Source organism: Prionailurus viverrinus, chromosome E2 (genome assembly GCF_022837055.1).
Source record: "Prionailurus viverrinus isolate Anna chromosome E2, UM_Priviv_1.0, whole genome shotgun sequence".
NCBI lineage: Eukaryota > Metazoa > Chordata > Mammalia > Carnivora > Felidae > Prionailurus > Prionailurus viverrinus.
This window is the reverse complement of record NC_062575.1, coordinates 50,287,945-50,339,027: the sequence shown is the minus strand read 5'-3', so window position 1 is coordinate 50,339,027 and position 51,083 is coordinate 50,287,945. Positions and strand designations below refer to the sequence as shown.

The window sequence follows — 51,083 nt, the reverse complement described above, 5'->3', positions numbered from 1 at the left end:
CTAATAATATCTGGGGAAAGAATTCCCAAATGCACAACTTTTTGTTTCTTTTTGATTTGTAATTTATCTTGAAATGTGAACAGAGAATTTTAATTACTGGCTACCTCTCTGTTGGGATTCATTACAGGCAAATTGCTTTACACCCCCTGCGCTTCAAGAGGTACATTCCCAACATCTTAACGCTTTCTAAATCCACATTTCTTTTCAGCCTTCATTTTTTATGCAGCTTAAGGGATAAACTGAATAAAAACCCTTTCGAGTTGTTTTTCTAAATTGTATCCATAACGGACTATCTGAAATTTAGATGAATGAGTGGTTATGAAAGCTTTTCTAAATTCATTACACCAGTGAGCATTCTCTTCCTAAGAATTCACTGTAGTAATACTAATGATGAGGATAATAAGAACAATAGCAAGTTTGTATTGAGCATACGCTACATACCAGATATTCTTCCAAAGATCAGATGCATACTAAATCCGCCCAATCTCTGCAACAGGACAGAAAGTTACTATCACTAGCATTTTAAAGATGATGCCCAGAGGGGAGGAGCATTTGGCCCGACATCCCAAAGGTAGTAAGGAAGTGGAATTGTGATGACAGGGAGTATGGTTTGTGCCATGAGGGAGGGATTTCCTACATTTGCTACATTAATAGGGTTATTCTCTAGGAGGAAGTCACTTAGGTTTTATAAAGATAGGGGCACCTGGGTGGCTCAGTCATTTGAGCGCAGACTTCGGCTCAGGTCATGATCTCGTAGTTCCTGAGTTCGAGCCCCGCATCGGGCTCTGTGCTGACAGCTCAGAGCCTGGAGCCTGCTTCGGATTCTGTGTCTCCCTCTCTCTCCCTCCCCCACTTGTGCTCTGCTCTCTCTCTCAAAAATAAAATAAACTTAAAAAAAAAAAAAAAGATCAGGTAGTGTTAGAACGTTTCTATACCTTCATTAAACGAACATGTTTATTGTAAATTCTCTATGCTTTTATAAGCATAAGGAAGTTGTGTCTCACATTAGCCAAATCATCCTATAGTGTGAATATTCTGCCATTCTAATCAGAGAGGTGACAGTGAGGGGTTTCTTATTCTAATTAAATCGTCTTGTGACTTGTGTCATGTTCTTGAAACTGTGAATGTTGTCTCTCACATCATTTCTGGAAAAGGGCAAACTTCTTAATTTCTAATCATTCATAAAGTGGTTGACACTTTTATAAAATATAATTTTATGGCAGTAACAAATTGCTATAAAAGTTTCCAAACATTTACTCTCGCTTTCTGCATTCATCTCATGATGGACAGGTAACAATTTTGTGGACTGGCAGCAGGCTCTAGACAAGTTTTAGTAGTACTTCTCTAAGGGCCTTCCTACATCCCAATTTAAAGGGTTTCTCACTTGGATGAAGTCTATGATGTACCCTGAGATACTTATCACATCTCTAAGTCTCCCCACATTCCTTACATTCATATTTCACAGCAGTATGAGTTCTCTAATGTGCAGAGCAAAAACTGAATTACGATTAGGTTCTTCCTACATTCCTTAAAGTGTTTCTAATGAGTATGAATTCTCCAATGTTTACCAGACTTTGTGCCAAGAATAAAGATCTTCACACGTTCCTTACATTTGAATGGTTTCACATCAGTATAAATTGATGTTCAATAAGATTGTACAAAATCCTAAAGGCCTTTTCATATTCCTTATATTCAAAGCATTTCTCACTAGTATGAATTTTCTGATATATCAAGTAAACTGTCCACACACAGGTAAGGGTTTTACACATTCGCTACATTTATAAGTTTTCTCAAGAGTAAGATTCTCCTTGTATTGTTCGTACACATAAAAAATGTGTTCACATCTCTTCAATCATAAAGTTTCATCAGTATCAGTTGTCTCATTTAAGTTGTCCATATAAAGGCTTCTCCACATTCTTTATATTCATAAGGTTTATCATTACTATGAGTTCTCTCATGTTGAACAAGATTTGAGCCATTAACAAAGGTCTTCCCAAATTCCTTACATTGATAAGGGTTCTCACCAGCATGAAATCTCTGATGAACAGTAAGTTGATAGCCACTACCAAAGGCCTTCCCACATTGCTTACATTCATAGGACTTCTCACCAGTATGGATTCTCTCATGTTTAACAAGGCTTGAAGCCCAACTAAAGGCCTTCCCACATTCCTTACACTTAAAAGGTTTCTCACCAGTATGGATTTTCTGATGTTGCGTAAGGTGATAGCCACGACTGAAAGCCTTCCCACATTCTTTACATTCATAAGGTTTCTCGCCAGTATGGATTCTCTCATGTTGAACAAGACTTGAGCCACAATTAAAGGTCTTCCCACATTCCTTACATTCATAGGGCTTCTCACCAGTATGAAATATCTGATGTCGAGTAAGTTGATAGCTACTACCAAAGGCCTTCCCACATTCTTTACACTCATAGGACTTCTCACCAGTATGGATTCTCTCATGTTTAACAAGGCTTGAGCCCCAACTAAAAGCCTTCCCACATTGCTTACATTCAAAAGGTTTTTCACCAGTATGGATTTTCTGATGTTGAGTGAGGTGATAGCCACGACTGAAGGCCTTCCCACATTCTTTACATCCATAAGGTTTCTCGCCAGTATGGATTCTCTCATGTTGAATAAGGCTTGAGCCACAATTAAAGGTCTTCCCACATTCCTTACATTCATAGGGTTTCTTGCCAGTATGAAATACCTGATGTCGAGTAAGTTGATAGCCCCAACAAAAAGCCTTTCCACATACTTTACATTCATAAGGCTTCTTGCCAGTATGAATTTTCTGATGCTGAGTAAGTTGATAACCACGACTGAAGGCCTTCCCACATTCTTTACATTTATAAGGTTTCTCACCTGTATGAATTATCTCATGTTTAGCAAGGCTTGAGCCCCAAAAAAAGGCCTTCCCACATTCCTTACATTTGTAAGATTTCACACCAATATGAATTTTCTGATGTTGAGTGAGGTGGTAGCCACGACTGAAAGCCTTCCCACATTCTTTACATTCATAGGGTTTCTCACCAGTATGGATTCTTTCATGTTTAACAAGACTAGATCCCCAACTAAAGGTCTTCCCACATTCCTTACATTCGTAGGGTTTCTCACCAGTATGAAATCTCTGATGCACAGTAAGTTGATAGGCACTAAAAAAGTCCTTCCCACATTCACTACATTCAAAGTGTTTTTCAGTCATATGAGTTCTCTCATGTTGAACAAGTTTTGACCCATGACTACAAGCCTTCCCACATTCCTTACAAATATAGCGTTTCTCTCTATTATGAATTCTTTGATGTGCACTAAAAGATTTGCTTTTTCTGTAAGTGGGCATTTTTTCATAGCTAATTATCATTTGACTAAAGTATGCCTCTTGATGTCCCTGTAGTCCCTCCAATTTGCTTTTGCACTTAGAATTATTGTTGAAAATGAATGCCTCAAGGCCAAGAGTTTTACTTCTTTTCGTCCTCTCCCATTGGGAAAAATGTATTTCAAAAATGTCTTTTTCTGAAATTTTATTTTTGGTTGCATATGTTGACTCCAAATCTGAAAGAAAACAAGAAAACCACATATTTTATTTCGTTTACCAGAAAAAAAAATTTAAAAACCCTCAATAGAAATACAAGGCAAATTAGAAATAATACCCATTAAAAAAAAAAAACAAAAGAAAGAAAGAATACCCATAAAAGAACTGGATTATAAGACTTCCTGAGCTCACTCCTAAGCATCAAGTGTCTACCCTGTTGGAACAACAATCTCAGTTTTGACTTTTCAGCTCTTATGTTCTTAATGTTCTGATCTGACAGTTTTCTGGAGGATTCCTCAAAGATCATTTTAACAAGTTCCTTATCTTCCTGTGTGGATGACCCCTTACACAAAATGCCTTTCCATCAAGCAAGCCCTTATGTGCACAGGGGTGGTTCGGCTGAACTTTTTCACAACTATGCGGGTTGGCATCATGAACTGGAATCTAGAAAATCAAGCACACCTGAAACTAATATTGTATGTCAACTACACTTAAAAAAATAAAACACTAAGCTACATAATACTCCACAGGAATTTTTCTGAGGGATTGGTGTTGGGATAAAAGCAGACACAACTACAAAGTTCCAAGGCTCTACTGGAGGTGAAACATGTGAAACAAAACCAACTAAAACTGTAACAGAACCTCCACTTAGCTCAAATCCTGATACAATCAAAGAGATAAGCACATCAGTGGTCATGCAGGAAGTTTAGAGCAAAGAACAATTTTTCAATCTAATTTGAAACCAGAAACAAACTGAAACTAATGAAAGCTATGACCCAGTCCCAGCTCAGCTCTAAGCCTGGGGGGATCTGAGTTATCAGCCCCTCCCCCTAAATAGCTGATTTGAGAAACAGGCAGGGATCTATTCTTTACTGTTCTTCAAAATGTCTGGCACACAATGAAAATTTATGCGGTAGGTGAGGAACAGGTAAAGTGTGACCTAAAATCACACCCCCAGCCCCCCCAAAAAACACAAAAGAGACAAAGAACAGCTGACATAGATATTAGAATCAGCAGGCAAGGCCATTGAATTATATTTTACAGATTCTGGAAGAAAAGATAGAGAACAGATGGGAAATTTCAGCAAAGAAACACAAACTCTAAAATTATAAAATGGAAATTCTACAACTAAAAAACCCAAACTGAAGCGCAAAGAGAAAAAGGATGGGGAAAAAAAATAGAGTCAGACCTGTGCAACAATATTAAACAATCCAACTTCAGACAACAGCAGTTCCAGAAAGAGCCAAATAAGTACTTGAAAAGATTATTATTGCCATATTCTTAAAATGTATGAAATGTATAAATAAGCAATCTACTTTTTAACAAACTGCAAGCAGAATAAATACAAAGAAAAGCAACAACTGGGAACATCATAATCAAACAGTTTAAAACTGAAAATAAAGGAAAAATAATAAAAGGAGGCAAAGGGGGGACATTAAAGTTAGAGAACAACTATAAGAATTGAGGCTGACTTCACATCTGTAACAATGGAAGCTACAAGACAATGGAATGATATCTTTAATGGCTGAAAGAAAGCAAGCTTTCAACCTAAAGTTCTATATAAAGCACAAAGTATTCTTCAAAATGAAGATGAGAGATTTCCAGCCCCAGCCATGAAGAAAAATCTGGTATTAGACTTACTCTCACACTATAAAGAGCTCTAAAGCTATAAAATAGTATACTAGATGGGGCGCCTGGGTGGCTCCGTCGGTTAAGCAACTGACTTCGGCTCGGGTCACGATCTCACGGTTCGTGGGTTCAAGCCCCACGTCGGGCTCTGTGCTGACAGCTTGGGGCCTGGAGCCTGCTTCAGATTCCATGTCTCCCTCTCTGCCCCTCCCCCTCCTCGTGCTCTGTCTCTCAAAAATAAATAAACGTTTAAAAAAATTAAAAAACAAACAGTGTACCAGACACAGGGCTGAAAAACTTTTAGAGACAATTCTTAGGAGAACTTTATATTCACCCTTTCTGCCTGGCTGCGTCCTTCAAAATAAGGTACAGGAAAATGAAGTCCAAACATACAGCAGTGGTTTCACTGGGCAAAGGATACTGGTATCTGAGTTCAGGACTGCTAAGGCAGCTGGAATTTGTAGCTCATGGTTTAGCAAGTAAAGGAGCCATGAAATCTGTAACTAAATATTAATTTATGCATCCATACAGTGACTCTCCACAAGGTACTTGGAGTACCAACCCAGACTGAGTGGAAAGAGGCATTCATCTGAGGCCTCACAAAGCCCATATAGTGAAAGACTCATCATCTGGTGCAGTCATCCTCAAACTTGGTCTCAGAACCCCTTATGCTCTTAATTATTGGTGAATTCTTTGCTTGCTCATGCATAAGTGTATTTGCAATACAAAATATACAAGGTTAGTATTTTTGTGTAATGGTGATTTTATGACATCTTAGGTGACTTATTAAAGGGTAGAGGAGTACTGTGGGATAGGTCTGTGGGAAGTAATTTTAATGATGTTTAACTGGTCATAGATAAACTGTAGTAACTATTGCTGCTTTACTTAATGATGTTTTATTTCTTTGTATACATGAACATTTGGGTATAAGGACTGTGTGTACATCCAAAAGGAAGTCACAGAATTTAAACTGACCAATCTAATCTTACAACTACCTTGAGACGGCCAAATATAAACTAAATGCAATGCACTTTTGTATAGCTTAGCATCAATAGATAGTTCAATAAACTTGAATTTAGTTCAACCAATCTGAACTGCCATGCAAGGGCTTATATTACAATTACTTGGTAAGGAAGGCTTAACAATATTAGTAAATGAAAAGAGATTTAACTACTTTTTAAATGTTAAAAAAAAAAAAACAAAAAAACAAAAAAACAAAAAACAAACCGGGGCACCTGGATGCCTCAGTCGGTTAAGCATCCGACTTCCACTCAGGTCATGATCTCACAGTTCATGAGTTTGAGTTCTGCATCAGGTGAGAATGAGCCCCACTTCCGGCACCGTACTGACAGTGCAGAGCCTGCATGGGATTTTCTCTCTCTCTCTCTCTCCCTCCCTCTCTCTCTCTCTCTCTCTCCCTCTGCCTCTCCCTCTCCCTCTCTGTGCCTCACCCATTTGCTCCCCCCATCTCAAAAAAATAAAATAAAAACACTTAAAAATAAATAAATAAATAAATAAATGTTAAAAAAAAATCACTGAGGGCTCAAAAGAGCTTTTGTTTGTGCAAGTTAGATTTTCCAATATTTACCATACTAGAAATTAAAATGGAAAAATTAAAGATATTTATTAATTCACTTGAAAATAATGAATCATTCTGTCAGTACAATAAATTTATAAAAGTTACATTTTCTAAAAGAAAAAAATAAGTATTATCTTAATTTTTTGTGACTCTCTTTAATATATGGCTTAACAGAAGTCAACTGGATTCTCGTATCTGCTTCTGCATTCACTCTATGGCAATATGCTATTGTGACTGAAGTATATGAAGGAAATCTAGCCTCCCACATATATGCAACAGTTATTCTTTGATACTGTGGGTATGTTACTATTTGATGCTACAGTAAAACTTGAGAAGGGATAGTTTCATAAAGGTTAGTTGCAAGGTTAAATATGCAAATATACCCATGAACTTTTCATATTAAGTTACCTTAAAATCCACTGCACTTTGAATGATCTTTTATCCGGGCATAATTTTGTAATATCGTGCACTGGTCATGTGAAAAATGGTGGCTCGTGGAGTTATGCAGATCTTCGAAATGTTCACACATCTCATTACATAATATTTAAAAAATCATGTCTTAATATTACCTTCTATCTCATCAGAAAAATGTTTATGTATTGGGAAGTTGTAAAAGCTCAAAATGGTAGATGTAAGTTTGACACAATTCTAAGTTTTACTTCAAAGTCTGAATTCTATCACTGGCAAAAAATACTGTTACTTGTCTTTCAAGTGGCGGGCTCACTTGTGAGAAAATTTTTCTAACTACCTAAGTCTCAATAATAGTGTAATAGTTCATCTGTTAGGCATTCTTTCAAAAACAAAGTGGTGTCCCATGAAAAGAACAGCCAGTTTAACTCACAATTCAAACACCTGCACAAGTGGTTTTCCTCAAGGCACATACCACACTTGGGTATACAGCAGAAGAGTTTAATGAATATTTCCCATTTCACCACAAAGGATATTTTTTAAATGCATATTCGAGGGTCCAGAATACAGGCTCATGAGCCAGACTTCCTTGCAGGCTCAATTGCTTCAATCTTCTCCCACCAGCTGTAGTGACCCCGGGAAGTCACTTACACTATATGTGTCTCTGTATTCTCATCCATTAAAAGGGGATAAAAACAATACTTGCCTTGTGGGGATGTTGTGAAAGTTAATTAAGCTAATGTACTTGCTCTGCTTAGAACACAGCCTGGTTTGGGGCGCCTGGGTGGCTCAGTCGGTCGAGCAGCTGACTCTTGATTTTGGCTCAGGTCATGATCTCAACAGTTTGTGGGGATCGAGCCCAAGTCAGGCTGTGCACTGACAGCATGGAGCCTCCTTGGGATTCTCTCCCTCTCTCTCTGTCCCTCCCGAACTCTCACATGCACATGTGCTCTCTCTCTCTCAAAATAAATAAACTTAAAAAAAAGAAAACAACACAGACTGGCGTATGGTTAGCACAGTGTTAAGTGTTAATATTGTCAGAGTTACTATTGTTATTTTGCTAACAGGAAAAGAAGTTTCAGGAGACATTTTTAGGATTGAATCCGGTGTAGAGTTTAACTTTGTAAAATACAAGGTTCACAGATCGCAACTTTCAGCTTCCAACATGTTGAAAGGAATGTGTTCGCTTAGTGTGAAATGAATTGTTTATTCAATCCTCCACTGCATAAAGTGAAGGGGCTCTTTTGAAAGTCGGAGTATATCAGGACCCTGTTTCCAGCTGCACTCTCTGCATGTGGGTCAAAAACTAACAAAGAGCAGTGCTTCTTTGATGTGTATAAAAATCACCCAGGGATCTTGTGTAAACGTAGACTCTGTTCGGCATGTCTGGGATAGGACCTGGCAACTGTATTTCTTTTTTTAATGCTTCATGCATTAATTCATTCACTTATATATGTAAGTGATGAATCACTAAATTCTATTCCTGAAACCACTATGACACTATAAGTTAACTAACTAGAATTTAAATATTAATTTGGGGGAAAAAAAAAAAAAGACAAGCTGGTAGAAGCAGCTGATGTTAGGTATGTGTGTAATATTTAACAATAAAAAACCTAACACCGGGGCACCTGGGTAGCTCAGTTGGTTGAGCGTCCAACTCTTGATTTCCATTCAGTGAGATCAAGCCTCACGTCTCAAACCCCTACTTGAGATTCTCCCTCTCCCCTCCCTCTCTTTGCCCTTTCCCCACTTGCTCACATACTCTCTTTCAAAAATAAATAAATGAACTTAAAAAAAAAAAAAAAGCTAAAACCCCAGTAAACCAAATAAAGGCTTCTAATCACCCAGAAAACAATCCGCATTCCTCCCCCAAACCAACAAAACTGCCTACCGTCTGGGCCCTGCCTATCTCCTTCACTAACTTCTTGGTATCCTCTCCTTCACTAACTCTGTTCTGGTCTTCCTATGGTTCCTCAAACATTAACAATCACATTCTGAGGAGCAAGCACACAGATAATCGTTAGACACGTTGAAGTTAAACACAGTATGAAACCTGGTTTCTTTGACAATGGTTACGAACTGAATGCCCCATAATGCAAATCCAGCTCCTTGTAAAGAAGAGAGGCCGCTACAGGAAAAGCCAGAGGAAGGTGTGAAGGTATGGGACGATCAAGGAGCTTGCTGAACCCATTTCTAATCCAACAAATATTAAGTCGTCCCTTTGAGAACAGGGAGAAGAAACTGACCTGGTTTCTTCAAAGACAGCCCTATAATTCCCACAGGGAAAGCCAATGGTGCAGAGAAGATTCTAAAGTATTTCAGGCAGATGACCTTACCCAATGAGACCAAGTTACTATAGTTCTCCAACATCACATCCACGTACAAGTCCCTCTGAGCAGGGTCCAGGCACTCCCACTCCTCCTGAGAGAAGTCGATGGCCACATCCCTGAAAGTCACCAAGCCCTAAAACCAAAAACCCATACATTACTTGGGAAATTAAAGAAATTTAAGAATTTAAGAAAATATTTCTAGGAGGGGGAAAAAGGATTACGAAGGATAAACCGCAAGAAGAGGAAAATGTAACAACCAAGTAGGCTGGAGGCCTGTGATACATACAGGTAGAGAAAAGTAAAGAAATTAGTACAACTAAAGCAGAGTGTTACACATTCTAGAAGAATCCTGTTACAGCAGAAAAAATTTCTTGGATATTGTGAGATAGGTAACTAAGCTATCTAGACTTGTCTGGTAATATATAAAATAATCCCAGTTTCTCTTCTATTAAATAAAAGTGGTGTTGCGGGGGGGTAGGTTGTTTATGAGTATGTAAACATACATACAACCTGCTATGTGCCTGCCTCGTAAATTCTTTATAAACATAAACTGCTACACCATCTTTTCCCTTTCAGGCTTTAAGGAACAGAAAACACAAATAAGAAAATTTTTTTCCCAAATGCACTATAAAAATCTCTATTTCAGAAAAATGACTTCCATTAAATTACAGATTATCATTAAGCCTCAAGTAAACCATTCCATTAGATTACAATGTAAGCATTTTTTTTCTTACACATCTTACAAATACATGTTTTTATTAGCTGCATTCAGTTCATCATATAGGTATATGAAATTAGTATCTCCATTATATTTATATTTAGGTTGAACAAAACTTCTAAAGACTTTCTTAATTCTAGAAATCTACTATCATCCAGTATTTAGAAATCTCAGTCACCTTCTTACTTGTTACCATCAACCACACCTCACCTGACACCCTCCTCATTCCCAAGCAGGAGACTGCCAATAGAGCACATCATATATGACACAGGTGTCACCAAGAGCTGTGCATCCTGGTCAATAACCAAATGGACTCTGACACTGGTGTTCATTGATTGGGGAACCACACTTTCCCTGGAAAGACCCACTCACAAGCCCCTGCATCCAAAAAGCCTTGCAAAGCCTCACAGAGACTGAGGCTGAGCCCAAGAAATCCCAAATTCCATCTTCTCTCTCTGGGAGACTCAGGTCCATGAAGAAGTTCCAAGTTCGCCTGTATGACCAAATGGGACCCTCATCACTGACTCATCACACCACAGAACTGAGATGGGAATAAGGAATTCTGATAAGGGAAATGGCGCAGCCCTAGTGGACCAAAGACAGAAGTGATTACGAAGGGCACCACCCAAGACAGCCTACCATGGATATGTCCTAGGTAAACACCAAAGCTCTCCCAGAGAAGGCACAAGCAACTGAAATTGTTCTCTTGGGTGACCATCCAGCTGTCTAAGGGCATTGTATCCTGACTGGCTTCTTTCCTAGATGCCAGCCAATCAGCACCTTAACCTGAAAAAGGAATAACTGTTGTTTTCAAAATGTCTACAGTCTTCATTCTCCCGTTTTTCCTTCCCTTGTAAATAAATCGTTGGTGTTTTAATAGATGAAATCAGTCTACTGCTGGTTTTCCTTGTATATAAGTAAAAGTGTGCTGTTAACTACATTTCTTCAAGTTATTCTTTGACAGAAGCTCACGTATTTCCCTCAAAAGATTGCATCCCTTCGCTGCTCTTGATAGAAGACCGCGCACACAGATGTTGAATGTGTTCAATGACCATGACGACACTGAATGGAAAGGCACATACGAAGGACACTGGGCTACTTGGCACTATCCTTTACTGGAATAGGGGGAACTGAGAGGCAGGTTCAGGAGTGGGGTTCTGTTATGCAGAAAGCATTCGGATAATTAAGGAAAAGATTCATATGACCTAAAAATCACAGTATTTCAAGGAGAGAGAAATAACCAACTTACATCAGTCATGGTTCTAGAATTGCAAGAACTAATTAATAATCCATGGGGTTCCTCTATTGGTGAAGCACAGAATCCAGAAAAGTCAGAGCTGGGGAGGGGAAAAAAAAGCTTTAGACCAGATGTGAAGTGATCCCATCCTGACTTAAGCTAATATAAACTTCTACCTCTGCCATTCCTCCTCCTACCCCCCCCCCACTCCCACACCATCTTTGAAATCTAAACTCTCCCCTCAAACCCAAAGGTCCTTCAGTAGGAAGGTTTCTGGCAGTGCCTGATACTGGGGATGCTGATATGAGACTGAGGCTGGACCACTGGTCCTTCCCAGACCAGATCTCCCTCCCACCATTCTGCCTCTCCAAGCTGAGAAAGAGCAACACAGTCCAAGTGAGAACATCTTTCATGGGCTCGGGGCTCAAGAAGGTTGGTCAAGACACAGGGGTGGACAGGATGTACAACTGCCTGAGCCCAAAAAGCTGACCTCTTAACGCGTTCAGAACATACACGCAACAGAATACGAGAAACTAAGCTAAGTCAGGGGAAATAATCAAAATATACTGTCAATAGAAAATACAGCTTGCAGGATGTATAGTATGATTATATTTATAAATTGTATGTGTATAACAATATGGAAAAGACTGACAATCACGTGTCCACAGATGAAAAAAGTGTTTAGGAAAAAAAGCGTTTAGAAAGTTATACATCTATATACAATAAGGGTTTTCTTTTTATTGTGGTCATAATGTTCTTTTTGTTTAAGTATTCTGCATAACTGTTGTAACCATGGCCATGCATTATACCAACTATATAATTTCTACATACACTCCCGTTTTGCCTAGAAAAAAAGTGGCTGAAATTCCCCCAAGAAATGTCATGGATATATTGATGAGATCTCAATCCTGCTTCTCTTCATGTCCTCTGACACATGGTTTTATTTTATATCTGAACTTGTCTTTTTAGACAGGATACTTTCCTAATAATTGCTAAAGGATCCTACTGGTCTCACTTAGCAACTAACATTAGTAGGATACAAACTACAGGGTATCCAACACGCAGGACAAATTCTATTTGCCTCTGCAAAACCAGTCGTGACCCAACAGTATTGCCTGTAATTACCTTCCTATGAGTTTCCAAGACAGGTTACCCGAGCTGCTTCTCGGCCTTTGTTGCTGGCAGCCTTAACTTCATTCCTATGTAAACTTAGCCTTCCTTGTCTTAAAGGCAACAACCATGTCTTTCAGTTACTGTATCACTACCCAAGTCCTATCTCAGGGCCTTAAATTTGGGACAAATTTTTACCCAAAATTCCCTTATGGAAACGTGTCCTTAAATAGCTAGAGAAGTACAGATGTCTACACAAGAATATTCAACCAAAAATCATTTATGAGATAACCAAGAATTAGAAACTACCTAACAGTAAGCAAAAGGTTTGCTCAACTGTGGCCTGCTGTGCCCTCATTAGTTTGGTGGTATTAGACCATATTAATTGAAGAAAGACACACATAATCAACTTCTTGGTGATACAGGCAGGTTTGTAAAGGATACACAATGTGGGAAGTGTATCTGAAATTAAGATAAAGGCTCTGGTGTCGACTTTCAGGATGTGAGTCTGGGCTCGACAGTGACCAATTTCTCAACACTTCTATTTCCTCGTCAATAAAAGAATAAGAGAAGGATAGGAACACTGTCTGCTACAGAGGGCTGCACTGAAGATTAAGTAAGAAAATCCACATATAATACTGGTGTACGATAGGGGAATCTGGCTGGTTCATTCGGAGGAGCATAAGGCTCTTGATTTCAGGGTCGTGAGTCTGAGCCCCATGTGGAGTGTAGAGATTTCTTAAATTACAAAAAAAAAAAAAAAAAAAAAAAAAGTGGGGTGCCTAGGTGGCTCAGGTAATAAATACAGCGTCCGACTTCAGCTCAGGTCATGATCTCACAGTCCATGAGTTTGAGCCCCACCTCGGGCTCTGTGCTGACAGCTCAGAGCCTGAAGCCTCCTTCGGATTCTGGGTCTCCTTCTTTCTTTGTCCCTCCCCCACTCGAGCTCTGTCTCTCTCTATCTCAAAAATAAATAAATGTTAAAAAAAGAAACAAACAAAAAAAACTAGTGTACGATAATTACTTAACCTAAATTTTAGCCATTATTACTGAAAATGGAGATTACTGTCCCTTATTCTGTTATAATAAGAAAAGTTAATGACCCTTTCCATATTTTCATAATAAAATCCATGCTTCTCAGGTGTGTTTTCTTACAAAGTTAACTAAAGTTTCACCGTCCAGCCTTAAGCCCACTATTCTTCCTAAATAACAACATAAGAGCAATAGGTTCTCAGAAAGACACAGAGGAGATATCCCCCACTCCCAGAAGCTGCAGATAGAGACAGGACTCAACATCATAAAGCTGGCTCAGAAAATACAACCCGATTAGATGTCAAGAGGAGAACATTAACCAGGGGTGTGATCTTGTTCTGTGCAAATTGGTGGTTTATTAAATGTCCATAACTATAACCTTCTTATTCTACCTTCTGTTATTAATATCTGTCCTTGGAAATATTATTTGTAAAATAGGTTTTTATAAGACAGAACAAAGACACTGGAAATTATCACTATTTTCTGTGGAAATAACCTTTAAAATAATCTAATTCTGAAAGTCTGTCTTTGAGGCTCTTGGAATTAACTCTTAAATGGCGTTTACATTCCTAAAAGTTGTGAATACTTCAGGTTTTTAAATAAAGAAGAAATCACTAACACTTCTCTCTTCTTCCTGCACATTCAAGAGTAAAACAAAACCCACACGTGGGTTGGACTTCTCCATCAAAATAAAAGCTAGAGAGTCTTCAATTCAGTTGTATCACCAATTACTGTATCTTATTCAGCAGAAACAAAACCAGGCACATAGGCTCACAGGAAAAAAAATTTTAAACAGAATTGCACCAAAATATTAAGAATAATTAACCCTAGGGGTGCCTGGGTGGCTCAGTCAGTTAAGCGTCCGACATCGGCTAGGGCATGATCTTACAGTTTGTGAGTTTGAGCCCCGCATCGGGCTCTGTGCTGACAGCTCAGAGCCTGGAGCCTGCTTCGGATTCTGTGTCTCCCTCTCTCTCTCTGTCCTTTCCTTGATTACGCTCTGTCTCTCTCTCAAAAATAAATAAAACGTTAAAAAAAATTTTTTTAAAGAATGATTACCTCTAGAGGATGTAATTCTAATTTCCTTCTCTATGTTCCCTGGACTGTTGAATTTTTTGCAACAAACCTACATTAATTCCATAACCAGAAATATAAAGATATTTCCAAATGTAAAAAACTGAATGATACGGAAGGGGCATATTTCAGTCATTAAGAAAACTGAAAAAAACAGAGCCAACCCTGAAGATCAGTGGGCCAGAAACAAAGTACACTGACCAGCTGTTGAACATGCTGGAGCTGGAGCTGACCCCTACACTGAGACACTTTCACTATCAAGATTCCCCTGAAACCAACACACCAATTACGTTAAGTCACCTTCAAAGTCTTGAGGAAGGAAACATGCACATAAATAGAATAATATTTGGTACAGAACAGATGCTCAACAAGTGTGGCTACACCCCTCCACCTGTTCACTGCGGTCAATTAAAACATTTTGGAGACAATCCTTGAAAAATGTCTTTCAGGGGCGCCTGGGTGGCTCAGTTGGTTAAGCATCCGACTTCAGCTCAGGTCCTGATCTCGCAGTTTGTGGGTTCGAGCCCCGTGTAGGGCTCTGTGCTGACAGCTCAGAGCCTGCAGTCTGCTTCGGAATCACTGTCTCCCTCTCTCTCTGCCCCTCCCCCACTCGTGCTCTGTATCTCAAAAATAAAATAAACATTAAAAAAAATGTTTGAGAATAATGTCTCCCATAACTCTTACTGAATGGGATTCATATAGAACTCACAATATTCTTGAGGACTTCTGTTTATAACTATTACTTAATATTTTGTTACTTACATTTTCCTTCTGATTCTTTATAAACATAATTTTTATCAAGTACACATTATTCCATTACAGGAGACAACTGCAATTTACTTAACTGTTTCCATATCACTGGACACTAATCTTGTAAAATCTCCTTCCCAGCTATTAAATCCTAATCCCGGACCAATGGAGCTGGATCTTTTTTGGGTCATGTACATTCGACAATCTCATGAAAGTATAGACATTTTTTGCCCACTAAAAAAATAAATTTACGGGGCGCCTGGGTGGCGCAGTCGGTTAACCGTCCGACTTCAGCCAGGTCACGATCTCGCGGTCTGTGAGTTCGAGCCCCGCGTCAGGCTCTGGGCTGATGGCTCAGAGCCTGGAGCCTGTTTCCGATTCTGTGTCTCCCTCTCTCTCTGCCCCTCCCCTGCTCACGCTCTGTCTCTCTCTGTCCCAAAAATAAATAAACGTTGAAAAAAAAATTTTTTTTTAAAAATAAATAAATAAATTTACAAATATTTATAAAAATTCGGTTTCAAATCCAAAAGATTTGTGATCATCTGGCAATTATAAATGGGACAAAACCTCAGGTTAAGATTTCCTCTACTAGATCATTTGAGCATCTGGTCACTTTTTCAAACTTGAATAGCTGGCTATTAATTGAGAGTAAGGTCAATAAGGGGCGACTAAGAAGAGGGATGCATGAGCAGGGTAGGTCATTCATCAGGAGGAAAACCCAGGATAGTCACTACTAGTGATATTTCAGGCCAAGAAAGCAAATATTCTCATGATCTAAAAACGAAAGTAACTGTGTGAATAATAAAGAAACACACACTCACCCTGATCCTTGACTTCAAAATATGCAACAATTCTTCCCTCCTCCTCAGGATCCTTCTTAGAAACCCGGCAGCAGGGGGAGTGGTGGTGGTGGGGGTGGGGGTGGGGGTGCGGGAGGGGGACACCGAAAGACTCATGAGACACCAGCATTTCTTGGAGCACAGACCTAACTAAAACAAAAAAACAAAAAAGGAAAACCGAAACACCGCCTAGAGCCGTATTCACCTTCAGCCACACAAAACCCAACGGAATTGAAAGGAAGGAAGGTTGCAATCTGTCTCTGAGTTGACAGCAACTGCTGGGCACGAAGGTCTGGCTGCTCTGAAACATGTAGCTGGCTCCCAAGGAGCTCCGAGACGCGCGCCCCTTCTACGAACCTTACCTCTGGGGCCTCCCCCGTCACGTCTTCCTAGAAGCATGTCACGAGGACACTTCCGGATGTACGATTCTCATCCCAAGACTAGCTAGCCCTATGCCTTCTTGGCGTGAAACGTTCCCTCTAGGGCTTAGGGTAGGACCCCTTCTCTTGCGGGCATTTAACTTTGGCAGGCCCAAAGAAAGTCTAGAGGGAACCCAGAGCACACAGCCAAAGCAAAACCACAAGGCCACGCACCCCATCACCCGGGCACACATTCCCAATCGCATACACCATCACGGAGGCACACCCCGGCCCTGTCACGCACCATCCTGCTCAGCCGCTAGCGCACACACGGGCTGGAGGCTCCGAACGCGACACACCCAGTCCGCTAGCCGGGCCTCCTCACCTCGGGCGCTTCCCGAAGTCACCCCCACACTGGCTGCGGGTTCGGACCCGGCGAAGACTACTTCCTCCGACGCCAGCGACTCACCGCGCGGAGCCCGAGAACCTTCAGGACACCGGAAACGGACCCACAGGCTTATGGGAAATAAGAGACGGCAAGTCCTCGGAGGGCGAGAACTGGGCCATCCAAAGAGCTCTCCGCGGGCAACCTCACCCCGCCCGGAAGAAGACCTGTGCCCGGAGACTTTTGGGAAATGTAGTCCACGGCGGACAAATCCTCAGAAGCTGGGACCCAGGACCCTTAGAATGCTCCCAGCATGCAACTCGGCTACGCCTAGCAAAGGCGCTTTTTCCAAAGTCAACCCGAACTTCTAGTTTTTGCTGCAGCGAGTAGGTCCCGGCTAGGCGAACATCACATCTCAATTATCTTCGATGTGACTGAGGGAGAATTAAATGGTTTTCAAGGAAGGCTGAGGAATGCATTCTGAGAGTGTTAGAGATTGGAAGGGGAGCGTTGGCGGAGAGGGGCGTGGGGGGATATGACCAGGGACTTAGGCTTCAATGGGCGGCAACATCGCAAGTAAGGTCAGTGGGAATAACCCTGAGCGAGGCCACGGGCTTACCTGGTTTACGAGGGCCTCGAGTAGGGTCTGGCGGGTTGAACAGATGGATACGTGTGGCTCTGAGTTTGTGGGTCCAGTTCGGTGACTAGGACCTCGTGTGGAGTTGTTTATATTCATGGTGAAACGCCCAGAGTCTAAGAGACCCCCAAAAACGAACCACCAGAGTCCAGAGTCAAAGCTAAGCAGCAAGGGTCATTTATTGCAGGTTCGAACCTGGACCTCTGCGCCCCCGTTGCCGGTGTCGCCAAGAGGCCCTGAGAGAGGTTTTTACACCCCTTTTATAGACAGGTACAAACAAGTCATGGGGAAATCAGGAATTTTCCACAGTTACAGAGCTGCGATTGGTTGGTGTTTAAAGTTGGACACTTAACAGTATTCGATTGGTTCCTGCCTTTAGGTCAGACCACAACCAGGGGTACAGGTATCACAATGATTGATCAGGAATACACGGATGTGCCAAGCAACAATGATTGATCAGGAGTACACGGATGTGCCAAGTAACAATGGTTGATCAAGAATATACGGATGTGCCAGGCAATAATGATTGATCAGGAATACATGGGCATGCCAAGCAATTGTACAGAAGCGGAACAAGCTGGTTAAGCTTGGTTAGGTTTCAGTTTCCCATAACTTAAGCTTTTAAGTTTCAATTTTCTCAGGCCTCTCAATGGGATAGTTTCTGCTGGTGTGAATCCTTGTTTCCTTACGTGTAAGGTGGTTTCTGTTAGAGATTATATATTTTTTCAAGAGAAAAGCAACAATACGTGGTCGTGAATTGATACTGTGATCATGTGCAAAGGTCCCTGTAGGACTGAGAGATGAGATCTGGGACATTGTGTGTTAATGTCAGTAACCGAGGACAATTTAGTATTTGTGAGGTTTTTTTAATAGGCTTTTCTTTTGCATACTATGGTGATTATGAAAGTGGATCACTGTCCAGCTGAGATCGAAAAACAGTGCAGTGTTGTGTGGCCTAGTATGTGTTAGTTTGATGATCTGACTGCCAATCGCTGTATGTACCTGGAAAATTGTGACTGTTAGGATAGTGAATTTCATTATTTCCACAGTTTCATTATCTCTAAGAGTGGTACAATTACATCTTCTTGGAGCATCAAATTTAAGATGCAGAAAAATATTTACAATTTATCCGCCAAATAATTTAGATATTTTATAATGAATCAATGATGCTTTATGGGAAAGAATGCAAATTGGCATAACGTTTTAAAAGCAAGAAGAAATCAAAGTAATATCCAGTCATAGAGTGGCTGCTGTAGGTTTCCATTCTTCTGTGATGTTAAGGGTACTTAACCAGATAACTTTGAAAGCCCTAGACTAAGGAAATAATTTCCTCCTTGTGAACGCAGGTAGATTAGAACAGAGCCCAGAATTAGGGAATCAGATGTACTAGTTTATAGGTCATGCAAGGCAAGGAACCTGTTTGAGACTACATAATTGGTCCATCAGAACACTACTTGTCTTATTTCAAAAAGTGGTAATTACATTTTGTTATATCCTGAGTCTACAAAAACCACTTCCTAAACAGTGCCTGATTCCTCTGTTGCAGTTGGCAATTTTGAACCTAAATATTTGTATTTCTTCTGACATTTCTGACACTTTTCCTTCAGATATCAAATAGTAGATAGAAACAAAGATAAAGAGCTGATGGTTATACTGTTAGGGAAGAAGATAAAATTCCTTTTATAACACAATTTCAGAAGAAACTCCTCAATGTTCCTGGGGAGAAAAACGTTTGTTTGTTTGACCTTTTTTGTTGTTGTTGTTTCTCTTCCAAAAGTCCGTCTTTTGCTTCCCCCTAAGTGCCTTAATCACAGCCACAAATTCTTAAAATGCTTTCCCTGTCATCAAACACAATAGCATTGCTCTCATTAATATTGCAGTAACAAATCTAGACATGAAACACACCCATCAAAAGTAGGGTGAACAATTAGGTCTGGAGTACCTTTACATCGGAATAGTACATAGCAGTGAAAGTTACTGAATCTATCATAACATGAGCATTGAGCCATAGAAATATATCTGCAGGATGTTTCATTCATAAAATTTTAAAAAGGAGGGGCGCCTGGGTGGCTTAGTCGGTTGAGCGTCTGACTTCGCTCAGGTCATGATCTCACAGTCCGTGAGTTCGAGCCCCGCATCTGGCTCTGTGCTGACAGCTCAGAGCCTGGAGCCTGCTTCAGATTCTGTGTCTCCCTCTCTCTCTGGCCCTCCCCCCGTTCATGCTCTGTCTCTCTCTGTCTCAAAAATAAATAAATGTTAAAAAAAATTTTAATTTTAAAAAGGAAGAAAAACAATGATATTTTGTGCTTAAGTGGAAGATAATGGAAAACAAGGGCATGGTGAATAAAATTCAGGAATGTGGTAAGTTCAGAGAGGAGGAAAGATGAAAAGGTAGTTTTTAAAGGGATTCAAAGCTATTTCATGGCCCCATGGGCTGCTCTGAAAAGCCATCTTTGCATTGTTCGGGTAACCCGCTCTCCCACCTCGGGTGCATGCCTGCTCCATGATGGTCCTCCAACTCTCGCTTGCTTTTGAATCTGCTGCATGGGGCCATTGGCATGTTCCATCATTTCAGGCACAGCCGTGGACCCCAGCTCCGATATCACCACCAAGGACTTACAGAAGAAGAAGGAAGTTGTGGAGGAGGTGGAGAAGGGAAGAGCTGCACCCGCTGATGGGAACACTAATGAGGAAAATCAGGAGCAGGAAGCCGACAATGAGGTAGATGAGGAAGACAAAGAAGGGGAGGAGGGAAAGGAGGTGGAGGGCCGAGGTGAGGAAAGAGGATGGAGAGGAAGATGATGAGGCCAAGGCAGCTACGGACACACGGGCAGCGGAAGATGGTGAGGATGCTGATGTGGACACCAAGAAGCGGAAGATCGATGATGATGACTAGACAGTGAAAAAGGGAAAGTTAAACTTGATAAACAACGACAAAAAATGCCACCAGGACCTCTTCATCCCCCACGTCCAGTCTGAAAATGTAAAGAGGGTCATCTTTGAGTGGAGAGTCCCATCGTGGGGAGCGCCACCCACAGATGACCTCTTGCTCTGCCAGCCCCCCAGAACCACAGTGGGAATCTGCAACAAGGGAGGAGAAAAGAATCAAAACTTACCAGCGCCTGAGAGGCTCAGTGGGTCAAGCCTCCCGCTCTTGATTTGGGTTCAGGTCATGATCTTACAGTTGGTGAGATGCTTCCCTGCGCCTGCTTGGTAGTCTCTCTCTCTCTCTGCCCCTCCCCCATGCAGCCTCTCTGTCTCTCTCTCAAAATAAATAAACTTTAAAAATTTTAATGAAAAAGGGCCAAGATGAAATTTCTTTTTCCCCCTTTTTTGTCTATGAAGTTGCTGTTTATTTATTGTTTGTCCTGTTTGAAGTGTGTGTGAAACAGTGTTTTCCAACAATAAACTGGAATTTTATTTTGCTGAGTTGTTCTTACAAGAAAACAAAGCACAATTATTTTATGTATTGTATTTCTTAAACTGGATTATATTACATAATTGTATACTGTTACTTTGATATATTCCTCATTAGTTGTAAATATTTGTTTATTCGTGATGAAATTTTAAAACTTTTTTGGTATAGGAATTGAATGCAACTGTGTGTGTTGGGAGGGGGATATGTACCCCCGATTTTTAACATGTTCTACCCAAGGGGACTGTGGGAACTTGTGAAGGTATGTACAGAGGAGAAACTAATACATAACCTGTGTAAAAAGAAATTCCCATTAAAAGTGTAAAAGGCATACCTACACCACTGTTATTTACATATGTGTGTTAAAAGATAGTTAAAAAATAATAATTATTATCACAAGCTAGTAGGCTTTCAGGTGTTTTTCACCTTATATTTTATGGCCTTCATTTGTTGACTTAAAATCTATTTTGTCTGGGGCGCCTGGGTGGCTCAGTTGGTTGAACATCTGACTTTGGCTCAGGTCATGATCTCACGGTTTGTGAGTTCGAGCCCCGCGTTGGGCTCTGTGCTGACAGCTCAGAGCCTGGAGCCTGCTTCAGATTCTGTGTCTCCCTCTCACTCTGCCTCTCCCCCGCTTGTGCTGTGTCTCTCTGTCTCCCCAAAATAAATAAACACTTAAAAAAATTTTAAATAGCTATCTGTATTAAACTAACAACTGCCTAATTTCACTTGCAAAGAAATACTCAACACTTTCACCTTTCTCCCCTCACCTTGTTATTGATGTCATACATTGTGTCTTTTTATATTGTGCATCCATTAACATATTTTAATAGTTGCAGCTTTTTTATACTTCTTTTAACTTCTAAACCATACAGCGATTTCTGCACCACCATCACAGTTTTATAGTATGCTGTATTTGTCTGTGTACTTACCAGTGAGCTTTATACTTTCATACGGCTTTTTTAAAGTTTTATTTATTAAGCAATCTCTACACCCAATGTGGGGCTCGAACTCAGGACGCTGAAATCAAGAGTTGCAAGTTCTTCCAACTGAGCCAGCCAGGCACCCCTCATATGCTTTTTTTTTTTTAAGTAATCTATGCCCAACGTGGGGCTTGAACTCATGATGTAGAGATCAAGAGTTGCATGCTCCACCAGCTGAGCCAAACCAGGAACCCCTCGTATGCTTTTATGTTACTATTTAGCATCCTTTCATTTCAACTTGAAGGACTCTCTTTAGCATTCCTTGTAAGGCAGGTCTAGTGGTGATAAACTCCCTCAGCTTTTGCTTTTCTGGGAAAGTCTCTGCATCTCCTTCATTTGTGAAGGATGGTTTTGCCAGATATATAAGTTCTTGGTTGGCATGTTTTTTTTCTTTCAGCATGTTGAATATATTATCCCACTCCCTTCTGACCTGCAAGGCATCTGCTGAGAGCCTTATGGGGTTTCCCATATACATGACAAGCTGCTTGTCTCTTGCTGTTTTCAAAATACTCTTTGTCTTTGACTTTTGACAATTTGATTATATAGTCGACTCTTGAACAACATGGGCTTGAACTGTACAGGTCAACTTACACACAGATTTTTTTTTTTTTTTTTACAAATGCAGTACAGTACTGTACATGTATTTTCTCTTCCTTATAATTTTCCTAATAACATTTTCTTTTCTCTAGTTTACTTCATTGTAAGAATACAATATATAATACAGATAACATACAACATATATGTTAGTCACTATTTATGTTATCAGTAATGCTTCTGGTCAACAGTAGGCTATTAAGGTTAAAGGAAGTCAAAAGTTATACATGGAATTTCTTTTGACTGCATGTTGAAAAGATGGAGTCAGTGCCCCCAATTCCCACATTGTTCAAGACTCAACTATAAAGTGTGGATTTCTTTGGATTCATCCTAGTTGAAGTCTACAGAGCTTCTTGATTCTGATATCCATTTCTTTTGCCCAACTTGGGAAGTTTTTAGCCATTATTTCTTTAAATAAGCTTTCTGCCCCCTTCTCTTTCCTTTCTTCTCTGGGACTCCCATAATGCATATATTGGTCCACTTTATGTCATTCCATAAGTCCTTAGGCTTTCTTCACTTTTTTTTTTCATTTTTCTTTTTATTTCTCTGAGTGTATAATTTTAATTGATCTATCTTTGAATTCATTGATTATTCTGCTTGATCAAGTCAGCTGTTGAACCCTTCTAGTAAATTTTTCAGCTCAGTTATTATATTCTTTTGTCCTAAAATTTCTTTTTGATTCTTTTTTTTATAATTTCTGTCTCTTTGTTGGTGTTCCTATTTTGTTCATGCATCATTTTCTTGAGCATGTAAAGCATCTTTATGATGGTTATTTTGAATTATTTTTAAGTTAGTCACATAACTGCATTTCTTTAAGACCAACTTCTGGGGGGTTATTTTGCTCCTGTGTTTAGGCCATGCTTATTTCTTTATATGTATCATAACTTTGTGTTAAGATCCATGCATTTCAAAAGACAACCACTTTCTCCAGTCTTTATGGACTGGCTTCATTTAGGAGAAGACCCTTACCGATAAGCCTGGTAAGAGATTCTGGAAGACTCTGAGACCTTTTTTAGGAGGGGTGCAACTTCTCTGGGCCTGTGTGTACAATTTCTCAGTTAGGTTTGCCGGTTTCTTTTATAGAAGTATGTAATCTCTTACTACCTCTGGTATAGGTTTGTGGGACTGCAAGTTGTCTCATTCTATAGAAACAAGCTTTCCTCTCTCCCTTGTTCTCAATGGCCAGGAGGCATCCCAAGTATGCTGACTCCCCATCTGTGCCCTAGTCAGGTAAAACAGATACTTGTCCCTCAGACAGCCTTCTGGATTGCATGGAGCTGGGTGCATGCTCCACCTTTCTCCCTCCCTTCCAAGGGAGAAGCCTCAGGTTATGCTCTTTCTCCTGATCAAACCAAAGCATACTGACTTCAGCAAGCTGTTCCCCACCTGTTTTTTTTTTTTGTTCTCAGCAGCCCTCAGGTATTCAAGCTATGCTGGTTCTGTAAGTGCTGTGGATGAAGCTAGACAGAAATGGGCAGCCCTCTGAAGAGTCAGAACACAGGATGCATGAGTGGTAGGCCTCCCTACCAAATAAGAGGCCTCAAATTATGTATATACATACATATATATATATATACACACACACATATAGTATATAATTATATAATATATAATTATACAATAACATGTTATAATATATCATATATACACACACATATATAATATATAATTATATAATATATAATATAATTATACAATAACATGTTATACAATAATATCTATGTTATATATATATATAACAAATATAATATAATTATACAATAACAATGGTATACTACTTGGTGATCAAAAAGAATGAAATCTTGCCATTTGCAACAATGTGGATGAACTGGAGGGTATTAGGCTAAGCGAAATAAGTTAGAGAAAGCCAAATATCATATGATTTCACTCACATGGATTTTAAAAAACAGAGCAGATGAACATGGGGAAGAGAAGGAAAAATAAGATAAAAACAGAGATGGAGGAAAACCATGAGATGCTTAAATACAGAAAACAAACAGGGTGGCTAGAGGGGAGGTGGGGGGGGGATGAGCTAAATGGGTGATGGGCATTAAGGAGGGTACTTGTTGGGATGAGCACTGGGTGTTATATGTAAGTGACGAATCACTGGGCTCTACTCCTGAAATCAATACTACACTGTATGTTGGGGTGCCTGGGTGGCTCAGTCGGTTAATGTCCAACTTTCGCTCAGGTCATGATCTCACAGGTTGTGAGTTCGAGCCCCACGTTGGGCTCTGTGCTAACAGCTCAGAGCCTGGAGCCTGCTTCGGATTCTGTGTCTCCCCCTTCTCTGCCCCTCCCCTGTTCGTGCTCTCTCTCTCTCAATAATAAATAAACATTAAAAAAATACTACACTGTATGTTAACTAACTTGAATTTAAATAAATAAATTTAAAAATTTTTAAAAATCGGTGAAAGGAAAAAAAGAACTTATACAACTCAATACCAAAAGAACAAATAATCCAATTAAAATGTGGGCAGAAGACATGAACAGACATTTCTCCAAAGCAGACATACAGATGGTCAAAAGAAACATGAAAAGATGCTCAACATCACTAATCATCAGAGAATGCAAATCAAAACCACAAGGAGATATCACCTCACACCTGTCAGAATAGCTAAAATAAAAAATACAAGAAACAAGTGCAGGTGAGGATGTAGAGAAAAAGGAACTTTCGTGCAATGTTGGTGGGAATGCAAACTGGTGCAACCTCTGTGGAAACCAGTATGGAGGTTCCTCAAAAAATTAAAAATAGAAATGTCATACAATCCAGTATTCCACTACTGGGTATTTATCCAAAGATATTGCGGTACCTGGGTGGCTCAGTCGGTGAAGCGTCCAACTTCGGTTCAGGTCATGTTCTCTCAGTTTGTAAGTTTGAGCCCCGCATTGGGCTCTGTGCTGACAACGCAAAGCCTGGAGCCTGCTTTGAGTTCTGTGTCTCCCTCACTCCCTGGCCTCCCCTGCTCACTTTCTCTCTCTCTCTCTCTCTCTCTCTCTCTCTCTCTCTCTCTCTCTCTCTTTCAAATGAATAAACATTTAAAAAGGAATATTAAAACACCATTTCAACAAGACATTTGCACCACTATGTTTATTAATTATTTACAATAGCCAAATTACAGAAGCAACCCAAGTTTCCATGGATAGATAAATGGATAAAGAAGAGGTGGTATCTATATACATTGAAATATTACTTAGCCATAAAAACCGTGGAACCTTGCCATTTCCAATGACATGGATGGATGTCAAGTGAAATAAGTCAGTCAGAGAAAGACGGATACCATATGATCTCACTTGCCTGGGAAATTTAAGAAACAACACAAAGAAAAAAAGCAAACCAAAAAACAGACTCAGCTATAGAAAACAAACTGATGATTGCCAGAGGGGAGGGGGGTGGGGGGCTGGGTGAAATAAATGAGACAGATTAAAGAGTACACTTACCATAATGAACACTGAGTTGTATGGATTTATTGAATCACTATACTGTACACATGAGACTAATATACCGTTGTACGTTTAACTATACTGGAATTTAAAAAAAGACTGTAGAGAGAGTAACATCTGAATTTTTACTTTCAGAATTGATACGGTGAATTATATTAACAGACTTTGTAATGTTCATGCTTTGGTTTCTAGATTAATCTTTTCTCGATTATGTTGATGGATGTAAATTGGCCCTCAGGATCAATCCACTGTGTTCTCAGTGTGCCTTCCTGAACTGAGGAAGCTGTAATGCTAAAAAATATAAACTCACCAGTTCCTTTTTGGCTAGGTTAGTGGGAGTGGACTAGGTTTTAAAAATTGTCTTACATTTTTCTTTAAATCCAAATAAAATTTAAGTTCTCTTAACACTTGGCTGATGTTTGGAAGATAGAAGTGAGGCATGCTATTTTCCTGCTGATTGCTCTGTCAGGCAAGGTTGTGGAGATAATGATCTTATTTACAGAAGGTTATATCCCCAATTATTAGCTATTAAAATGTTGAAAGTCCGATGAGGTGTCAGTGGCAAAGGCTTCTAATGCCCAGATTTAGCTATGGTGTTGGGTCTTGAACATGACAGTTCCGGTGGTACCCTCATGACATCCCACCCTCCTGTCTGTGACAGAAATCTACTGCAGAAATAAAATTTCCAGTTTGGCCATCTTTTACTTCCTGAAAGTCCTGTCTAGATCTCTTTTCTCTAGTACATTCGATGATTTTGTAAGCCTGTGTTTATTTTCTTAAATTTCTTTATACTTTAAATTGGTAGGGTAAATACAGATTCCAGTATTTGAACTTTGCATCAGCTTCCAGAAAGCATTGTAGATAACGGATGACAAAAATGGGCACGCAGGATGGGAAATCAGAGATGGCTGAGTTTGACGGAAGTCAGGATCGCGTTATCAGTACAAAATACTCAGTTCCCATAGCCCAGCTGTATAACAGTTAACAGAATGAAGTAACTATTCAAAAAAAGGCTTTCACACAACGAAAGCCAAATGACAAACTCTTAAGCACGGCCTGTATAGCTTATAATCTCCTTCATGATCTGCCCCCGTCACTTTTCTGCTCCCATCTTTTACCATTCTCCATATTACCTAGTATATTTCTTTAAAAAAAAAATGTTTAAACATTTATTTAATGAGTTTTAATTTCCTTGCAGAAAACAGAATTTCTGCCAATTACACAGTATTCTAATATGACAAAAGATGTATTTGTACACATAAACCTTGTTCAACAAAGATGTTCTCTTTGTAGGTCCAAACTCAAGAACAGGCCTAAACTGGCCTTTATTATGTTCATTTATTATGGGTAGATTTCCCATTTTACAAGCAAACCTCTATGTATGGGAAGAGCTTCAGGGTTTCAGAAAGTCTTTAGCATATATTTCCTGATCCCAGGGGCTCAGATTTCCCCTGTTGTCCATCAAATGACCCCCACTTGCAACTGCAGGGCATTCTTCTACTCCAGAGTTAAATACATAACAAATAGATGAGGAACCTACATAACAAACAGAGCTAAATACATATAAAGACATAATGCATACAGAATAATCCCCTGGTAACCATACATGCCCTCCAACCTTATCAAACCGTAATTTGCTTACTGTTCCTCAAATAAAATATCCTAATCCCTATCTCCTTACCACTACCTTCCTCCCCCCGCCTTTTTTTTCCCTCCCAGTTTCCTTCACCTGGAATTCTATATAAACTTCTATCCAAATACTACCATTTCAAGCACCAGGCAAAGTCCGATCTCACCACTAAAGGACAAAGTCTTCCCTGACTGTCCTATCCTATGGTAATCTGACCCTCTTCAATCTTTTTTTTTTTTTTTAAAGGACCCCTGGTTTCTTTTATTCTGAATTGCTTAACACATCCTCAACAAACAAATGCAAAATGTAACAACAACACAACTAAAAAACCCAGATCAAACATGGGATAAGAGGAAAAATGCAGTATCTATGGGTAACACACAAGTAGGAGACAGAGAATGCCCCAATTACAATGTTATCTACAACCAGGTAAGGAAACACTAATCTTTGAATGGACTCTGGAGTCCACATCTGATTGGTGGGTCAGGAAGATTGTGATTTAGATTTAAGTGCTAATGTTATTCCATTGCTACTTCATGACTTCCTTACAATCTAGGTCATTCTCTGACATTATATCTTTGAATATTGTGACCCTCTTTAATCTTTAAAGAGCATGTGGCTGTAATATTTTTTCTGCCTAATACTGTTAATTAGCTTTTCACAAGTTTTTTACTTATCTTGCAATTAGATTGTAAGCTCCTTTTTTTATTAAATATAATTTATTGTCAAATTGGTTTCCATACAACACCTAGTGCTCATCCCAAGATTGTAAGCTCCTTAAATGCAGATTCCTATATTTTGTTTTCCTTATTTTCCTCATGCATCTAAGTAGTAGATACTCTACATGTCCCAGTTTTGAAAAGTAACATGGTCAATCCAAACATGACCCAACACGTTCATTTAGTGTTCTTTAATGGATTTTGCTAGAACCGCGTTCATACACTTTTTGTATAAACATAGATTTTCTGCCAGCCCAATATATATTATTTTGAGGTTTTTATATAGCAGAATTCATCAGCTTACTCTGTGTCCCAGCCACAAGACTGCAGTTGTTCATCCTGTGGGAACTCAACTTCAATGTCATAAACAAAATTTGGATCATCCTTCTAGTTTTTCTCAGAAAGCTCATATATGATGCTCTTTCTTTGTTTGTTTTCACATGTTTAGTTATTTTTGAGAGAGAGAGACAGAACACGAGCAGGGGAGGGGCAGAGAGAGAGGGAGACACAGAATCTGAAGCAGGCTCCAGGCTCTGGGCTGTCAGCACAGATGTGGGGCTCAAACTCATGAACCACGAGATAATGACCTGAGCCGAAGTCGGATATTTAACCAACTGAGCCACGCAGGTGCCCCATGATTCTCTTTCTTTGGCAAGTCTCTTGCCATCTACTTTGTTCAAGTCTTCCTCAGGATCAAGGGTTGTTTCCCATTGAATTTGTTCCACTTTTTTTTTTTTTTTTTGCCAGACTTTGCCCCCACAAGTGACCTTGAAAAACCGGAATAACTTCTCTAGCTGCCCCAGGGACACTTGTTCCAGGTAACCCTTGTGTCATGGATTATTCTGTAATTGTTCAGCAGTTCTGTTGCAATCTGAACACTTTGAAAAGTTTCAGACTAGCATGACACGTTGGCAACTTTCCCCCTTTATCTCATTCTCATAGAGAAAGATAATAGCTGGAGTCTGGAACCTAATTCCACATCTCTTGGCAATGCACATCCTTCTCACATACACTTCAGGGTAAATCAGAGGAAATCTGATGAAAAGGTGTTAGTCCTTAGTGACTTCCCGCTGGAAGTGGAGAGGGAGACAGGGAACTCCCCGATCCCGCTCACAGGACTGCCCCTGGGAGTCGGGCATACCCAATATATTTCCATAATATTTGCCAGTGTATCATTTAGAGATTCATTTGACGGAAAGGCAAACCCTCCACACTAGCTGAAATACATCTATTTTGATCAAATAAATCATCAGTGTTTATACATTACGACTATTAACCACTGAGCTATGTGAGGTTTCATGTTAAATTTGTATTCTCATACTAATTTTAACTTCCCCAAATTAGAATTCATGTGTTTTAATATACTTGGCTTCTCCATGTACAAACTCTTTATTCATTCCCAAATTTTCAGTAGAACCCATCAGGAATTCTATCAGTTTAATTTTCTTCTTTAGTACATTCCTCTGCCACCAACGGGACTATAAATAAATGGACTATAGCCAATCTCTAGACTGGCTATACAGCTGTCAACCTAGGCTTTCCTTTCTCTACCACTGAACAGATCTCATTATCTCATATCGTTGAAGCTCCAGTTTCTAGGGATCCATATTTTCTTCTTTTTCCCTTACTTTCTTTTTTTTTAATTGTTTAATGTTTATTTCTTTTTGAGAGACAGAGACACAGAGCATGAGTGGGGGAGGGACAGAGAGAGAGAGGGAGACACAGAATCTGAAGCAGGCTCCAGGCTCTGAGCTTTCAGCACAGAGCCCGATGAGAGGCTTGAACCCACACACCACGAGATCATGACCTGAGCCGAGGTCAGACGCTTAACCCACTGAGCCACCCAGGCGCCCCCTTTTTCACTTACTTTCTTTACAGAGTTTGGCCTTCAGTAATTCCTGGGAAAGCATTAATAGAATAGTTTGAGACCTTGCCTTCCTGAAAATACCTTTATCTTTTTTAGAAATTAAAAAAAAAATTCTAACATTTATTTATTTTTGAGACCAAGAGAGACAGAGCATGAACGGGGAAGGGTCAGAGAGAGAGAGGGAGACACAGAATCTGACCAGGCTCTGAGCTGTCAGTACAGAGCCTGACATGGGGCTCGAACTCATGGACCGTGAGATCATGACCTGAGCCAAAGTCGGACGCTTAACCGACTGAGCCACCCAGGCGCCCCTGAAAACACCTTTATTGTAAATCATCCCTGAGTTTAGTTTGACAGGCATCCAGGGCTCTTGGGTGGCTCAGTCGGCTGAGTGTAGGACTTCAACCCAGATCATAATCTCTCGGTTTGTGGGTTGCAGGCCCATGTCAGGCTCTGTGCTGACAGCTCAGAGCCTGGAGCCTGGTTCGAATTCTGTCTCCCTCTCTCTCTGCCCTTCCCCTGCTTGTGCTCTCTCTCTCTAAAAAATAAACATTAAAAAAATTTAGTTTGAGGGGCACCTGGGTGGCTCAGTTGGTTAAGCGTCCTACTTCAGCTCAGGCCATGGTCTGGCGGTTTGTGAGTCCGAGCCCCATATTTGGTTCTGTGCTGGCAGCTCAGAACCTGGAGCCTGCTTTGGATTCTGTGTCTCCCCCTCCTTCTGCCCCTCCCACGCTCATGCTCTGTCTCTCTCTGTCTCTCAATACTAAATAAACGTTAAAAAAAATTTTTTTTAATTTAGTTTGACAGGTATCCAATTTGAGTTTGTAAATCATTATCTCAGAAGTTTGACAGCATTGTTCCATCACATCCCAGTTTTCAATGTTGCTCTTTAGAAACCTGAGGCCATTTTGATTTTCCTCCCTTTGGATATGACCAGTTGTTTGCTCTCCAGAATCTTTAGGAAGTTGTTATTTCTCTCCAATACTTTTTTCTCATCCAAGTTTTTATTCAAATTCCAGTGAGTTCACATACAGTGCAATATTAGTTTGAGGTGTAGAAGCTAGTGATTCATCACTCATATATAATACCCAGTGTTCATCACAAGTGCCCTCCTTAATACCCATCCCCCATTTAACCCATCCCCAGCCCACTGCCCCCCCAAGCAAACCATCAATTTGTTCTCTATAGTTACAAGTCTGTTTCTTGCTTTGCCTCTATTTCCCCCCAATATTCATTTGTTTCTTAAATTCCACATAAGTGAAATGCATACAATGGAATATTACTCAGCCATAAAAAAGAATGAAATCTTGCCACTTGCAATGCCATGGATGGAACTATAGAATGTTAGTCTCTCCAATATTTTAAAATTTAGATATGGGCTTATTTTGATCCATTTCCCATTAAACAAATAGGCCTCGTTAGTCTGTTAATGGATGTGACAAACCATCTTGTAGAATTTCTTTGATGTTATTCTCCTCTCCACATTTACACTTCTTTCTCCAAGCGCTATCTATTATTCATCCAGTAAAGTTTTGCTGTTTTTCTAATGTTTCCAGTGTACTTTCCCCTTCTTCCAATTTCCTAGAGGTTGCTTCATATTACCTTCCAACCCCTCTGCCTGAGTACTTTCTTCTGTCATGGTCCTGATTCCCAAAAGTTCATTTTAGTCTTCTGTCATTCATTTTAATAGCATCCTATCCTTGCCTCATGCATGCAGTGGAATTTCATATCTCATCAATGATATTACTTACAAATTGCAGGACTTTATTCTACTTCCTTAATATGCTTTGTTTTTTCCATGTTACTTCCCCCCCCCCCCCCATCCCTGTGTTTTTCTATCAAGGTAGAATGTTTCTTCAAATGGCTGCTGGCCTTTGGCTGATTCATATTAAAGGATGAGGCCTTTAAAAGCAAATTCAGATCATGTGTGGTAGGGCACAAAGAGTATCCAGTGGGTCTCCTATTAAGGTTATTATATAGGTCCTGCCATGTCATTAGGGTGAAGCCAAGTGTCAATATAAGTGAGCCCATTTTTCTTGGGTTATGCAGTTTCTGCAGAGAATAGAACATATTTTGCTACATGGGAAGGCAATATTCAACAAGAAACTAAATGCATTTAGAAAATTAAATCACGAGACAAATCTCACATTGAAACATAACCAGGATATATTTTAAATGAGTCCACAGTTAGACTCACAGTTGCGAATATTTTGTATTCAAAAAAATTGTGGAATGAAGGGTAGCTGTTTGTAAACGGACTATTTGGAGATTTTTGTTTTACAACTGACAAAGACTTTAATTTCATGGCTGATGAGCACATAGGGGCTGGAAGCTGGAAAACAAGCAGAAAGGAACGTACCGATGTTCACCAGCTGCAGGCTTGGGTTGACAAAGCAAGTCATATAGAGTGATAAGATAGAGGACAGAAAGTAAAAGGAAACAAACAAGCTCACTAGAAGCAGGACAGTAAAAGTGGCAGTGGTCTCTCGGGAGGCTCTGGGAGAGAGACTGGTGTGGTGAAGGTATTGGACTCTCTGCTTATGTCTTTGCAGGAAGAGCACTATGGAGACACTGGCCCAACCCATGGGTCCCAAACACAAAATATCAAGGAAGGTAAACAGGAATGCACAGAGTGAGCTTATGAATGAATTGGACCCTTTGACAGAACACAGTCCAAAATCCCTTTTTGTCATGTTTCTAGTATTCCCTGGGTGAGTCACTTTCACTGGCACGACAATATTTATCAGGAGATGAAGAATCCAACAGAGGCAACAGGAGGGTTGAACAAACTTAGGAGCTCTCAGTTTGAGTTCTGCCCACCTGGGATTGTTAAGACTAATAGTAATAGCCTGGAAGCCACTCAAAAGGCAGGTGGCGCAGAGAGAAACCCCTCGGGCCACCCTGTGAGTATAAAAGACAATCTTACACATAGCTTCTCCCAGGAAATTGTCCAAACAAAAAGCAGCCAGTGTCTGAGGGATTCCCCTAGAGAAAAGGATCAGAAAGTTAGCTAAGGCCAAATGGTTGAGAATTAGGTCTGTAGGTCTCTTAGTGTGTTTAGTGAACAAAGTCAACAAATAGAAATAAAGGAGTAAGGAATTCCCTAGGAGCCCAGTTCCAGTCTGGAAGAGAAAGAGAATCCCCACTACAAACTCACAAGAAGCCATAATGTCAATGCCCAGAAGGAGCTTGTTTTATTCAAAGCCAGATGATCTAGAGAGAAATAATATGTGCATTATTTTCCTTAGCATGGCAAATTCATTATTAACAAATTTCACCTTTACTCCTCTTTGCAAAATCCTACTTCATATTATTGGATATACAAATACTGAGTCGAACTACTCTGAAAGAGGAATCTAGTTCTCTTCCAAGAGTATATGATTTGCTAGCATTTCATTTAGGGTATGTGGATGCACATTTATGAATGACAGTTTTCTAAACATAGGCTACACAAGGGTAGGAAATGGTAAGTTTATGGTCCCAATATTTCACTTCCTTTTCCCACTCTGTAGTTTAAATATTTCAGATTCTCTGCCAACTTTTACATGATCTGAAAGTTTTTGTTTCTTTTTAAAAATTAGAAAATGCTGGGACGCCTGGGTGCTCAGTCGGTGAAGCATCCGACTTTGGCTCAGGTCATGATCTCACGGTCCATGAGTTCGAGCCCTGCGTCGGCTCTGTGTTGACAGCTCAGAGCCTGTAGCCTGCTTCAGATTCTGTGTCTCCCTCTCTCTGAGCCTCCCCCGTTCATGCTCTGTCTCTCTCTGTCCCAAAAATAAATAAACATGAAAAAAAATTTTTTTAATTAGAAAATTCTATGGTATGACCACTGTTCTCCCATAATAAATGGTTGATGGAGCCAGGTAATGTCGACTCCATTGGCTAGGGCAGGCACCCCCCTAATTCATAACAGCCTTCGTGAAACCAGGTTTATCCGTTCACGTTAATGGCTCAACCCTGTAAGATTTGAACTGACAGTTGTCTCTTTATACATAAAAAGCTTTGGGAAATATAAGGACACAAGATGGATTTTAACAGATTTCTCTGTGAGAATGCCACTCAGTTCACAAAAATAGGTAAAATATAGAGGATATGAATAACGTCGTCAGGCTGCCTGATTTAACAGATTTTATGGAATAATTTTAAACTGAAAAAAAAAACATTTTAAAATTAAACTATGCATTCTCCTAATTTTACTGAAGACACTAGAAGGAAGACAGCACTAAAGATAATATAATAAACAGAAATAAAAATAACTATAATTGACAAAAATATAAAAGATATATAAATGAATTAATGGGGCGCCTGGGGTGGCGCAGTCGGTTAAGCGTCCGACTTCAGCCAGGTCACGATCTCGCGGTCCGGGAGTTCGAGCCCCGCGTCGGGCTCTGGGCTGATGGCTCAGAGCCTGGAGCCTGTTTCCGATTCTGTGTCTCCCTCTCTCTCTGCCCCTCGCCCGTTCATGCTCTGTCTCTCTCTGTCCCAAAAATAAATAAACGTTGAAAAAAAAATTTTTTTTTAAATAAATGAGTCTAACATTGGTAAATATGGTCAAGACAAAAGGGAAAAAAACTAACAACTTTATCATGGTAAAAGAATATTACAGTAGACATAGATAGGCTTTAAGCATCATAAGAGAATATTACATGCACAAGCTTTAGAAACGTTTTTGTTGATGGATGCAGAAGAAGGAAATAATTTTGGAGAGCTTTGATATTCTGCACTTGCTTCTCCCTTATATCATAGTTAGAGGATATTTCTTGATCCCTATCCGTAGCACTAGATAGCCATATCTCAGGTAGCATGACATTGGAGGGGGTTATCCAGGAAGATTAAAAGTCTTGCTGAATTGAGAAAATTATGACATCAGATGTACAATAATCAGCTCTCCCCAGACACTCTCTTCTTTCTCCACCAAAACCCAGAAAGGCAGATTATGGAAGAAATCTTCCCCATAAAGTTCTGCTCCCTTGTTAGTGTTTAAAGTGGAGCCAGAGAAGTTTTCTAGAGGAGTTGTAAACAGCACTCCAGCTGGTCTTAAGGGTTAACTGCCTTCAAGTTAACACACTGCTTATTTGCTGACCTAAGTCCTTTGATCCATAGCAGATAACTGGCCTTGAGGAGAGAAGGACCAGAATTTTCCTGTGCTACAGAGGTCAGCGAATCTGTTTGAAGCCACCTCAATTTATAATTAGCCTAGCAATTTTTTTTTCTTTTAGTAAAATGCTCTTCTTTTTTTTTAGGTCACACAAATGATTTTCCTGACTTCCCTTTGTGTATCTGTGGATCTTGCCCTCCTTTGCAGAAAGAACAGAGTCCTGTACATCACAGAACAGAAACTGGAGCCCCTCGCACAACCCATGAGCACTGAGGTGATATTTGTCGCTGGCACCATTGACTCCACATGTAATCAAGAAATGTTACAGGGGTGCCTGGCTGGCACTGTCAGTGGAGTATGCGACTCTTGATCTCAGGGTTGTGAGTTTTGAGCCCCATGTTGGATGTAGAGGTTACTTTAAAATAAAAGAAAGAAAGAAAGAAAGAAAGAAAGAAAGAGAGAGAGAGAGAGAAAGAAAGAAAGAAAGAAAGAAAGAAAGAAAGAAAGAAAGAAAAGTTACAGACTATTTCACTGCCTTTACTCATCCCTAAACCTCTTTAAAATACACTGGGCCAGGGGCGCCTGGGTGGCTCAGTTGGTTGAGCATTGACTTCAACTCAGGTCATGATCTCACGTTTGAAGAGTTCGAGCCCTGCATTGGGCTGTGTGCTGACAGCTCAGAGCCTGGAGCCTGCTTTGGATTCTGTGTCTCCCTCTCTCTCTTCCCCTCCCCCACTCATGTTCTGTCTCTCTCTGTCTCAAAAATAAAATAAACATTTAAAAAATTAAAAAAAACAAAACAAAACAAAGCCCTGGGCCAAGCAGAAATCTTGGACAAGTGCTCAGCTTCTCCCCAGATGTATGGCCTCCTGAATAAAGCTGAGATTCCTTTCTGATCTAAACTGTCTCTTGAGTATTGGCCTTTCAAGCGACTGGGCAACCGAACTTGGGGTTCAGTGCAGGGTTTTAAAAAAATTTTTTAATGTTTATTTATTTTTGAGAGAGAGAGAAAGACAGAGTGTGAGCAGGGGGAGGGGGAGAGAGAGCGAGAGAGGAAGACACAGAATCAGAAGCAGGCTCCAGGCTCCAAGCTGTCAGCACAGAGCCCGATTCGGGGCTCTAACCCTTCAACTGCGAGATTGTGACCTGAGCTGAAGTTGGAGGCTCAACTGACTGAGCCACCCAGGCGCCCCTGGGGTTCAGTGCAGGATTAGTGGTTCCGTGGAACCTGGGGCTTTCTGACCTACAGCTCTTCCCCTTTCCTCTCCTTATACTGAGCAAGGGCACCAAGAGCCTTGTGACTTTTCCACAAGAGAGAGATTACCAGGCAAGGATGGAAAATGCATGCTCCCAGACTCAAAAGAGAGTTAAGAGAGGGAAGGACATTTTTCTGATAATAAGATTTTATATATTTTTGAGTTTTCAGACCATGTTAATGTTCTACATTTTCCAAAAATAAAATATGAAACCACCAAGGACAGGTGACTGGGTGGCTCAGTCAGTTAAACGTCCGACTTCAGCTCAGGTCATGATCTCGCAGTCCATGAGGTCAAGCCCCGCGACCGGCTCTGTGCTGACAGCTCAGAGCCTGGAGCCTGCTTCAGGTTCTATGTCTCCCTCTCTCTCTGCCCCTCACCTGCTTGCTCTCTCTCTCTCTCTCTCTCTCTCTCTCAATAACAAATAAACATTAAAAAAAAAAACACCCAGAAAAGAAAAAAGAACACGGACATCCAAATATTTAGAATCCAGGCTTCCTTTGTCAAAAAAGAGTACTATATATAAGGGCAACAAAGGACTGCTAGCTATTTTCCCTTTAATGAGTCAGTCATTAAAGGGAAAATAGCAGGAAGTCACATACTCAGACAGAAAAGGCAGACCTAAAGCCCTTCTTTAGGCAGTGGCCTCTAGCCAGGTGGGGAGAAGCCAGATGGTGGCCTTCACATAGCTCCTGCAGGTACCAACAACTAATGTTAAAAATAACCTTATATTCAATGGGCTCTTTGCTGGGCCCTGCCCTTGTATGGCACATTTTCCTGATGGCATGTTTCATTTCCTGTCACACCAAGGGCAGGGTAGGGTCAGACCTAGGGATAATTCCCTGAATTAGAGCCCCAAACTCAGGATTTCCTGTCTTAATGCCATGGCCCATTTATGACACTGGCTCAGCACTGGTGATGTGGTCAATGAGTGGCTTTATGTTCATTATTGATTCTGGGAAATAAATTCAGGAATATCTCTCTCCTTAAGAGAGTTAGAGTCAACAATTACATTTCTCTCCTTTGGTCTAAGAAGAACCTGAGAAGAATATGATTTATGCCTTTTCCTCACACTGCCCTAAGGGATGGCTTTCTTCTGAAGCCAGTTTTGACCACTGAGAAAACAAGAAAAAATGTCATGCTTAAAACCAGACACGTATATTATTTATTCATCATAATATTTCTACAGTGGAGAGTCTGTGGTCCCCAACTTTAAAGAGAGGGTTTAAAAGGTTGGAAGAGAAAGGAGGAGATTTCTGGCAAGTCTGATAGTGAGACAGGATGGACAGGAGGTTTCAGGAAGCCAAGAACAAAAAGGAAATCAAGGGAAAGAGGATAACTCTAAATAAAGTATAAACACGAGATATATTAGTGCCCTCCTGAAGGTAATGTATTTCTCTCTAATCCTCAGATTTAATATCGCACGCATCGCTTCCCAGGTAAGAAGCATATTAGGATTCTAAGATAAAGCTCTAACACTGAAAGTGACTTTTTCTGATATTTTCTAAAAGGAGGAAAAAGAAAAAAAAAAACTCACCAAGCAGATCTCTGCTACCTGGATAGTGAGTCTGGCACTGCCGAGGTTTATGCCTGAGAGTGTGAGAAAGCACCTGACTCCAAGTTATAGATAAGGGACACCATGATCTCATTTCCCACCAGTGCAGCAATTATAATGTCACCAGTAGCAATGACAGTGTCTACAAGGGGAATTGATAATATCCCGGAGAAACTGTTGGCCCAAGATAAATAAATAACATGAGCAACACTTAGTGAGAAAAACCCAGAGAGACCAACATAACCTGCAGAGAAACTTTTCTGTGATATGTGGAAACAGACATGTCTTGAGAATGGTACAGAGGGGACTTGTGTGGATGAGTGCAAACTCCCATGTCCCCATGGTGACATTTTCATCTTCCAGTGTCTCCTTGTCTGACTCCACAAACTTGACCTTTCAGCAGCCAACGATTCCTTTTGCCTGTTAGCTCTAGGGGGGCCTCTTGTCATCCCACTGCTGAACAAGTGATTGCTTTTATTCATTTTTTTTAAAGCTTGTTTATTTATTTTGGGAGAAAGAGAGAGGGATCAGGGGAGCAGCAGAGAGGGAGGGAGAAGAAACCCAAGCAGGTTCCATACTGTCAGCGCAAAGCCTGACTCGGGGCTCGATCCCACAAACCATGAGTTCATGACCTGAGCTGAAATCAAGAGTCAGAGGCTTAACCAACTGAGCCAACCAGGTGTCCCCAAATAAATTAATAAACTTTGAAAAAAGTAAAAGTCAGCTCTTGAGGTAAATGCCTGACGTCTAAGTGATACACTGAATTTGGACCAATAGATTCCATGATCTGCCAGGCATTTGTCTCTCTACTGAGTACAGTGTCGCCACACTTCTCCTGGAAAGGGCCAGATGGTAAGAATTTTAGACGGGGTCTCTGTTGCAACTACTCAACTCTGCCATAGCAGTGGGACAGCAGCCACGGACAATATGTAAGCAATCCAGTGTAGCCGTGTTCCAATAAAACTTTATTTATGGGCGGTAAAATCTGAACCTTATAACTTTCAACTGTCCATAAATATCGTTCATCTTTCTTTTTCCAACCGCTTAAAAATGGAATAACCATGATTCTTAGCTCACTAGCTGTGCAAAACGGGTGGTGGGTCAGATTTGGCCTGGGGTCATAGTTTTTTTGATGCCCGCTATTGATGAATAATCAAAGAGTCAAAATTCTTCCCCTAATGGACATTTTATTTGACTAGATGACAGAGAAATAGGATAGTTGGAATATCATAAACATAAAATTACCCATGTAACAAGTAGTGACAAGAACAAAAAAGAGGAGGGCTTTTTGAGAACCAGTGGGGGGTGATCATGACGTGACTTGGGGTAGAACTAGGCCAGTAAGAGAAATCAGTAATTAAGCTGCAGTTCAAAAGAGGATGCGTGTCTCAGGCAAAGCCAGGGAGAAGAGAATTCCTGCCGTTACAAAAGCCTCAAGAGGGGAAAGTGCTCGGAGGCTTTGAAAGGAACTGAAAGGTCAGAGCAGGAGTATCACTGCCTGGTGTTCACCTCCTCCCCCCTTCACTGAAAGCTTAGTTCTGATTTAAATGTTATTTGGCTGAATGCCCTCTCCTTAGAGTTCCCTTAGACAGTTTAGATGGTCGGCATAACTGCTGAGTTCCTCCAGGTCTGAGACGTCTTTCTCTGTTCCTCGGATGTGAAGATTTTTCCCAGTGTGGCTGTCACTGGTGGTGTCCCACCCAACAGCCATCTTCTTTGATGAAAGAATCACAGGTATCTTTTTTTTTTTAATTTCTATTTAATTCCAGCCAGTTAACATACAGTGTTATATTAGTTTCAGGTATACAATATAATAATTCGAAATTTCCCATACCACACTCGGTACCCATCACAAGTGTGCTCCCTAATCCCTATCACCTATTTAACCCATCCCTCCACCCCTCCTCTCTGGCAACCATCAGTTTGTACTCTTGTTGTTAAGACTCTGACATAGAGGAATCTTCTTCTAGTCATTCCTTCTCTACAGAACTGACCAAAATTAACATTTTTAGATCTTCTATAAGACTTTTCTGTACAATGAATATATGTATAAAGATCATCTATTTTATATGGAAGTGGGATCATGCTGTTCTCTTTGCCCTCTCTGCTTGAACACAACTCCTCTCTTTTAGGTCAGTATTATAGAGCTCTAACTCATTCTTTTTATTGCTGAATTATTGTCTAAGCCAGCTCTGCCCAATATAACTCTCTGTGACTTTGGGAATGTTTTATTTATATCTATATTGTCCAATGCGGTCGCCACTGGTTACATTCGCTAAGGAGCTTTTCAGGTGTAACTAGCGTGACGAAGGAACTGAATATTAAATTTCATTTGATTTTAACAACTTTAAATTTAAATAGCCACAAATAACTACCATATTGGTCAGCATAGACTAACAATTCCTCAAGAAGTGAACATTGAGATTGATTTGAGCTCTTCAGTATTACAAACATGGCTTTAGTAAGCATTACTGTGGCCACATCTTTTCCTTTCAAGTCAGAAGTTTTGTGGGGTATGTTCCTATATATAAAAACACTGGCTGTTAGGGGGTTGCCTTCAGACATTGGGATAGCTACTACTCGATTTAATTTTAGAAAGGCTGTAGTCATTCCCAACAGCGACCGACAAGAGTTCTCATTTCCCCACATTCTGAAAAATATTGTATGCTATCTAGATTTGTTTTTGAAATTTGATAATTGAAAACGTGGTATGACATTTGTTTCTGTTATCATTTCATCGCTTCAGCTCCGAATGCACGCTTCAATATATGCTCTGGGATAAACAAAGGGATTATCCTAAGTATTTCTCCTTCAAAGTGAGCGCAATAGCACGCTCTACCAGAAGAGGGCGCCGGAAGGACACTTAGGAGCAAGATCTCAGACTTTGGAGAGCTCCCCCATCCCCAAACAATCAACAAAAGCAATGAATCAAGCCTAATTTGTAGTGACTGTCAATTCCCATAGTGTAAACAGTCCCATCATGGCCAATTTCTAGCCACCAAAGTGGTATCGCCGAAGGTGGAGCTGGGAAGGGATACGCAGTAGTACATCGTGATAAAGTATTTTCACCATACAGACACTAAAGACATAATCTCAAGAGCACAGATAATAAAATAATTAGAAAGTGATGCGTTTGACTATTTGTTAGCGTAGTTTCTAGTGTATTTATTATACGTTTACATAATTTTAAAATAATGGTTGTGTTCAAAACAAGTGTCAAGTGTTCTGAGAATCTGCCAATAAGAACTGGCTCCCACACACCGCTGCATCCGTGCACCGCCACTCAATCCTCTGACGCACCAGGCACACATACGTGTACACACACACACACGCCACCTGACATGTTCCGAGCGCTGCTCCAAGGGCTGGAACCCTTCACTGGCCACCATACACAACACTCCGCCTAACCGACCGCAGAACTCAGGGGCCCACTAGCCCTGGACGTGCGCCAAACTACCCCACGCTGACAGTTTTCCCTGTGCAAGGCTGGCTCGAGCCTACACCTGCGCACTGAGAGACTGACTACAACTACCAGAAACCCCCGAGGCGGGGCGGTCCAATGGCCCTTGGCTTTCCTAGTCTCCTGCTTTTCCTGCACTGGATTACATTTCCCATAGGCCACCGGGCCCGAATGATGGAGGGTCTCCGAGGTCCCCTAGAGCATCCGCGGGCTCTAGGGTTCCGCGTGTGAGCAAGTCTTTGAAAAGGAGAAATCAACACAGGTAGAGAGTACATAACACAGAGTACGTAAAGCCCTCTGACCCCAGCCGACGGTGGGGTTAGGAGGTGGAAGGCGTGAGCAGCTGAGGGAGGTGATGGTGTGACAGACTTGAGGGAGAAGGTGGGCAAAATAGGGTCAGGTGTCTCCCTGGTCACGTGATGTAGGGACAGGCGTGGGACAGAGCCCGAGTGTGTTTTCATGATGGTGAGGCACACACATGATGGAGTGTTTGTATGTGAACATTGGGCGCGTGATAGAGTCAAGAGTGTGTCACACTGTGGGAAAGGTGATGTTGTATTTGCATGACTGGGCACACGAGAGGGCAGGGATGTCCTATGACAGATGGAATGTGGTGTGTGTGTGTGTGTGTGTGTGTGTGTGTGTGTGTTCAAATCATTTAGCTTGTTAAAAATAACCTGCAGGGGGAAACAGTAATAAAAATAACCCGCAGAGAGGGAAGGGAAACCCCTTGCCTACTCCAGGATTTTTATTTAGGAGTGAAGCAAAATGATATCTTCCATTTGCTTTTAGTGGTTCGACAGCAATAGATAGATAGATAGAGACAGAAAAAACAACCACAAGTTATTTGCCTCTATCTATCCATACCTTTGCTTACTGCCCTTCCACACAGATTCTCTGCTAGCCTTGTGACTTGCTCTGGCCAATGAGACAAGTTAGCAAACATAACTTGAGGAGAGGCATAAAAAGTACTTGTTGATTGCCCTTTCTTGCTGCCCTTTAGAACCTTGCCACTCCTATGTGAAAAAAGTCCAGTCTAGCCTGCTGGAGGATGAGAGGCCATGTGGAGGAGAACTGAGGCCTGGATGACAGACAGCCAACTATCAGTCTTGTGAATGGGATCATCTTAGATCATGCAGCCACCATCCAATCCACCAGCTGACCATTGACACATGATAGGTCTTAAGAGTGATGGGTCAAGTCAATCCTTACCAGAAGATAAAATGCTTGTTGTTTTAAGCCAGTAGGTTTTATTTGCAATTTCTTATGCATCAGAAGATAACTCGTGCAGAAATACAGATAGAATAAACAAGTGTGACAGCTGTTAATAATTTTGATCTAGATTATAGGAATTTAAATGATCATTGAACCAATATTTCAACACCTTTGCACCTTTAAATTTTTCCACAATACAATTTAAGAAAATGGCCTTTATTTTCATGATATCATGATTCTCTACCATCCATATTATCCTTCGTTTCAAAGCTAATCTATGAAGCATTGCTTGTACTATGTTAATTCAAAATATTCACTTCTTGATTTTATTTACAGCTTTGTTAAGCAAAAAGGAGAATATTTAATAAATCTTATTACCATATTTTAGACCAGTGTCAGAACTATACAAATGCTGCCAAAGAAAGGGGTTTGATCATGCCTTCGGGTCTAATAGCCTTTTATGTGTTTGTTGTGACTTTTCCTGTTAAAATACTGGTATCTTTCTTCTTGGACCAGTTTCTAGGTCCACAATATTATCCTGTATTTGTCCACTAAGGGTCTGGGAATCTGGGAATTGTATTTAAGATTTCCTCCATGCCACTAAGATCATTCCTAATTAATGAAAAATCCATTATTTGCAATTTCCAAAGCACCCTCGTATTTTTTTCCTCAGATCATCAAAGGCAAAAAGGAAAAAGGAGAAACCACCAAAATTTGTTTTAATTACCAGCTATCTTGAAAGTGCTAAAACTCAATAAGACTCCCTATTCAGGTGCCTGGGTGGCTCAATTGGGTGAGGATCTGACTCTTGATGTCAGCTCAGGTCATGATCTCACAGTTTGTGGGATCAAGCCCCTGTCTGGCTCCATTTTGAGCATGGAGCTTGCTTGGGATTCTCTCTCTCTCCCCCTCTCTCTGCCTGTCCACTTCTCTCTCTCTCTCTCTCTCTCTCTCTCTCTCTCTCAAAATAAATAAATAAATATTAAAAAATAAAAAAGACTCAGTCTACCCCCATGGCTATCCCACTATTTTTTCATGTGTTTATCCAACAAATTGGTTCTTTTCCCTCCTATTGTCTAACATGTTGACACAACCAGAAGAACTCTAAGTAGTCATGTACAACTTTGCCCAATATCAAACTTAATGATTTAAAAGATATCATCAAGAACAAGATACTGATGAAGCATTTCTAGAGTAGACTCCCAGACAGATGTGCAAGGAAACTGACTCTGGTCAGAGGATTTGAGAGGTATCTCATGGCTTCTTGACCTCCTTGTCTCTCCCCCATACACCCAGGTCCCCAGGATGTGGAGTTAACCCTGATGAGCAGTTAGGCCCTGAGAAATTTAGTTAGATCCCTGCCTAGATGCTGGCCTTGAATCCTGGAGGCTACATGGTTGGACAGAGGGCCCACTGCCCATGACCTTGATGTTTTGCTGTTGTGAAGGTGATAAATTGAAGGGTTTAGGGGGATGATATAGACTCTGAGAAGTGTGAACAGAGATGATATTCAAACTATACAGCGACATCAGGAACAGACAAGAATGCGTACTCTATTCAATCTCATACTGTGCAGTAATACAAGAAAAAGAAAAAGCACAAAGATTGGAAAAGAAGTAAAGCTGTATTTCCAGATGACACAACTGTACATAGAAAAGCCAAAGGAATCTACAATTAGAACTAATAAGTAAATTTAGAAATGTTGGGAGATATGAGGTCAATGTTTACACATCAATTACATTTCTATAAACTAGAAAACAATTATAAAATGAAATTTTAAAGTAATACCATTTAAAATAGCATTAAAAAGAAATGGGTTTGGAGCACCTGGCTGGCTTAGCCAGTAGAACATGCAACTTTTGATCTAAGGGTTGTGAGTTCAAACCCCCATTAGATGTAGATATTACTTAAAAAAAATTTTTTTTTAATTTAACAAAAAGGTGGGGCGAGGGGGGGAGGTTCAAGATGGTGGCATAGGAAGACCTGAACCCACCTCCTCTCCTGGACACAACAAGTTTAATGATTCATATGGAATAATTTTCCTCTGAAAAGAACCTGAGAAATAGGTAAATAGTGCTTCCACAACAAAAGATAAAGAGACTTTCAAGAAAGGTAAGAGAGGCAGAGACACAGCCTAACCCAGGACTCCACCCAAGACACAGTGACCCCACAAGCAGGAGGGATCCCCAAAATATGGAACATTCCCTCAAGGAGTGAAGGAGGGAATGTTCTACACCAGGAACCTTAACCCTGGGAGCCAGTACCAGAAAAACAATCCCCCAAAACATCTGGCTTTGAATACCAGTGGGGATTAAGACCAAGAGAATCATTGAACTATAAGGAATAGAGATCTTGCTCTTAAAGGCCTTGCACGCAAACCTACTCGCCATGAGATCCAGCACAAAAGCAACACATTGAAAAGTGCCTAGATTTGGGTGGGGGGTGGGCTACATGGGTGATAGATATTAAGGAGGGCACTTATTATGATGAGCACTGGGTATTGTGTGTAGTTGATGAATCACTGAATTTTGCTTCTGAAGCCACTATTACTACTTCTTAAGTACGTTAACTAACTAGAATTTAAATAAAAATTTGGAAGAACAAATAATAAAAAAAAAATTTTTTTTTAATTTTAAAAAACCTGAAAAGTGCCCAGATCATAAATGAGGGAAACCCATTTACTAACTTCCAAGTGGTGACTGGAGAGGCAGGAACCTGCAGGGACTTTACTGGGGGCAGAAGCACTGGAAACACCGTTTTTGCAATCTCATCCTAATTTGCTGGTGACAGAACCAACAGGCAAGATTTTTGGTGCCCTCCCTCTAGCCAGCTAGCACTGGAGGAGGGATTGGAGCACCCTTTTTATTGATTTCCCTTCAGTAAGAAGAGCTAGTTGTCAACTTATTTATTCCTGTCTTTCTCAACTGTGATTTTTGTTTTTTCCACCCCACAGTAACCTGGCTGGATGAGCACCCCATAGTCTACACCTCCTACATAGCATATAAGCCACAGATGGGCCAAGTTCCATGCATCTGTCCTCCCTTTGCAGAGACCAAGTCATAACCAGGACAGGCAAGTGGCTCAAGCCCCACATTCCCTGCCCAGGAGCCAAGCTGCAACCAGGCCAACTAGTTCCCCGAGGCCCACCCTCCCCATGCAGGAGCTGCAACCCTATCATGGCCAGGAAATACACAGCCCACATGACAGATGGCTAGAGTGCCTGGCTCCAATGACCAGGGGAGACTGTGCTTTGGGGCCACACAAAACAGCTCCTACACAAGACTATTCCTCTAAGAATAAGGGAGGTTAACTCCTTCACTCATACATATGGACAAACACAGAGAGACAGGCAAAACGAGAAGGCAGAGTGATATGTCCCAGACCAAATAAAAAGGGAAATCCCCAGAAAAAGAACTTAATGCAATGGAGATTGTCGCAGACTATGATTCTGAGGTTCTGTATTGTCCAACAAGAAAGCAAACACAGAACTGAATATGAGAGAGGCTAGTGTTTGGGAGGAGACAAGAGCCCCAAACAGGGCTTTCGTCTCCGTATTTATTGAGCTCTCAAGATCTTACAAATATAGTGAGGGTGAAGAAAACAATCAGATAGTAATCATTAACTCACGTGAGTAAGAAGCAAAGGTTTGGGGGCAAGTGGTGTTTGTGATCAGGTACATTGGCCACAAATGGAGAGTAATTTCCGGCAGGTGATATAACAAGTTACTTGTGATCCTATTACAATATCTCACTAGCTAACCTTGGGTGCTTTTGCCCCATGGTGGCAGCTTTCCTCCCTAAGCTTTTTTCTAACCCACTTATGTAGATAAAACCTATTTCCTCACAGGAGATAACCTACCTACCTGATAAAGAGTTCAAAGTAATGATCATAAATATGCTTATTTATCTTGGGAAAGGAATGGATGAATACAGCAAGAACCTCAACAAAGAGAGTCTCCGTCTCTCTCTCAAAAGTGAATAAACACATTTTTTTAATTTAAAAAAACTATAAGAAAGTGCCAAACAGAAGTTATAACTGAACTGAAAAATACACAGGGGGTTTCAACAGCAGAACAGATGAAATAGAAGTGCAAACCAGCAATCTGGAAGACAAAGCAATTGAAAACACCCAACCAGAACAGCAAAGTAAAAAGAAAAAAAAAAAAAAAGAACTAAAAGAAGTGAGAATACCTTAAGGACTTCAGGGATAATATCAAGCAGACGAACATTCACATTATAGGGGTCTCAGAAGTGCAGAAGGAGAAGAGAGAGAGAAAGAACGAGAAAACTTATTTGAAGAAATAATAGCTGAAAACTTCCCTAATTAGGGGGAGGACGTAGACATCCAGATGTAGGAAGTCCAGAGAGTTCTGAATAAGATGAGCCCAAAGAGAAACACATTGAGACACATTATAGTTAAAATGGTAAAAGTTAAGGATAAAGAATGAATCTTAAAAGCAGTAGGAGAAAAAGCAACATACCATGTATAAACTCCGTAAGGCTGTCAGCAGATTTTTCAGCAAATGCTTTGTAGGCCAGAAGAGAGTGGCATGACATATTCAAAGTGTTGAAAGAAAAAAATTGCCAACCAAGAATTCTTTATTCAGTAAGGTTATATAACATTGAAGAAGAGATTAGAAGTATTCCAGACAAACAAAAGCTAAAACAGTTCATTATTACTAAATTTGCCTTATGATAAATGTTAAAGGGACTTCCCTAAACTAAAAAGAAAAGGCATAATTAATAATAAAACATACTAAAGTAAAAATCTCACTGGAACAGGTAAATAAATAATAAAGGTAGTGTATAAAATACTTACAAAGCAAGTATGAAAGGTGAAAGACAAAAGTGGCACAATTAATTTAAAGTACAATAATTAGTGAAGGGATACATAAAATAAAAAGATGCAGAATGTGTCATCAAAAACATAAAATGTTGAGAGTGTGAAGTAAAAATATAAAGCTTTGAAATGTATTCAAAATTATGTTACCATCAACTTAAAAGAGACTGCTCCATACATAAGATATTATATGTGGACCTCATGGTAACCACAAAGAAAAAACATAGTAAATACACAAAAGAAAAAGAGAAAGGAATCTAAATATAACACTAATGAAACCAGTCAAACCAAAAGAACATATAGAGAAAGAAGAAAGGAACAGAGAGAAGCTACAAAAACAGAAAACAATTCACAAAATGGCAGTAAGTATATATCTATTAATAATTATTTTAAATGTAAATGGATTAAATTCTCCAATCAAAACACACAGGATGGCTGAATGGATTAAAAAAAAAAAAAAAACACCAAAAAACCAAAACACTTCTACATGCTACCTATAAGAGACTCACTTCAAACCTAAAGATACTGCAGACTGAAAGTGAAGGGATGGGAAAAACATACCATGAAAATGGAAATGAAAAGAAAGCTCAGGTGGCAGACAAAACAGACTCTACAACAAAGACTAACAAAAGACAAAGAAGAGCATCACATAATGATAAAGGGGTCAATCCAACAAAAGGATATAACATTTATAACAATTATCCACCCAACAGAGAAGTACCTAAATACATAAAACAAATGTTAACAGAAATAAATGCAGAAATAGACGGCAATACAACAATAGTAGGACATTTTAATAACCCCACTTACATCAATGGATAGATCATCCAGATAAAAAATCAACAAGGAAACATTAGCCTTAAACAATACATTAAACAGAGAGACTTAGTAAATATATACAGGACATTTCATCCCAAAACAGAAGAATACACATTGTTTTCAAGTCCACATGGAACATTCTCCAGAAAGATGACATGTTAGGCCACAAAACAAGTCTCAATAAATTTAAGAAGATGGAAATCATACCAAGCACCTTTTCTAACCACAATGCTATGAAACTAGAAGTCAATTTCAAGAAGAAAACTGGAAAAAACGCAAACACATGGAGACTAAACAACATGCTATTAGACAACCAAGGCATCAAGAAAACAAAGAGGAAATAAAAAAATAGTTTGTGACAAATGAAAATGGAAACAATGTTTCAAAAGCTTTGTGATCCAACAAAAGCAGTTCTTAGAGGGAAGTTCATAACCTAAAGGAACTAGGTAAAGAAGAAAAAACAAAACTCAGAGTTAGTAGGAGTAAGAAAATAATAAAGATCAGAGTGGAAATAAGTGAAATAGGAATGAAGAAAGAAAGAAAGAAAGAAAGAAAGAAAGAAAGAAAGAAAGATCAGTGAAACTAAGAGCTAGTTCTTTGAAAAGATAAACAAAATCAACAAAACTTTAGCAGATTCATCAAGAAAAAAAGAGGGCCCAAATAAATAAAATCAGAAATGAAAGAGGAGAAATTACAACCAATATCAAGGAAACATAAAGCATCACAAGAGAATGCTGTGAACAATTATATGCCAAAAAATTAGACAACCCATGAAAAGTGGATAAATCCATAGTAACATACAATCTTCCAAGACTGAATCATGAAGAAATAGAAAATATCAATAGACGAATTACCAGTAGTGAAAATAACCAACAAACAAAAGTCCAGGTTCAGATGGCTTCACAGGTGAATTCTACCAAACATTTGAAAGAAAGTTAATACTGGGGGTGCCTGGGTGGCTCAGTTGGTTAAGCATCTGACTTCAGCTGAGGTCATGATCTTGTGGTTTGTGAGTTCAAGCTCCACGTTGGGCTCTGTGTTGTCAGCTCAGAGCCTGAAGCCTGCTTCAGATTCTATGTCTCCCTCTCTCTGCCCCTCCCCCACTCACGCCTCTGTCTCTCTGTCTCTCAAAATTAAATAAACATTAAAAAAAGAGAGAGAGCTGCTATAAACATTGGGGTACAAGTGCTCCTATGCATCAGCACTCCCGTATCCCTTGGATAAATTCCTAGAAGTGCTATTACTGGGTCATAGGGTAGATCTATTTTTAATTTTTTGAGGAGCCTCCACACTGTTTTCCAGAGCAGCTGCACCAGTTTGCATTCCCACCAACAGTGCAAGAGGGTTCCCGTTTCTCCACATCCTCTCCAGCATCTATAGTCTCCTGATTTGTTCATTTTAGCCACTCTGACTGGCGTGAGGTGGTATCTGCGTGTGGTTTTCATTTGTATTTCCCTGATGAGGAGAGACGTTGAGCATCTTTTCATGGGCCTGTTGGCCATCTGGATGTCTTCTTTAGAGAAGTGTCTGTTCATGTTTTCTGCCCATTTCTTCACTGGATTATTTGTTTTTCAGGTGTGGAGTTTGGTGAGTTCTTTATAGATTTTGGATACTAGCCCTTTGTCCAATATGTCATTTGCAAATATCTTTTCCCATTCCATTGGTTGCCTTTTAGTTGTCCATCAACTGATGAATGGATAAAGAAGTTGTGGTTTATATACACAATGGAATACTACGTGGCAATGAGAAAGAATGAAATATGGCCTTTTGTAGCAACGTGAATGGAACTGGAGAGTGTTATGCTAAGTGAAATAAGTCATACAGAGAAAGACAGATACCATATGTTTTCACTCTTATGTGGACCCTGAGAAACTTAACAGAAGACCATGGAGGAGGGGAAGGAAAAAAAAAAGTTAGAGAGGGAGGGAGCCAAACCATAAGAGACTCTTAAAAACTGAGAACAGGGGTGCCTGGGTGGCGCAGTCGGTTAAGCGTCCGACTTCAGCCAGGTCACGATCTCGCGGTCCGGGAGTTCGAGCCCCGCATCGGGCTCTGGGCTGATGGCTCAGAGCCTGGAGCCTGTTTCCGATTCTGTGTCTCCCTCTCTCTCTGCCCCTCCCCCGTTCAAGCTCTGTCTCTCTCTGTCCCAAAAATAAATAAACATTGAAAAAAAAATTAAAAAAAAAAAACTGAGAACAATCTGAGGGTTGATGGGGGGTGGGAGGGAGGGGAAGCTGGGTGATGGGTACTGAAGAGGGCACCTGTTGGGATGAGCACTGGGTGTTGTATGGAAACCAATTTAACAATAAATTTCATTTAAGGAAGGAAAAGGATAGAAAGAAAGAAAGAAAAATTAATACCCATTCTTCTCAAATTATTCCAAAAAAAGTTGAATAAGATGAAATACTTCCAAACTCATTTTACAAAGCCAGCATTATCTTGATACCAAAGCCAAAAAAAAAAAAAAAAAAAATTAAAGGCCAATATCCCTGATGAACATAGATGTAAAAATCTGCAGCAAAATATTAGCAACCTGAATTCAACAATACATTGAAAGGATCATACACCATG

The 51,083-nt window shown here is 40.2% G+C and overlaps 2 protein-coding genes and 2 pseudogenes across 12 annotated transcripts; 1 reads left to right on the top strand and 3 right to left on the bottom strand.

Moving 5' to 3' along the window:
* Positions 1-1,756: 1,756 nt before the first annotated feature.
* Positions 1,757-17,192, bottom strand: ZNF283 (zinc finger protein 283). 11 transcript variants are annotated; one of them, XM_047834854.1, is made up of 6 exons: positions 16,982-17,105; positions 16,220-16,271; positions 11,445-11,532; positions 10,835-10,981; positions 9,484-9,610; positions 1,757-3,551 (listed from the first exon to the last, which is right to left on the bottom strand). In XM_047834854.1, the coding sequence occupies exons 4-6, from the start codon at positions 10,835-10,837 to the stop codon at positions 1,885-1,887; spliced, it is 1,797 nt and encodes a 598-aa protein (XP_047690810.1). In that variant the 5' UTR covers positions 10,838-10,981; positions 11,445-11,532; positions 16,220-16,271; positions 16,982-17,105; the 3' UTR covers positions 1,757-1,884. The 11 variants fall into 11 exon arrangements, with proteins under 11 accessions (XP_047690810.1, XP_047690808.1, XP_047690806.1 ...); XM_047834852.1 differs by lacking the exon at positions 10,835-10,981 and having other exon boundaries at positions 17,066-17,192; XM_047834850.1 differs by lacking the exon at positions 10,835-10,981 and having other exon boundaries at positions 16,901-17,111.
* Positions 17,193-20,162: 2,970 nt separating this feature from the next.
* Positions 20,163-20,514, top strand: LOC125152579 (prothymosin alpha-like; annotated as a pseudogene).
* Positions 20,515-28,667: 8,153 nt separating this feature from the next.
* Positions 28,668-29,401, bottom strand: LOC125152578 (centrosomal protein of 19 kDa-like; annotated as a pseudogene).
* A 3,127-nt stretch (positions 29,402-32,528) lies between these two features.
* On the bottom strand, positions 32,529-33,437 carry LOC125152655 (vomeronasal type-1 receptor 1). The gene has a single exon (XM_047834784.1). The coding sequence runs from the start codon at positions 33,435-33,437 to the stop codon at positions 32,529-32,531; it is 909 nt and encodes a 302-aa protein (XP_047690740.1).
* Between the last annotated feature and the right edge of the window lie 17,646 nt (positions 33,438-51,083).

Coding starts and splice junctions, on each gene's coding strand:
- ZNF283 (XM_047834856.1), bottom strand. CDS start 16,354: ATGAGTCTTTCGGTGTCCCCCTCCCGCACCCCCACCCCCACCCCCACC. Junction 9,611..16,219: donor TTTTGAAGTCAAGGATCAGG/GTGAGTGTGTGT, acceptor TTTTGGTTTTAG/GGCTTGGTGACTTTCAGGGA. Junction 3,552..9,483: donor TAGTAACTTGGTCTCATTGG/GTAAGGTCATCT, acceptor GTTTTCTTTCAG/ATTTGGAGTCAACATATGCA.
- LOC125152655 (XM_047834784.1), bottom strand. CDS start 33,437: ATGGCTTCTTGTGAGTTTGTAGTGGGGATTCTCTTTCTCTTCCAGACT.